General features: G+C 37.7%; 1 protein-coding gene across 2 annotated transcripts; it reads left to right on the top strand.

Annotated features, from left to right (window-relative positions):
- The first annotated feature begins 39790 nt into the window (after positions 1-39790).
- Positions 39791-66675, top strand: LOC149018376 (zinc finger CCCH domain-containing protein 8-like). 2 transcript variants are annotated; one of them, XM_089152660.1, is made up of 12 exons: positions 39791-40337; positions 51003-51250; positions 54175-54234; positions 54401-54478; positions 54586-54648; positions 54732-54932; positions 56055-56092; positions 56477-56523; positions 56826-56980; positions 58353-58406; positions 61506-61652; positions 66045-66675. In XM_089152660.1, the coding sequence occupies exons 1-12, from the start codon at positions 39926-39928 to the stop codon at positions 66225-66227; spliced, it is 1686 nt and encodes a 561-aa protein (XP_089008786.1). In that variant the 5' UTR covers positions 39791-39925; the 3' UTR covers positions 66228-66675. The 2 variants fall into 2 exon arrangements, with proteins under 2 accessions (XP_089008786.1, XP_089008788.1); XM_089152662.1 differs by lacking the exons at positions 54175-54234; positions 54401-54478 and having other exon boundaries at positions 39794-40337; positions 66045-66670.
- The last annotated feature ends 5414 nt before the right edge of the window (positions 66676-72089 follow it).

Here is a 72089-nt window from a genome sequence, read left to right as displayed (position 1 = left end):
TGTTTAGGTATTAAAAGCCTAATGGGGCTAAGTGAGAGCTATTGGGGTAGAAGCATTCTGTGTGTACCACCTCATAGCATGAGCATGACTTTGTCTTTTTACTTTTGTAAGTAGTAAAGCAATTTTAATTTGGGTTATCTAGTTATTGAATCATGCTTCTAGTGCAGAATAAAACCATTATATAAATTCTATGTAGATTTGCTTCTAGCGCAGAGTAAAACTATTATATAATTTCTATGTGGATTTGCATAAGGACTTGATTGGACTTTTGGTAGCATTTCTTTTGGTTCAAATGTTTATCTAGTAGGTTGACCATGATAGTGTGAATTTGTTGTTGCTTGTGTTTTCTGTTAGAAATTTTGAACCCATCCTTATATGTATTGTCTCTAGTTGATATGGTTGCAACTAAGAGCATTATTGTTGACCTCACCAAGGGAGATAAGCTGAATGAGAGGAATTATGACCTCTAGCACCAAAAGGTGCAATATCTCGTTGAAGAGCAAAGCATGCTAGAAACCATAAACTAGACCACGATCCCACCTGAAGAAGGTACCATTGCACAACATCGCAGGGACCTTGAGACCTACAATGCTTGGAAGAGGAAGGACATGGTAGCTAGGATTACCATCCTGAGCTCCATGAGGGATGATCTAATGCTTCGATTTGAGAAGCGCCAGACTGCAAAGTCTTTGTGGGAGGTAGTGAAGTTCTAGTAGGGAGGGACTTCCACCACCAAAGGATGCTAGCTGGGACTCACTTTCGATTGTTATAAGATCCACTAGGGTCATACCATAAGGCAGTACATAACCATAATGTCCAATATGATAAGTGAGTTGAGCACATGTGGACGCCAAAAGACTGATGAAGAGCTAGTCTCCGTAGTCACCAAGTCATTGCCCAAGTCTTGGGAGCACATGAAGATCTTCTTGACACATGTTGATGATGTCAGGACATTCAATCAAACTACCAAGCACCTTGAGTTGGAGGAGGACCGGATGATGGCTGATGCCTCTCCCATTGAGGTATTTTCTACTGAAACGAGAACCAATAAGGGTGCATGCTTTAAGCGCAAGAAGGATAAGAATCAGCCTCAAAATTCCAAGCAAGGCAATAAGGTGGAATGGAAACAAGAATGGCCCAAGCATTCCAAGGGGACCATAGATGGAAAAAAAGAAATCACTTGCGATTTGCTTCAATTGTCGGAAGATTGGTTAATTTACTTGTGATTGCATTGAGCAGGAGGTATGTACTTTGTGTTATATATCATCTTGTTATGTAACAAGCACTTCAATGCTTGCTGAATTAAATCCTCTGTGGATTGTTGATTCAGGTACGACAGAACACATAACAATGGAAATGTTCAAGCTTCATGGAATATTGCCGTATTCCAAGAGGAAGTAGGAAGAATAACAATGAGGAACAACTCGAGTGTGGAGGTCCATGGCATTGGCACGTGCAAATTAGGCTAACGACGTCAAATGTTGTTAGTGCACCTAGGATTTGGACATAATTTTTTGCATTAAAATGACTCGACGAGAGTTTATGGCCTTCAGCCTCACTAAAGAGACACACTTGAATTTTTTTTCTTTCTAATTTTATAATTTTTTAAGGGCCTGTTTGGTTACTTGAGTCTGGAGATTTCAAATCTATAGAGTCATGGTTTATAAAATAAACTGTTTGGTTAGCCTGAATCTTTGGAATGAAATTTGTAGATTCATCTTGAAAAAAACATCTGAGTCATGGTTCAAATGTTTTGTGCTTTTATAGTAGGGGTGAAATCTCTGGATTTTACCTCATACTCATAAATCTACAGATTTACATTTTTATGTAAAAATGTGAATCCCTAGATTTCATCAATCCAGGGATTCACACAACCAAACGGGTATAAATCTCCCATTTTTGAATCTAGATATTTCAAATCTATGGATTCGTGTAACCAAATAGGCCCTAAGACAATCTCATTGTTGTTTCATCCGTGTTTCCACATTCCATTTAGTCTTTGTTTGGTCACAAGGAGAATTTTAGGGAATGAATTCTTACTTCTAAATAGAAACTTTAAAAGTTACTGATTGGATGTAGAAGGTTCACTTCTGATGGAATTGTCTTTGGTATTCTATCAGGATTCTCATCCTGAGTTGATGGAGATCCTTCAAGTCAATTTGGTTGATTGTTTGGTGTAATTTTTTGTATGTTGCTTGGGTTGGGCTTTCAGCATTGTTCATGTACCCCCCACCACCCCAACCCCCCTCCCCCCCCCCCCCCAAAAAAAAAAAGAAAAGAAATTTTAATAATGAATTGAATTCAATACTCCATCTAATTACAAATTCAAATCCTCTACAAACACTACCCTCACACCTCTCTATCACACATGTAGGAGAGGGTCCTACCTTTGTCAGTGTTCAAAGGTAAGACCCTCTCCTAAATGTGTGGTAGAGGTGAGAGGATAGTGTTATCTTCTACCCTTGATGGTAAATTAAAAGACCCTAGCGATATGAATACATCATTTAATATAGTTATAATCATATGTCACATTACTTGGGGAAAAAAATATATATGTCACATTACTCTGCATCAGTTTCCCAATACTTTAACCCTTGACCAAACACATACCAAGCAACCTAATTTTTTTTTATGAAAGAAAAAGATCTGTTAGACTACTTAACATAGTGACATGAGTTTGTCTATGATACAAAGGGCATTGTGGGCTTAATAGATGCTTCTAGTGCTAGTGTAAAAAACCATTGCTGGAGCATGGGGGAAGGGAGCATACAATATCTATAAGTTTGCATTGCTGTTGCAACTTCCACCTAAATAGTTACTACATGAAGAGGCCAAGCCATAGTCGTAGGTTTTGGCAAGAGAATTGGTATATTAGGGTGATTACTCCAAATCTCTCGGCTTTTCAATCTTTCTTGCTCTACCTTTACAATGCATGTCTTTAATTCAAAAAGAGTTGTCTCCAGATCGTCTACTATATTTAATCTTTCATAGTTAAAAAACCTGATATGACCTTCTTTATATAATCCCATGCTCCATCCAGTGCTCCCTAGCTGTTCGTTATGTATTCAAGAAAATCTTTACTTACCCAAATGTTTATTGCTCCACTTTATGGTATTATGTACCAATAATACTTCTCTTTTCGGTTACCCAAAAAAAATAACACTTTTTTGTTTTTTTCGTATGCATTATATACCAATAATACATTTACTTATTGTAGGCAGTTTTTCCCCTTTTTGGTTGACAGTGGGAAAATTGAAAACATAATGGAAAAACGATACCTAGCCATTGTCCTTGTGAAAGGGATCCATGTTCTTCGACTAGCCTAAATCTGCTGATATCGAAATCGACCTAACGCAATTGGTGTTTTTCCTTTTGATTCTTTTAGGTTGATTGCAGTCATATTGTTTTGACCGATAACTAGCAAAGTAATTTCGATTTGGATGAGTTGAAATGATGTGATGAAGCATTCCTTTGGACCATCTTCCTTCTCCACTATGAGCGATCATGAAAAAATTGTTACTTATGATGAATCTTCTTTCATAGCAAGCAGAATCAGGGGAAGAATTGGCTCAGGTTAAAATGGTCATTAAGAATCCCTCAATACGCCCAATACCTCTTTTCCTAGCCATTGACTACCTTTGATGGGTTAGCAAAGGTGGGTCAACAAATTGACTGTGCGATTCACACAAACACTCTCCCTAAGACTGGAAGCAAAACCACTACAGGGACGAGTGGGACAAAGAGGCCCTACCAAGCCAAGAATACTGAAGTAAACACGGTTACTCACATGCCACCGGTAATGATAGACCAGAATACGGCCTTTGAAATGGAAGGTCTGTGTTCCAACATTGTTGCTAGTTCAGTTCTATACAAGGCTCTCATCCGCTCTAGCTCAAGCAGCTTCAAGAAGGTAGCCACAAGGAAGGCGCACTCAACTCTTCTTAAGCCCCACTTCTCTTGTGAACAAGTCATAAACAAGAAAAAAGTCTTTTACCTGAAAGGTCTATTGAGTAAGGCTAAGGGCTTCCCTCAATCTGATCTTCTAATAATTAAGACAAGCCAACCTGTACCAATCAACGTATGTAGTGCCAGGGGAATCCCAATACCAAACCCTTGGCACATCAGAGTTTCGAAAGCGATCCATTAACCAACAAGAAACAAAGATGGCAATTGTGGGACACTAGAAGTCTCTCTTGTACTTGAGCGCGAACATCCCCCAATGGTGGTAGGGAGGATTCTATCTTATATGTACATGCACTGTCAATCGGCTCAAACCAATAATACCAGTGGATAACCAACTCCAAGATGCCTCACAAGTTTAAAAATTACAAAAAAGGACGTTTTGTGACTGTTAAACACTAAAGGACACATCGGTTTAAGTGTCTTTCAAACTTGAACCTACACTAAGTATATTGAATCGGTAAGAGTATGGTAGAGTCAGACTCCTTGAACCTTTCCACATTAGGGTAGTTGTCCAATCCATCATCCATATCCAAAAAGTTGACTTTTGGAGCTACCCATTATATTAACACTTTGGACTTTTGAAACTAACCTTGTCCCTTATCTTGGATTGATGAGTGTTTAGACAACTCTACTATAGTTTCCTTTTAGTGGTGGCCACACCCCTTATTCACTTAGATTGGTCTCCGATGTATACCACAACTAATATACCCCCACATTGCTTGGTATGAGACTAATTAAGAGCTTCATTCGATATTACCCTTATGGTAGTGTTATTACCTTCATCCATACCTTGGAATGGAACTGTTACAAATGATGGTACTGAAGAAGTCATCCCATTACTTCATTTGTGTCACACCCTACCCGCCGGTCTCCGTTATCCACCCGACAACCCGTGGGAGTGAACCGTCACAGGATCCACGGTTTTAGTTTAGCAATAATAATAAATGCAAGTAAAGACAATCATGAGTAAGAATCGGTTCAATAATTAAATAAAGGATTACAGGAGTCCAAATACTCCAATAAATATCCAAGAAAGAATCCAAGGAAAGAATCAAGAATCAAATGTAATATCGAGTTTAGCGAAAGCAAGATAAATAAACTAAATAATCATCTTTCCGGTTTTCTTTTCTAAATCTAAAAATTGGTTTTCTACATTAGCAAGCAAAGGGGGTCCCCCAATCTTTTGCCATACGATCATCAAAATCCTGACAATCTGTCTCCTCCGCCCATCAATGGGTGCTAAAAGCGCACACCAAGGCTTCATGCTCTTCAAGTTCATGTACCACTGTCTGTGCCACATCAGCTTCATACGAGAAGGCTCTTTCATACGAATCATCTCCAACTTCTAATGTTGTTCCACCATTTGTACAACTCATATAATATCTACAATGAAAGGAATGAGTTCTGACTAACTCAGTAAGGAACAAACAATTCTCATATATATGTCAATACAATCCACGAATGCACATATGAAATGATATGGATGGTATGCATAAATATGAATGCTACTAAGATCCGCCCGCGGGGCCCCCGGCCCCCGGGGGGGGGGGGTCCGGGTTTCTCCAGGTCCCAATGATTAGAATAGGGTTCTATTCATGAGGTCCCAATAAGTAGGCTTAAAATAATAAAGAATTTTTGGATTTTTGGATTTATTAATCTGCTGGTCAACCAAGCAATCGACCAAGCCTAAACAGCAACCTCAGACAGGGAATTGGAAGGCCAGACTGATCCAAATTGAGTTGGGTTTTCTCCTACAAGTCAATCAACAAGTCTAGATTAGATAAATACCTTCAGAAAGAGATCGGAAGTGCATCACGTACTTCAACTACGCTTCCCCCCTTCTAGGTGCAGTTTCTCACTGAACACTGACAGTGTATCCCAGTAAGGGGCATCACTGTCAATATCTATAGGCTCTAAGTCATACACCGAATCTTCAACTAAGAGGGCCCACAAGTCTCTTCTTCCACTACTCCGAGTCTTCGGACCTACAAACACCTATGGATCCGGGTCAGGGTCAGGGTTAGGATAGGGCTGGATTTCACAAATACCAAGTGCACAACTACAAACCAATAGATACTCTAGTCTAGAAGGGTTTGCATTTGAGGCTTGACATGGGTCCTAAGCCACCATAGGAGAAAACCAAAATGGAAAGATTCCATATTCCAATGTCGTGGGTAGCCTTATGTATGCTATGATGTGTACTAGGCTGGATATTTGTTATGCAGTGGGTTTGGTTAGTCGGTACCAATCAAACCTAGGCATAGAGCACTGGAAAGCAGTCAAGAGATTATGGAGATATCTCAAAGAAACGAATAACTACATGTTGTGTTACCAAGGATAAGATGCCGACTGGGCTGTAGACATTGATGAGCTCAAATCAACCCCTGGATATGCTTTCTTGCTGAATGGCAATGCCATTTCGTGGTATAGCAAGAAGCAGACTTGCATAGCACTCTCGACCGTGGAAGCAGAGTATGTGGCATACCCAGCTGCGTTACAGGAGGTTGTTTGTTAAGGTGGTTCCTACGACATGTTGGATTTATGCTGCTGACATCCATGGAGCCTACCTACCCTTGTCTTCTGTGATAGTACAACAACTCTTAGTTATGTTATCATGGGAAGACCAAACATATACAAGTGAGATATCATTTTGTTAGTGACACTGTAGAAAGGAAGAAAGTTGTAGTTAAGCATTTATCTACTAGTCAAATGATACCTAACCCTCTTACCAAACCTACAGCCAAGGATGTTTTTATTTCTCATGTAAAGTCCTTGGGTTTGTGTAGATTGTGACTCATTTATGTATTGAAACTTTCTTATTATTGAGTAATATGAGTTCATTCTAGCCTTTGTTTTTCACTGTCTACGTGATTGTGTTCTTCTAACATAAAACATGATATGTCAATAGGCATTAGAATGGCTCACTCACACTAGCATTCGCCTAAGGCTCTTTGGTAGCGAGCATAGATGACATAGATTGTGAATGACCTTCTGTAGGTCGATTCATAATCATGTAGCCGCCTTGATTTTAAAAATCAAGATGAGATTCTATATGGTGAAAAGAATCGACATGAATGGTCCCACTATTCATGTTGCCTATAGAAGCCAAGTGAGTACTTTATGTGGCGTTGGGGTAGTGACAATAAAGAAACTCGGGTTAGGCGCAAATGGTGCGACTAGACTAAGACTTGTATGGTGTTGAGAATGACATACATTTTATTGTGTACAAAATGCTCCACCATAGCACGTATATCATACTACATGTGCTTATATAAACCAAATCTTCCAGCATATAAAAAAAAAGAGTCTATTTCTTTTTTCGGTCTTCAAAAGTACTGTAATTTCTCTCACATGATGAGTGACAAGGTTGACCCAAAATGTGAACAGCAATGTTTTGAAGTAAAGGAACAAGACTTCCATATATGGTCCACCAAAAACCAACGAGTTTAAATGAACAAACATAAACAATATAATGAAATGAGACTATATTTGAAATAATAAGAATTTAAAAAATAAAAAGAAGTTGAAATAATAATCAATTTAGATTAACCAAAATTCATCAAAAGTTTTTACGCATGTCGATGTCTCGATGATACTCATGCATCATTTACTATAAAAGGCCATTAAAGAGCTTTTCATCTTTTCATCTAACATACTATCATACTACTATTACAAAAGCATGAACTCAGGGAAGATGGTTATATTTTTTTAATTGAGGAATATCCTCAAACATGCATAAAAAGTAGAATTGGATAAGATTGGGCCACTTAACCAAAAAATTAGCCCAAACTCATTGTTTAAGATAGTGCGGGGGAGGGAAGGGGGGATAGGATGGTTTGAGCTGTCAAAGTTTTATCGTATTATCCTAAACAAGGCATCTAGAGAACTCTTCAAAAGGTAAAAACTACCTATCCGGCCAAGTCATTTTGCTTTTGTGGTTGAAAGTCATGGCTTTGGAAGGTGCTTCATCTGAAATTATTTTTTTACCTGAGAAAATAACAGAATCTAATTTTGGGTAGACATTGGTGTTTTAGTTTAGAAAATGAAAGATAGATCCCCACAATTTGCTATTTACCCAAAAGTATAAATAAAGATGACACAACACCCTAATATCACAAAGAGAAAGGGGGAAAGAAATAAGAAGCTCTTGTAAGAAGGTTGCAGAAAACAAGGATGGCAAAGTTAGCAACCTATCTTATGGTTTTTGCATTGTTGTCATTGTTGTTGATCAACGTTAACTCAACAGAATCTGAAGAGGCTGGCCCAGAGTCTAAATTTCTTAAGGGCGGTTGCCATGGTGCTTGCAGTCGCGCAATCATAGGAAAACCCCGAGTAAAGGACCCAGTACTAGATTGGAAGTAGGTTAAACATCTCTGATAGATTCATGATGTTGAATCTTCAGCCATCTGATACTATTTCATCAATCTCTTTGAAGTTATAACTCGCATTAATTAAGAATGAATCTGATATATTGATTTATGTGTTCATTAGGGGCTTTTCTGGTGGAGGCAAATTCCCGCCAAAGCATTGAAGGATATCATGCCTAGAAGTTCAATATGCGTCGCCACCTCAACAGTTTAATCTCAGCTTTCTTAACTTTGGTTGGTTATTGTTACCCATCCTAAAAGAAATTCTGAATCCGATTCTTGTAATTATAAGTTAATATAATATTAACTCTTTCTTTCTCTCAAGCATTCTGCAGTCGTAGATAAGTTTAATTTGTTCTTTGCTTTTTTAAAATACCAATCTCCTTCCTAATAATTTGACTTGATGTCAATGCCCAAATTATGATGATAAGATGCCATCAGGAGTATCTGAGCAATTTAAGACTTATGAATCATCATCAAGAGGTATACTTAGATCTTTGAATAACCACGAGAGCCTCTGGACCTAGAGGAGCACAATTAAATGCTTCTTCTGGAAAAAATAACATCATAAAGCAGATTCCAGCGCTTGTAGGCATTTTAATTTTCTAGAATATTATCAAATATCCTTCTCTTAGGTAGTAATTCATTCTCTACTTGTACCATTCGTAGCCAAAATTCAGGAGCTTTGTGTCTCTGAAAGAGACAACCAAAGCATATCTAGAACTACCTTTCCAAATGCTAACTTAGGGTTTTGGAACCACCCAATTAACTAGGGTTGCTCTTGTCCTCCATTAAGAAAATACTACTGAGGTGGAGGTTTCAGGAACTGAAAGGGTAAAGCGGCTACTTACCTACAAAGGAGAGACAGAGAGAGATCAAGTGAGAAAACCCCCCCTGAAGGTCTGAAATCAACAATCAGTTTCAAAAAAACCTGAATTGTAACATGAGAAAAATCTGTACCACATCGATTCTTTCTTTTTCTTTTTTTTTCGTGGGTGGTTTCTGATAATCGGGCAATGGTGCTGGTGCTGGGTGGTTTTTGACGGGCAATGGTGGGTGATTTCAGACAGGATGAAGGAAGAAGATTTTCCCCTTCACCTACTCATATGTATCAAAATACATCTATTTTTCTCTTCTTTTTTTTTTTTTTTTTTTTGGGGGGGGGGTTGTGGCTGGATTAGTAAAATTACTATATTAAATGTTTTCTCATGTTTTTTGGTCCTTAAACATTTGAAAGTTAAATTAGGCTAAGGGCCTCAAATGTTGTTAGTGCACCTGAGATCTGGACGTAATTTTTTGCATAAAAGAGACTCAACGTGTGTTTAGGGCCTTCAGCCTCACTAAAGAGACACACATGGATTTTTTTTCTTCTAAGTTTATAATTGTTTATGGGTCTATTTCGATACTTGAGTCTAGACATTTCAAATATATAGATTTCAAATCTATGGAGTCATGGTTTATAAAATAAATTGTTTGGTTAGCCTCAATCTTTGGAATGAAATTTGTAGATTCATCTTGATAAAAGATCTATGGAGCCATGGTTCAAATGTTTAACGCTTTTATAGTAGGGGTGAAAGCCCTAGATTTCACCTCATACCCATATATCTACAGATTTACATTTTTAGTGTAAAAATGTGAATCCCTTGATTTCATCAATCCAAGGATTCACACAACCAAACGGGTATAAGTCTCCCATTTGTGAATCAAGAAATTTCAAATCTATGGATTTGTACAACCAAACAGGCCCTAAGACAATCTCATTGTTGTTTCATCGGTGTTTCCACTTTCCATTTAGTCTTTGTTTGGTCGCAAAGAGAATTTTAGGGAATGAATCCTTACTTCTCAATAGAAACTTTTAAAGTTACTGATTGGATGTAGAAGGTTTTCTTCGGACCAGAGCTGTCTTTGGTACTCTATCAACATTCTCATCCTGTGTTGATGGAGATCCTTCAAGTCAATTTGGGTGATTGTTTAGCATATTTTTTTGTCTGTTGCTTGGGTTGGGCTTTTGGCCTTGTTCATTTACCCTCCCCCCCCCCCCCAAAAAAAAATTAGTAATGAATTGAATTCAACACTCCATCTAATTACAAATTCGAATCCTCTACAAACATTACCCTCACACCTCTCTATCACACATGCAGGAGAGGGGCCTACCTTTGTCAGTATTTAAAGGTAAGACCCTCTCCTAAATGTGTGGTAGAGGTGAGAGGATAGTGTTATCTTCAACCCTTGAAGGTAAATTAAAAGACCCTAGCTATATGAATACATCATTTAAAATAGTCATTAACATATGTCACATTACTTGGGGAAAAAAACAAAATATGTCACATTACTCTGCATCCATTTCCCAACACTTTAACCCTTGACCAAACAAATACCAGGAACCTATACGTTTTTTTTATGAAAGAAAAAGATTTGTTAGACTACTTAACATAGTGACATGAGTTTGTCTATGATACAAAGGGCATTGTGGGCTTAATAGATGCTTCTAGTGCTAGCTTAAAAAACCATTGCTAGAGCATAGGGGAAGGGAGCATACAGTATGTATAAGTTTGCATTGCTGTTGCAACTTCCACCTAAATAATTACTACATGAAAAGGCCAAGCCATAGTTGTAGGTTTTGGCAAGAGAATTGGTATATTAGGGTGATTACTCCAAATCTCTCGGCTTTTCAATCTTTCTTGCTTTGCCCTTACAATGCATGTCTTTAATTCAAAATGAGTTGTCTCCAGATCGTCTACTATATTTAATATTTCATAGTTAACAAACCAGATATGACCTTCTTTATATAGTCCCATGCTCCATCCAGTGCTCCCTAGCCGTTCCTTGTGTATTCAAGAAAATCTTTACTTACCCAAATGTTTATTGCTCCACTTTATGGTATTAAAAGTTTAAAGCGCACATCATTATGTACCAATAATACTTCTTTTTTTGGTTACCCCAAAAAAATAACACTTTTTGCTTTTTTCGTAAGCACTATATACCAATAATACATTTACTTATTATAGGCAGTTTTTTCCCTTTTTGGTCGATGGGGGCAAAATTTGAAAACATAACAGAAAAACAATACCTTGCAATTGTCCTTGCAAAAGGGATCCATGTTCTTCGACTAGCCTAAATCTACTGATATCGAAATGGACCTAACGAAATCGGTGTTTTTCCTTTCATTCTTTTAAGTTGATAGCAGTCATATTGTTTTGGCCAATAACTAGCAAATTATTTTCGAATTGGATGAGTTGAAATGACATGACAAACCATTCCTTTGGACCATCTTCCTTCTCCACAGTAAGCGATCACGAAAAAATTATTACTTACGATGAATCTTCTTTCATAGCTAGCAGAATCAGGGGAAGAATTGGCTCAGGTTAAAATGGTCATTAAGAATCCCTCAGTACGCCCAATACCTCTTTGCTCAGCCATTGACTACCTTTGATGCGTTAGCAGAGGCGGGTCAACAAATTGAGAACGCGATTCACACAAACACTTCCCCTAAGACTGGAAGCAAAACCACTGCAGGGACGAGTGGGACAGAGAAGCCCTACCAAGCCAAAGAATACTGAAGTAAACACGGCGACTCACACGCCACCGGTAATGATAGACAAGAATACGGCCTTTGAAATGCAAGGTCTGTGTTCCAACATTGTTGCTTGTTCAGTTCTATACAAGGCTTTCATCCGCTCTAGCTCAAGCAGCTTCAAGAATGTAGCCACAGGGAAGGCGAACTCAACTCTTCTTAAGCCCCACTTCTCCTGTGAACAAGTCATAAACAAGAAAAAAGTCTTTTTTAGCTGAAGATTAAGCAGTTCTTCTAGTCCCCCCCCCCCAAGAAGCCAAAAGTTGCAGAACAACATCATAATAAACCCAAAAGAGTAAAGAGAATTTGCAAGAAAGTAAGTAAATAAGAATGCAAGTGTGTATTGTGTCATATGAATCACATAGTAGGCAAGGATTAGATTGGGTTTATATAGGCCCAAGACCACACCTTACACCCCTTTAGTTCCTCATGGTAATCAATTGGGTGATTCAATTGTATTGACCCGCCGCCCCCCACAATATGGAGAATCAATTCGCTATTAATGAGAATCAATAACCTTGTCCCTAATCCGCTAATGGAGAATAAATCACCTTGACCCAGCCTTCCCAACTAAGCGGAGAATCAAATCCCATATTCACATTGTGGCTATGCATTGGAAATTAATACATTTAGTAGCCTTACCCCCGCTCATGGTAATGGTTGTGATGGTGCCCATAGGAATTTAGGGTCAATGGTAACCTATGCTTGAATGTAAGTAAATATCATCACCTATGACCAAGGTATCTATGGCTCTCATATCAATTCCAATGGATATTCCTAGCCACCTCACCCCCCCCTCCCCCCATGATCAAAGTCATAAAGGGCCTCATAGTCAAGGTCATGAAGGGCCTAGTTACCATCCTCAACTCGTGGGACCTATACACAAGAAAATCAATTAAAATAAAGGAAACGCAAAAGTTAATTTTGAAACTTAATATAAAATTAGATTTTAATAAAATATATCTAACAAGAGGTAGTAGGTTCAATTTCTCACATCTATTACATGCTTTTCTTTTTGCTTGATTATTAACGAGAACTGCAAAAATGGGCACCTCTTTTGATCTACAAATGATTTTAGACGTTATGTCATGAATTTTTTTTGTGGATTTCATGAGTTATATGATGGCTATTGTATAGGTATGTATCTCTTTGACAAAAAAAAAAAAGAAAGAAAGAAAGAAATGGCTAGAGGATGCTATTCTTTTGTTTATTAGGTTGTGAATATTTGTTATATAGGTCCGTATTATTGCTTACAAAGTAGCCATATTAAATTTGTATTGAACCCATACATATAGTTGTTGTATGCATTTTATTCTACTGAATTTTTGTAAAAGTTGTATTGTATTCTAGCTGTTTGTTTCCCATATGTATTAGTGCCTGAACTATTGATGTTTCTGAAATTGCTAACCTAGACTTCAACCATTGCTGAAGTTAAGAGGAAAATCTATTTCGCGTTCTTAAGTTTAGGGACCAAACCGAACATAGGGAACACCCATACTCGGGAGGGAGTTGGATGATGATTCCTAATCCCTCGACTCCCAACCATGTAGGAACACCATCAAAATCAGTCACTAGCTTCACATTTCATTCTTTTACATGTATGTTCTTATCAATTCCACTACGCATTCTGATTTCCTTTGAAAATTATTTGTACCATTGTGTTTTTTCATGCCTACCCTTACAAGTAACATGACATCATGTTATAGAATCACTCACAGTCTTATCAAGGTATAATTCCACAGTGTCACTGTAATATCCAGATATTGCAGTCTATGCAAGTATGTCTAGTTGTGGACGTTTCCATGGTTTTCACTTTCTTCTTCTTCTTTCTTTTTTTTTTTTTTTTTTTTTTTTTTTTTTTTTTTTTTTTTGATAGTGTGTTAATGATACCTAGTGGCTCTAATATATGCAATCGGTTGTTAGTGTAGTTCTACTATACCGGAATTATTTTTATATTACCCAACATTTTTATTTCTTTTTTCCCTTCCAGAAGTTGGTGGAGAATTTATCAAAAGGCGTCGAAAGTGGTACATGTGAACAACATGCGGATGGATTAACTTCTTCCAGCTCAACACTGTAAATTTGTCTTTAATTGTTCGTTATTGTGGTAAACATAGATTTCGAGGTTGTCTACTTATTTTTACTTCTTACTAGTAAAGATGCAAGTGCATATGCATGTGTGGTGTTTTCACGTGCAATTACCAACCTTTCGTAAACATAGTGCTATCCTTTGATCTGGCTTTGTGTCTTTGTGGTAGATCGGTACTCTTCTTTTCTTCGCTATCGAATTTCTATTTCAAGAGTAAGGTTCCTCTTTTTTGGAGTAATAAAAATTTGATTTTAATCTAAAGTAATACCATTCATGTGCTTTGTTTGTTTGAGCTTAAATTTGTCTTGAGAATAAATGATTTTGTAGTAAATGTGTTTAAATACGAAAAACTGTGTATTTGATGATACGTCGGAATTTAAGTTCAACTAATTGAAACACTCAATTTAAGATTATTTAAGCTATGTATGTATTAAAATGAAAATGAAATAAACATTTGAAATGATTGTCAAGAAAATTTAACTCCACGAATGCTCTTGACTCCCACAAAGTCGAAGAGTTTTTGCATAAGAGGTGATGTGTAATTCTTTCCGCTGATATATAGGTGAGCGGTTGACTGATCCTTTTTCCGGGAGGAGAATAAATGGATTTTGATGTAAAGTAATACCATCCGTAGTGTCTCTGTTTGAACTAATATTTCGCTTTAGAAGAAATGATATGCACTTAGTAGGTTTAAATAGTGAAAATCAATGTGGTTGATAATACCTTGTAATTTTAAGTTCATCTCATTAAGACATTCAATGAAAGATTTTTTTTGACTATGTATCTACTAAATAAAAATGAAATAAACACCTACAATTATTTTTAACAACATTTAACTCCATGAATGTTCCACACTCCCACAAGGTTGAAGAGTATTTGCATAAGATGTGATGTGTAATTCTTTCATGTGACGAAAGTCATGGAAACCAATTGGTTCCACTTCTTGAATATCTAATTTTCTCATAATTTATATTTCGCTTCTAGTGATAAATCCTTTTCTCTATCGCAAACAAAAGGTACTCTCCATTTATAAAGGTAAACGCACATATGTCTGATTTCACTTCTTGTCAAAAATAGGCAAAAGAGATTACTGGGTACATCTCATGAGACTTATATTTACAATGTCTTAAAGAAATACCAAATGCACAACTACAAACCAATAGATACTCTAGTCTAGAAGGGTTTGCATTTGAGCCTTGACATGGGTCCTAACACACCATAGGAGAAAACCAAAATGGAAACATTCCATATTCCAATTTCGTGGGTAGCCTTATGTATGCTATGATGTGTACTAGGCTGGATATTTGTTATGCAGTGGGTTTGGTTAGTCGGTACCAATCAAACCTAGGCATAGAGCACTGGAAAGCAGTCAAGAGATTATGGAGATATCTCAAAGAAACGAATAACTACATGTTTTGTTACCAAGGATAAGATGCCGACTGGGCTTGAGACATTGATGAGCTCAAATCAACCCCTGGATATGCTTTTTTGCTGAATTGCGAAGCCATTTCGTGGTATAGCAAGAAGCAGACTTGCATAGCACTCTCGACTGTGGAAGCAGAGTATGTGGCATACCCAGCTGCGGTACAAAAGATTGTTTGTTAAGGTGGTTCCTACGACATGCTGGATTTATGTTGCTGACATCCATGGAGCCTACCTACCCTTGTCTTCTGTGATAGTACGACAACTCTTAGTTATGTTATCATGGGAAGACCAAACATATACAAGTGAGATATCATTTTGTTAGTGACACTGTAGAAAGGAAGAAAGTTGTAGTTAAGCATTTATCTACTAGTCAAATGATACTTAACCCTCTTACCAAACCTAGAGCCAAGGATGTTTTTATTTCTCATGTAAAGTCCTTGGGTTTGCGTAGATTGTGACTCATTTATGTATTGAAACTTTCTTATTATTGAGTAATATGAGTTCATTCTAGCCTTTGTTTTTCACTGTCTACGTGATTGTGTTCTTCTAACATAAAACATGATATGTCAATAGGCATTAGAATGGCTCACTCACACGAGCATTCGCCTAAGGCTCTTTGGTAGCGAGCATAGATGACATAGATTGTGAATGACCTTCTGTAGGTCGATTTATAATCATGTAGCCGCCTTGATTTTAAAAATCAAGATGAGATTCTATATGGTGAAAAGAATCGACATGAATGGTCCCACTATTTATGTTGCCTACAGAAACCAAGTGAGTACTTTATGTGGCGTTGGGGTAGTGACAATAAAGAAACTCGGTGTTGGTGCAACCTAGAATGGGGGTTATTTATAGTGGTTCGACTTTACGAGTCTACATCCACTCCTCTCTTAACCTCAAGAGAGTATTCCACTAATGAATCTCTTTCAGTACAATGGGTAGAGAGTCAAACCCTTACAATCTTTGTTACAGGGCAAGAGTACCCTTTACAACCTTTGTTCACGGGCAAGAGTACCAAGTACAACAAATTCTAATCAACCTAGACTAGAATTAAATTTCCAATTCAAAATACAAGAAGTGTTAGATATTACCTAACAAGGAGAGTGACACTTTACCCCTTGTGTGCGAGTGATGCAATGAATGAATCAAGAATAACAAGCATCAATAGACTTCAATGGCTTTCAATAACTCCAAGCTTTGCTTCAGTAAACTTGCTTAATAACTTTGGAATATCCCTCAAAGTTAAATTGAGTTGGGAGGACAGTAATGATGCTAAAACACCAAGGATTTGCTTTTTCACTTGTGAGTGAATATGTGCATGATGGGGGAGAAGAATGATTCTCAAATGGGGGTGATTGGGCTTTTATAGACCTCAATTCAATGCCTTCCCCATTTACCCAAAGGATATAAAATCTCAGCGAGATTTTATTCCAGACTGTCGTCCGTTTGCCCAGACGGTCTGCCGTCTCAAAGGTATCCGCTGCAAACAGCTGTTGAGAATATCCATTTTAAAACTAGCCGTTTTACTCAAGTCAGGGCCAGACGGACAACCGTCTGCCCAACGGTCATCCGTCTAGCCTGGACTGGCCCAGTCGGAATTCTGTCTGCCAGACGGAAATTCCGTCTGGCCTTCTGTTCTTCTGAGAAACAAAATACCAAAACAGACGGTCGACCGTCTGAGCTCTGTTTTGCTGAACAATTTTGGGGCTGGGACATGGCTTGGGTGTTTTGACTTTTTTGTCAACCCTAAGCATTGTACACCTCACTAACATGTCCTAGGTCATTCTAGTAACATGAATTACATATAATGGATGCATTTACATGTATGTGTATGCAAGAGTGTCCTAAGCCCTAATTTAGCCTAAGTCTTGATCTTCGACTTGGTCTTTGACTTGATCTTGATCAACGGTCTTGATACTCATCTTGACTTTAGTTCTTTGTCTAAGATGATTTGAGTTGGTCTTGAGCTTGACTCTCCGGTAATTCTTTGATCCGGTTATTTTGCATCGAGATTCACTGTAGTGATGAGCTGGACAAAACTTATCTACATGGAATCATTAGTAGAGTGTTTGTCATCATCAAAACTGATTGGAGGCCGATGTGGCAAATGCTGACATGGCATTTCCCAACAATCTCCCCCTTTTTGATGATGACAAACGTTTAAGTGATAAAATGATAGAAATCATAAAGCATTACCATTTATGCACTTGGATGATCATATGGTCATGAAGTATGCTTATTACCCTTAGTAATAACCCATCATATATATTTCCAATCTTCATGTTATTAAGATGCTTTATTTTCTCCCCCTTTGTCAGAAACAAAAAGGTGGAAAAAGCATGGCATGCTCCCCCTACTTAAGAAGCTCCCCCTAAACATGAGCTTCCCGCGTGTATCACAAGCAAGAGAACAGGAGAGAATAAAAAACATACACTTTGCATTTCATCATAGATCGTTTACATCAATTAAAGCCAAAAAGCAGATGGAAATATAAGTGTTATCAAAGTGTAATAGCTATAACAGCAGCAAGAAGAAACAAATGTTCAACTGAAAATCAGAATGCAGAAACATAGAACAAAAACATAAAGAGAGCAACTAGTCGGCGTCTTCACTACCTTCCTCATCATCTTCACCCCATCATCATCCCCACTGCCACTGCCACTGGCTTCAATGTCTTCTGCCGCATCTCCTTCCTCATCATCATCGTCGCCTTCCGCTTCGGCGACCCCCGGTGCCGGTAGAGGAGGAATCTTAAGATGAGTCATCATATGCTGCATCATGATGGTTTGATGAGCGATCATGATGTCAACAGTATCCATGCGATGTCCTGTGGAGTCAAAGCGGGCATCGAAGTGTTGTTGCATGTTGGTGAGGCGTGAATCAAGAGCTTGAAATCGTGAAGCCGTTGAGGAGGAGTAGGAAGATGGCTATTGTGGCCCAGTGGATGTGCCCTCGACATCCATGGGTTGAGAGGCACTCTTTCGGCGTGCTTGGGCTGCGGTTTGCTTGCGGGAGGGAACAATGCTTTTGGCATCTATCCTGGGGGGAGGTGGGGTAGGGTCCTCATTTTTCAAGCTGACGTTGAAGTGCTTGAAGATTTTGGTGAGGAGACTGCCATAAGGTAGACATTTGTTCCCGTCCACAGCAGACTGAATCATGTAGGAGAGAATGGCATATGGGAGGCAGAGAGGTACTTGATGAATAATGCAGTAGGTGACATATGTTTGAAAAGAGGTAAGAACAGACCTATGTCCCTTTTTAGGAATCAAGTTCCTTTGAGTGATCTTGCTGACTACTTTGGCTTGTTCAGTGAACATTGGTTCTTGAATGTCCACGTGGTAGCGAGGAGGGGTTTCAGGTGGAAGAAGACTTTGGTAGGCTGTATCTATCTGAACATCCTCAGGAGGGGTATCCTTGTAGGTCCAAAAGCGAAGATCGCCCTCCGTGGAGAGCTGGCATATGGGATAAAAAGAGGGGATGGTGAGAGTAATGTCCACCCCTTTCACATATGAGGTGACTGTCAGATTTTCTTTGGTTCCCTCATGCCGAAGATTTGCATAGAAATCATTTACGAGGCGGCCATAGGTGATTTCTTCCGCATGAAGCATGGATTCCCAACCCATGGCTTCAAACATGTCCTTGATGGGAAATTTGGAGAAGGCATCAAGGTCAACAGTTGAGCCTTGTTCGATGCCGGGCAGCAACTTTAGGGTATATCCGTTGAGCCTTGGCATCCCTAAACCATTTGTCTAGTCTAGGGGGGTTCTCAGGGGGTTGGTTTGAAGAACGAGGAGTGGGGGCTCGAGATGAGGTAGCACCACCTCGGACTGACGGATTCTTGCGGCGAGCCATGAGTTAGCCGTGAAACAAGAGGCCAACAGATATAATCAAACACACTTCACAGAAATTTTGTGAATTTCTATAAGAGATGCAGGAGGGACTCATGTGCATAGGACAAAGAGCCAAAGTCAACAGCGAATAACCGGATGGAAAAGAAAAAAAAAGAATATATAAAAAAGGAGAGACCCAGAAAACAAATTGAGGCAAAAAAAAATTTTGTGCCCTAAGGGCATGTAATCTTCATAGGGTTGAAGATTATGAGTTGATTTTACTCATCTAGAGGCTTGTTTCAACCAATAAGTATTCAACGGAATATGGTTTCAACAAGTAACTCAGAGCATAGGAAAAAATTTGAAGAGATTTGGGAGACACAAAAAAACAGGAAAATTTTAAGTCTTCATGATACCAAATCAGAGATTTGAAGGAAGCTTTAAAAAAATTTCTGATGGAAATGAATTCATAAGAAGAGGGTCAATAAGAGGTTGCTATCAAACTATGGAGATCCAGTATGACAACACGTTAATGACCTAAGGAATTGCATAGTGAACATGAACCAAACAACAACTCATATGACTAAATCCAGATTTTTATTGTAGGCTATAAAAAAATTGATTTGAGAGTAAAGAAAGAACACAAGGACTCTGGGTTTGAGGACTTACCAAGAGAAACGCACGCAAGAGGAAGAGAGAAACGAAGCTGCTGCAGGTGAGGCGTCAGACGCGCAAGGTAGAGAGGCTTGAGTTGCTGTAAGTTGTGTCGTGGGCAATATGTGGGAGGATTTAAGAAGAGGAAGAAATGGAGAGAGATATCGGGAGAGTGGAGGAGGAAAATTAGGGATTTTGAAACGATTTGGAATCGTGGGGAGTGAGAGAGAGAGGAGAGGATATGAATGAATTGAAAACACAATCGTGTGTTTTTGAAGAGAGTCAGACGGACGACCGTCTGAACCAGACGGACGTCCGTCTATTTACATTTGTCTGTGTTTTTGAACATAGTGAGCTAGACGGAATTTCCGTCTGGACTCTGTAGTGAGACGGACGACCGTCTAGGCAAACGGTCGACCGTCTGAGTTGCTGAACAACCTAGTACTTTGGGGAGTGGGATTTGGAGAGCTGTTGGAATGAATTTTTCAATTCTAAAAGATCAATCAACCCCAATTCTCGTCGTAGTTCAACAAAACGGTCTTCCTTAGGGGTTTTGTAAAAATATCCGCTAATTGATGGTTTGTATCAATGAATTCAAGGACAACTTCATTCTTTTGGATACAATCCCTAAGGAAATGATGTCTAATGTCAATGTGCTTGGCTCGGGAGTGAAGCACAGGATTCTTGCTAAGATTGATGGCACTAGTGCTATCACACTTGATAGGACATTTTTCTAGTTGAATCTTGTAGTCTAGCAAGGTTTATTTCATCCAAATTACTTGTGCACAGCATTTGCCGGCGGCAATGTACTCTACCTCGGTTGTCGAGAGAGCAACACGGTTTTGTTTCTTGCTGAACCATGACACTAGGCAGGGTCCAAGCAAGTGACATGTGCCACTTGTGCTCTTCCGATCAACATGACAACCGGCAAAGTCAGCATCCGAAAAACTTAACAAGTCAAATCCTTGATTTCTGGGATACCAGAGTCCTAAGTTTGATGTGCCTTTCAAATATTTGAATATTCTCTTAACGACACAGGCATGAGACTGTTTAGGATTAGTTTGATATCTTGCACAAGCACAAACACTAAACATGATATCCGTCTATTAGCTGTTAAGTATAGAAGGCTTCCAATCATACCTCTATATTTGGTGGCATCAAAAAGTTTCCCATCCTCATCTTTTGATAATTTCAAAGATGTGCTCATGGGTGTTCCATTTTCCTTTTGAGATGTAACATCAAATTTTTTTAAGGAGTTCTTTTATGTACTTGGTTTGACTAATAAAGATACCGTTTTCATTTTATTTAATTTGTAGACCAAGAAAGAAGGATAATTCACCCATCATACTCATTTCTCATGCAAGTACTAAACTCATGACACAAGGATTCATTTGTAGCACCAAATATGATATCATCCACATATATTTGAACGATTGTAATTTCATTTTTCTTATATGTTACAAATAGTGTGGTGTCGACTTTACCCATTGAGAATTCCTTTTGGACTAGAAATTTACTTAGTCGTTCATACCAAGCACGTGGGGCTTGTTTAAGTCCATAGAGAGCTCTTTTTTGTTTGAAGACATGATTGGGGAAAGTGGAGTCTTCAAAACCTGGAGGTTGTGCAACATAAACTTCTTCCATAATGAATCCATTTAAGAATGCACTTTTCACATTCATTTAGTACAACTTGAAGTTCTTATGGCATGCAAATGCCAATAACATCCTTATGGATTATAATCGGGCGACGGGTGCATATGTCTCATCAAAATCAATGCCTTCTTGTTGATTATATCCTTGAGCAACCAATCGTGCCTTGTTTCTAACAACTTGACCATTTTCATCAAGCTTATTTCTAAATACCCATTTGGTACCTATGATGGTATGGTCTCGAGGTCTTTGGATGAGTTCCCAAACATCATTTCTTTCGAATTGATTTAACTCTTCTTGCATGGCCATGATCCAATAATTGTCAGTTAGGGCCTCTTTGGCATTCTTGGGTTCTATAGTTGACAGGAATGCACCATAGTTACAAAAATTTTGGGCCCTGGATCTAGTTTGAATTCCTTAACCTAAGTTGCCTATGACTTGGTCAAGAGGATGGTCTTTCCAAGGAACTACCTCCTTAGGTAATTCTTGAGAGGGGGTCCTACTATCTTCGGGAACAGTTCGAGGTTCTTCTAGAGATTAATTATCCACTTTTTCCCTAATGACTTGTTCAGTCCTTCCATCATCTTCCTCATCAATTAGAGGTTTATATTTATCCTTAGGTGGAGAGACATCACATGTCACGTTCATTGATTCTTCCACAACAAAGGTTCTTCTATTTAGTACTCTATATGCTCTACTGTTTTGAGAATATCCTAAGAAAATTCCCTCATCAACTTTTTCTTCAAAATTTCCTTTAGGGTCTCTAGTGTTCAATATAGTGCACTCACATCCAAATATTTGGAAGTGATCAACCCTAGGAACTTTGTTATGATAGAGTTCATATGGTGTCTTGTTTAGGAATTTTCTAATTAGCACATGGTTTAAAACATAACAAGCGGTGCTTGTGGCTTCTGCCCAAAGATATTTAGGCATTAAGAATTCACTAAGCATGGTTCTAGACATTTCTTGAAGTGATCTATTCTTTCTCTCTACTACTCCATTTGATTGGGGAGTTCTAGGAGCAGAGAAGTTATGAGTTATGCCTTCTTTATCACAAAAGTTCCCAAAGTAGTTGTTGTTGTCAAATTCCCTTCCATGGTCACTTTGGATAATGGTTATAAGATATCCTTTATGATTTTGAATTTTTCTGACAAGAATACTAAATTCTTCAAAAGCATCATCTTTATGCTTTAGAAATAAAGTCCACGTATACCTTCAGTAATCATCAACAATGACAAAAGTATAGTATTTGCTACCAAGACTAGCTATGGAAATAGGTCCAAATAAGTCCATATGCAACAGTTCTAGTGGTCTACTAGTAGAAACTATGTTCTTGGACTTATGGGATACTCTAGTTTGTTTTCCCTTTTGGCATGCATCACAAAAATAGTTTTTATCAAACTTCATTTTTGGAAGATTTCTAACTAGATTCTTTGATGCAATGATTTCAATTTGCTTCTTATTATGTGACCTAGTTTTCTATGCCAAATTATAGTTTCTTCAAGAAACATGAGACAAGTCATATTAAGAGATGATTCATTGAACACACAAGTGTAAATGTTGTATCTCCTAATACCTTTAATGATTAATTTTTCATTCACATCTTTCACATAGCATGAAGAAACATCAAAGGTGACTTTATAACCTATGCTACATAATTGACTTACACTAAGCAGATTATATGATAGTTTATCAACTAAATATACATTTGAGATAGATGTACCTCCAATATTAACTTGACCAATGCCAACTATCTTTCCTTTGCTATTATCTCCATAGGTGACGCATCCTCCATCATATGATCTAAGCTTTGTGAAGAGCTTTGGATTTGACGTCATATGCTTGGAACAACCACTATCAATGTACCATTCACTTCTTTGAGTGTTCATCAAGCAAACCTACAGAAGAAAGGATAGATGTGCATTGGTCCCCACGTCTACATGGGTCCAAATTGGTTAGTTCTTATTGGTTCCATGTTGAACCAACTAAGTTGATATCCTTTTGGTCTTTGAAATCTTGGATCACAAATGTCAAATGGTTCTTGGACTTGAGGTTTTTGTCTCCTTGGTCCATTGAAGTTTTGACTTCTTTGTGCATTTGTCTTGTTTGTATTTTTAAAGAGATTTTCGTTTCTTCTAGGTTTTTGATGACGTGGCATAAATGGAGGTTGGGGGATATGCTCATAGGGTGTAAAATAGGAATATGGCCAACTATAACCAAACATCATTTGGTTTTGGTTTGGCCAAAATTGATGATGTTGGCTTTGGACATTTTGGTAATTTTGGAATTTTTGCTGCCTATGGTCATAGTTGTTTTGATTTCTACCATTTCTTCTTGAATAATCTTGATTATGATGATTTTGTCCTTGATTATTCTTTGGTCCATTCTTTTGATTTCCATTTTCCATTTTTCTTTGAGAGTAGTAATTTTTCTTTTCAATCTTTCCTTTGATTGTTTGAGGTTGAGTCTTGTTTCCACCTTGAATGTTTCCTTGAACATTTTTGGGTGTTGGTAAGGAGTTCTTACTGGATGTTCCTTTTTCAAATCGAACTTCTTTCCCTTTTCTAGGAGTTACAGTTTCACTATTGAATCCTATTCCTTCTTTGTCTTGGGGATTCTTTTTGGGGTTTCCTAGAAGACTATCTAAGTTCGTTTGACCATCTGTGAATTTCACAAGAGAGTTGTTTAAGTCTATATTTTCTCGTTCTATTTTCTCAATATGTTCCCGTAATTCAATTACGATACTATTGAGATAATGTACTTCTCCTAGAAGACCATCTAGATCTTCTTGCTCACTTGTGGATTTCACTCTGTCATTATTTTCTTTTTCTATTCTCTTAATGTTCTCTCGTAAGTTACTTACTGTGTCATTTAGAGATAGTACTTCTTCTTCTAAGATTTTGTTTTTCTTTTCAATTTTCTTGCTGAAATTGTATAGAGTTTCAAAACCACTAGCTAAGTCTTCTTCATCAATGTTATCTATATCATTTTCATCATGCATAGAATCAAGACTATCATATATTGAATTTACCTCATGATCTTGTTCTTCATGTGAACTAACCATCAAAGCTAAATTGATCTTTTCTTCATCGGACTCTTCACTTTCTTCTTCATCATCACTTGTAGTGTAGATTACTTCGGCTTTGTACGCCTTCTTTTTCCCTTTGGTAGGGCATTCGTTCTTGAAATGTCCTGGTTTTCTACACTCAAAGCAAATGACGTCTTGACTGTTAGTAGATGAAGTTTTACCTTTTGATGAGCCTTTACCTTTGAATTCTTTTGAACCCTGTCCTTTGGATGGAAACTTTTCTTTCCTTCCTTTTAGAAATTTTCTGAACTTTCTTGTGATAAAGAGAAATATCACTGTCGGAGTCACTATTCTCTTCATCGCTTTCATCATCTTTGATTGTGCTTTTAAGAGCGATGGACTTCTTCTTTTGTTCTTTTGAATGGCTTTCTTCATACTTCTTGTCTTCTTCAAGTTCTGCCTCATGTGCAAGTAGAGATCCCATGAGCTCATCAAGTGTGATATGTTCTAGATTTCCTACTTCTTGAATTGTTGTTTTCTTGGGTCTCCAAGATGGTGGAAGAGCTCGTAGGATTCTTCTTGTCACATCTTCATTTGCAAATTCCTTGCCAAGGCTATGCAACTTATTTATAATGTTAGAAAATCTAGTAAACAAAGAAGTTATATCCTCATTATCTAACATTTGAAGTTTTCATATTGAAGCATATAAACATCCAAATTTATCTTTTTTATTTGGTTTGTTCCTTCATATGTAACTATTAATTTATCATAAACTTCTTTTGCATTCTTGCAAGTACCACACCTATTGTATACATTCTCACTCAAGGCACATTGTAGGAACATTTTAGCCTTGTGGTTTGCTTGGGATTTCATTTTGTCAATTCCATCCCATTCAGTCCTTGGTTTTGGAATTGTGTTACCATCTTTATCAAGTTTGGTAATCTCATTGAGTCCATATATAATTATGTCCCAAACATCTATATCAATAGCACATACAAAGTCTTCAAATCTATTCTTCCAATAAGCAAACCCTTCTCCATCAAAATATGGAGGCCTAGAGGTATTTAAACCTTCGGGTCTTGAGGAGAATTGGTTGGGTAATGATGCCATGATCTTTTACTCTTTTTGAGATTGATTTTAATCTCAATTTGAGCTCCCGCTCTGATACCAATTGTTGGTGCAACCTAGAGGAGGGTGATTAGGTTGTACCCCGTGGTTTATACCAAATTCTTGGTTTGGTTGTAATTTCAAATGAATTAACGATTTAGAATAAAATCTAATGGAAACAGCAATCACAATCCAGAATTTATAGTGGTTCGACTCTACGAGTCTACGTCCACTCCTCTCTTATCATCAAGAGAGTATTCCACTAATGAATCTCTTTCAATACAATGGGTAGAGAGTCAAACCCTTACAATCTTTGTTACAGGGCAAGAGTACCCTTTACAATCTTTGTTCACGGGCAAGAGTACCCAGTACAACAAATTCTAATCAACCTAGACTAGAATTAAATATCCAATTCAAAATACAAGAAGTGTTAGATATTACCTAACAAGGAGAGTGACACTTTACCCCTTGTGTGCGAGTGATGCAATGAATGAATCAAGAATAACAAGCATCAATAGACTTCAATGGCTTTCAATAACTCCAAGCTTTGCTTCAGTAAACTTGCTTAATAACTTTGGAATATCCCTCAAAGTTAAATGGAGATGGGAGGACAGTAATGATGCTAAAACACCAAGGATTTGCTTTTTCACTTGTGAGTGAATATGTGCATGATGGGGGAGAAGAATGATTCTCAAATGGGGGTGATTTGCTTTTATAGACCTCAATTTAATGCCTTCCCCATTTACCCAAAGGATATAAAATCTCAGCGAGATTTTATTACAGACGGTAGTCCGTCTGCCCACACGGTAGTCCGTTTGCCCAGACGGTCGGCCGTCTCAAAAGTATCCGTTGCAAACAGCTGTTGAGAATATCCGTTTTAAAACTAGCCATTATACTCAAGTCAGGGCCAGACGGACGACCGTCTGCCCAGGGTCATCCGTCTGGCCTGGACTGGCCCAGATGGAATTCCGTATGCCAGACGGAAATTCCGACTGGCCTTCTGTTCTTTTGAGAAACAGAAATACCAAAACAGACGGTCGACCGTCTGAGCTCTGTTTTGCTGAACAATTTTGGGGCTGGGACATAGCTTGGGTCTTTTGACTTTTTGGTCAACCCTAGGCATTGTACACCTCACTAACATGTCCTAGGTCATTCTAGTAACATGAATTACATATAATGGATGCATTTACATGTATGTGTATGCGAGAGTATCCTAAGCCCTAATTTAGCCTAAGTCTTGATCTTCGACTTGGTCTTTGACTTGATCTTGATCAACGGTCTTGATACTCATCTTGACTTTAGTTCTTTGTCTAAGATGATTTGAGTTGGTCTTGAGCTTGACTCTCCGGTAATTCTTTGATCCGGTTATTTTGCATCGAGATTCACTGTAGTGATGAGCTGGACAAAGCATATCTACATGGAATCATTAGTAGAGTTTTTGTCATCATCAAAACTGATTGGAGGCCGATGTGGCAAATGCTGACATGGCATTTCCCAACACTCGGGTTAGGCGCAAGTGGTGCGACTAGACTAAGACTTGTATGGTGTTTAAAATGACATACATTTTATTGTGTACAAAATGCTCCACCGTACCACGTATATCATACTACATGTGCTTATATAAACCAAATCTTCCAGCATATACAAAAAAGAGTCTATTTCCTTTTTTGGTCTTCAAAAGTACTTGTAATTTCTCTCACATGATGAGTGACAAGGTTGACCCAAAATGTGAACAGCAATGTTTTGAAGTAAAGGAACAAGACTTCCATATATGGTCCACCAAAAACCAACGAGTTTAAAGGAACAAACATAAACAATATAATGAAATGAGACCATATTTGAAATAAAAGGAATTTAAAAAGTAAAAAGAAGTTGAAATAATAATCAATTTAGATTAACCAAAATTCATCAAAAGTTTTTACGCATGTCGATGTCTCGATGATACTCATGTATCATTTACTATAAAAGGCCATTAAAGAGCTTTTCATCTTTCATCTAACATACTATCATACTACTATTACAAAAGCATGAACTCAGGGAAGATGGTTATATTTTTTTAATTGAGGAATATCCTCAAACATGCATAAAAAGTAGAATTGGATAAGATTGGGCCACTTAACCAAAAAATTAGCCCAAACTCATTGTTTAAGATAGTGCGGGGGAGGGAAGGGGGGATAGGATGGTTTGAGCTGTCAAAGTTTTATCGTATTATCCTAAACAAGGCATCTAGAGAACTCTTCAAAAGGTAAAAACCACCTATCCGGCCAAGTCATTTTGCTTTTGTGGTTGAAAGTCATGGCTTTGGAAGGTGCTTCATCTAAAAAAATTTTTTTACCTGAGAAAATAACAGAATCTAATTTTGGGTAGACATTGGTGTTTTAGTTTAGAAAATGAAAGATAGATCCCCACAATTTGCTATTTACCCAAAAGTATAAATAAAGATGACACAACACCCTAATATCACAAAGAGAAAGGGGGAAAGAAATAAGAAGCTCTTGTAAGAAGGTTGCAGAAAACAAGGATGGCAAAGTTAGCAACCTATCTTATGGTTTTTGCATTGTTGTCATTGTTGTTGATCAACGTTAACTCAACAGAATCTGAAGAGGCTGGCCCAGAGTCTAAATTTCTTAAGGGCGGTTGCCATGGTGCTTGCAGTCGCGCAATCATAGGAAAACCCCGAGTAAAGGACCCAGTACTAGATTGGAAGTAGGTTAAACATCTCTGATAGATTCATGATGTTGAATCTTCAGCCATCTGATACTATTTCATCAATCTCTTTGAAGTTATAACTCGCATTAATTAAGAATGAATCTGATATATTGATTTATGTGTTCATTAGGGGCTTTTCTGGTGGAGGCAAATTCCCGCCAAAGCATTGAAGGATATCATGCCTAGAAGTTCAATATGCGTCGCCACCTCAACAGTTTAATCTCAGCTTTCTTAACTTTGGTTGGTTATTGTTACCCATCCTAAAAGAAATTCTGAATCCGATTCTTGTAATTATAAGTTAATATAATATTAACTCTTTCTTTCTCTCAAGCATTCTGCAGTCGTAGATAAGTTTAATTTGTTCTTTGCTTTTTTAAAATACCAATCTCCTTCCTAATAATTTGACTTGATGTCAATGCCCAAATTATGATGATAAGATGCCATCAAGAGTATCTGAGCAATTTAAGACTTATGAATCATCATCAAGAGGTATATATACTTAGATCTTTGAGTAACCACGAGAGCCTCTGGATCTAGAGGAGCACAATTAAATTGCTTCTTCTGGAAAAAATAACATCATAAAGCAGATTCCAGCGCTTTTAGGTATTTTAATTTTCTAGAATATTATCAAATATCCTTCTCTTAGGTAGTAACTCACTCTCTACTTGTACCATTCGTAGCCAAAATTCAGGAGCTTTGTGTCTCTGAAAGAGACAACCAAAGCATATCTAGAACTACCTTTCCAAATGCTAACTTAGGGTTTTGGAACCACCCAATTAACTAGGGTTGCTCTTGTCCTCCATTAAGAAAATACTACTGAGGTGGAGGTTTCAGGAACTGAAAGGGTAAAGCGGCTACTTACCTACGAAGGAGAGACAGAGAGAGATCAAGTGAGAAAACCCCCCCTGAAGGTCTGAAATCAACAATCAGTTTCAAAAAAACCTGAATTGTAACATGAGAAAAATCTGTACCACATCGATTCTTTCTTTTTCTTTTTTTTTCGTGGGTGGTTTCTAATAATCGGGCAATGGTGCTGGTGCTGGGTAGTTTTTGACGGGCAATGGTGGGTGATTTCAGACAGGATGAAGGAAGAAGATTTTCCCCTTCACCTACTCATATGTATCAAAATACGTCTATTTTTCTCTTCTTTTTTTTTTTTTTTTTTTTTTGGGGGGGTGTGGCTGGATTAGTAAAATTACTATATTAAATGTTTTCTCATGTTTTTTGGTCCTTAAACATTTGAAAGTTAAATTAGGCTAAGGGCCTCAAATGTTGTTAGTGCACCTGAGATCTGGACGTAATTTTTTGCATAAAAGAGACTCAACGTGTGTTTAGGGCCTTCAGCCTCACTAAAGAGACACACATGGATTTTTTTTTCTCCTAAGTTTATAATTGTTTATGGGTCTATTTCGATACTTGAGTCTAGACATTTCAAATATATAGATTTCAAATCTATGGAGTCATGGTTTATAAAATAAATTGTTTGGTTAGCCTGAATCTTTGGAATGAAATTTGTAGATTCATCTTGATAAAAGATCTATGGAGCCATGGTTCAAATGTTTAACGCTTTAATAGTAGGGGTGCAAGCCCTAGATTTCACCTCATACCCATATATCTACAGATTTACATTTTTAGTGTAAAAATGTGAATCCCTTGATTTCATCAATCCAAGTATTCACACAACCAAACGGGTATAAGTCTCCCATTTGTGAATCAAGAAATTTCAAATCTATGGATTTGTACAACCAAACAGGCCCTAAGACAATCTCATTGTTGTTTCATCGGTGTTTCCACTGTCCATTTAGTCTTTGTTTGGTCGCAAAGAGAATTTTAGGGAATGAATCCTTACTTCTCAATAGAAACTTTTAAAGTTACTGATTGGATGTATAAGGTTTTCTTCAGACCAGAGCTGTCTTTGGTACTCTATCAACATTCTCATCCTGTGTTGATGGAGATCCTTCAAGTCAATTTGGGTGATTGTTTAGCATAGTTTTTTGTCTGTTGCTTGGGTTGGGCTTTTGGCCTTGTTCATTTACCCTCCCACCCCCCCCCCCCCCCAAAAAAAAAAATAGTAATGAATTGAATTCAACACTCCATCTAATTACAAATTCGAATCCTCTACAAACATTGCCCTCACACCTCTCTATCACACATGCAGGAGAGGGGCCTACCTTTGTCAGTATTTAAAGGTAAGACCCTCTCATAAATGTGTGGTAGAGGTGAGAGGATAGTGTTATCTTCAACCCTTGAAGGTAAATTAAAAGACCCTAGCTATATGAATACATCATTTAATATAGTCAATAACATATGTCACATTACTTGGGGAAAAAAACAAAATATGTCACATTACTCTGCATCCATTTCCCAATACTTTAACCCCTGACGAAACACATACCAAGCAACTCTACATTTATTTGATGAAAGAAAAAGATCTGTTAGACTACTTAACATAGTGACATGAGTTTGTCTATGATACAAAGGGCATTGTGGGCTTAATAGATGCTTCCAGTGCTAGCTTAAAAAACCATTGCTGGAGCATGGGGGAAGCAAGCATACAGTATCTATAAGTTTGCATTGCTGTTGCAACTTCCACCTAAATAGTTATTACATGAAAACCCCAAGCCATAGATGTAGGTTTAGGCAAGAGAATTGGTATATTAGGTGATTACTCATAATCTATCGGCTTTCCAATCTTTCTTGCTTTTCCTTTACAATGCCTGTCTTTAATTCAAAAAGAGTTGTCTCCAGATCGTCTACTATATTTAATCTTTCATAGTTAACAAACTAGATATGACCTTCTTTATATAGTCCCATGCTCCATCCAATGCTCCCTAGCTGTTCGTTATGTATTCAAGAAAATCTTTACTTACCCAAATGTTTATTGCTCCACTTTATGGTATTAAAAGTTTAAAGCGAAAATCATTATGTACCAATAATACCTCTTTTGGTTACCCCAAAAAAAAAAGAACACTTTTTTGTTTTTTTCGGAAGCATTATATACCAATAATACATTTACTTATTATAGGAAGTTTTTTCCCTTTTTCGTCGATGGGGGGAAAATTGAAAACATTACGGAAAAAAAGATATCTAGCCATTGTCCTTGCGAAAGGGATCCATGTTCTTCGACTAGCCTATATCTGCTGATATCAAAATCGGCCAAACGAAATCGGTGTTTTTCCGTTTGATAATTTTAGGTTGATAGCAGTCATACTGTTTTCACCGACAACTAGCAAAGTAATTTCGAATTGGACGAGTTGAAATGACATGATGAAGCATTCCCTTTGGACCATCTTCCTTCTCCACTGTGAGCAATCACGAAAAAACTGTTACTTACGATGAATCTCCTTTCATAGCTAGCAAGAATCGAGAAAGAATTGGCTCGGGTTAAAATGGTCATTAAGAATCCCTCAGTACGCCCATTACCTCTTTGCTCAGCCATTGACTACCTTTGATGGGTTAGCAGAGGTGGGTCGACAAATTGAGAACGCGATTCACACAAACACCCTCCCTAGGATCGAAAGCAAAACCACTGCAGGGACGAGTGGGACAATGAAGCCCTACCAAGCCAAGAATACTGAAGTAAACACGGTGACTCACATGCCACCGGTAATGATAGACTAGAATACGGCCTTTGAAATGCAAGGTCTGTGTTCCAACATTGTTGCTTGTTCAGTTCTATACAAGGCTTTCATCCGCTCTAGCTCAAGCAGCTTCAAGAATGTAGCCACAGGGAAGGCGAACTCAACTCTTCTTAAGCCCCACTTCTCCTGTGAACAAGTCATAAACAAGAAAAAAGTCTTTTTTAGCTGAAGATTAAGCAGTTCTTCTAGTCCCCCCAAGAAGCCAAAAGTTGCAGAACAACACCAAAATAAACCCAAAAGAGTAAAGAGAATTTGCAAGAAAGTAAGTAAAAGAATGCAAGTGTATATTGTGTCATATGAATTACATAGTAGGCAAGGATTAGATTGGGTTTATATAGGCCCAAGACCACAACTTACACCCCTTTAGTTCCTCATGGTAATCAATTGGGTGATTCAATTGTATTGACCCGCTGCCCCCCACAATATGGAGAATCAATTCGCTATTAATGAAAATCAATTCGTTATATGATGGCTATTGTATAGGTATGTATCTCTTTGACAAAAAAAAAAAAAAAAAAGAAGAAAGAAATGGCTAGAGGATGCTATTCTTTTGTTTATTAGGTTGTGAATATCTGTTATATAGGTCCGTATTATTGCTTACAAATTAGCCATATTAAATTTGTATTGAACCCATACATATAGTTGTTGTATGCATTTTATTCTACTGGATTTTTGTAAAAGTAGGATTGTATTCTAGCTGTTTGTTTCCCATATGTATTAGTGCTTGTACTATTGATGTTCCCGAAATTGCTAACCTAGACTTCAACTATTGCTGAAGTTAAGAGGAAAATCTATTTCGCGTTCTTAAGTTTAGGGACCAAACCGAACTTAGGGAACACCCATACTCGGGAGGGAGTTGGATGATGATTCCTAATCCCTCGACTCCCAACCATGTAGGAACACCATCAAAATCAGTCACTAGCTTCACATTTCATTCTTTTACATGTATGTTCTTATCAATTCCACTACGCATTTTGATTTCCTTTGAAAATTATTTGTACCATTGTGTTTTTTCATGCCTACCCTTACAAGTAACATGACATCATGTTATAGAATCACTCACAGTCTTATAAAGGTATAATTCCACAGTGTCACTTTAATATCCAGATATTGCAGTCTATGCAAGTATGTCCAGTTGTGGACGTTTCCATGGTTTTCACTTTCTTCTTCTTCTTCTTCTTCTTTTTTTTTTTTTTTTTTTTTTTTTTGTTTGATAGTGTGTTAATGATACCTAGTGGCTCTAATATATGCAAATCGGTTGTTAGTGTAGTTCTACTATACCGGAATTATTTTTATATTACCCAACTTTTTGATTTCTTTCTTCCCTTCAACAAGTTGGTGGAGAATTTATCAAAAGGCATCGAAAGTGTTACATGTGAACAACATGCGGATGGATTAATTTCTTCCTGCTCAACACCGTAAATTTGTCTTTTATTGTTCGTTATTGTAGTAAACATAGATTCCGAGGTTGTCTACTTATTTTTACTTCTTACTAGTAAAGATGCAAGTGCATATGCATGTGTGGTGTTTTCACGTGCAATTACCATCCATTCGTAAACATAGTGCTATCCTTTATTCTGGCTTTGTGTCTTTGTGGTAGCTCGGTACTCTTCTTTTCTCCGCTATCGAATTTCTAATTCAGGAGTAAGGTTCCTCTTTTTTGGAGTAATAAAAAATTGATTTTAATCTAAAGTAATACCATTCATGTGCTTTGTTTGTTTGAGCTTAAATTTGTCTTGAGAATAAATGATTTTGTAGTAAATGTGTTTAAATAGGAAAAACAGTGTATTTGATGATACGTCGGAATTTAAGTTCATCTAATTCAAAGACTCAATTTAAGATTATTTAAGCTATGTATGTATTAAATGAAAATGAAATAAACATTTGAAATGATTGTCAAGAAAATTTAACTCCACGAATGCTCTTGACTCCCACAAAGTCGAAGAGTTTTTGCATAAGAGGTGATGGGTAATTCTTTCCGCTGATATATAGGTGAGCAGTTGACTGATCCTTTTTCCGGGAGGAGAATAAATGGATTTTGATGTAAAGTAATACCATCCGTAGTGTCTCTGTTTGAGCTAATATTTAGCTTTAGAATAAATGATATGCACTTAGTAGGTTTAAATAGAGAAAATCAATGTGGTTGATAATACCTTGTAATTTTAAGTTCATTTCATTTAGACATTCAATGAAAGATTATTTCGACTATGTATGTACTAAATAAAAATGAAATAAACATCTACAATTATTTTTAACATTTAACTCCATGAATGTTCCACACTCCCACAAGGTCGAAGAGTATTTGCATAAGATGTGATGTGTAATTCTTTCATGTGACGAAAGTCATGGAAACCAATTGGTTCAACTGCCTGAATATCTTATTTTCTCATAATTTATATTTAGCTTCTAGTGATAAATCATTTTCTCTATCGCAAACAAAAGGTACTCTCCATTTATAACGGTAAATGCACATATGTCTGATTTCACTTCTTGTCAAAAATAGGCAAAAGAGATTACTGGGTACATCTCAAGAGACTTATATTTACAATGTCTTAAAGAAATACCAAATGCACAACTACAAACCAATAGATACTCTAGTCTAGAAGGGTATGCATTTGAGCCTTGACATGGGTCCTAAGACACCATAGGAGAAAACCAAAATGGAAAGATTCCATATTCCAATGTCGTGGGTAGCCTTATGTATGCTATGATGTATACTAGGCTGGATATTTGTTATGCAGTGGGTTTGGTTAGTCGGTACCAATCAAACCTAGGCATAGAGCACTGGAAAGCAGTCAAGAGATTATGGAGATATCTCAAAGAAACGAATAACTACATGTTGTGTTACCAAGGATAAGATGCCGATTGGGCTGGAGACATTGATGAGTTCAAATCAACCCCTGGATATGTTTTATTGCTGAATGGCGAGGCCATTTCGTGGTATAGCAAGAAGCAGACTTATATAGCACTCTCGACCGTGGAAGCAGAGTATGTGGCATGCCTAGCAACGATACAGGAGGTTGTTTGTTAAGCTGGTTCCTACAACATGCTGGATTTACGCTGACATCCATGGAGCCTATCCTTGTCTTCTATGATAGTACGACTACTCTTAGTTATGTTATCATGGTAAGACCAAACATATACAAGTGAGATATCATTTTGTTAGTAACACTGTAGAAAGGAAGAAAGTTGTAGAAGGGACCATTGAGTTGACAATAACGCTGGGAATACATCCACAGACCATAACCACAGTGACTAAATTCTTGCTAGTAAAGAATTTGTCAGTGTACAATGTAATTCTAGGAAGGCCAACTCTGAATTCTATTGGTGTTGTAGTCTCAACAAGACACTTGAAGATGAAATTTCCAACAGAAACAAGCATTGGAGAATGCGGTCCGATCCAGAAGACTTCAAGGCAAAGCTTCACAACATTTTTGAAGGATTCAAAATCACAAGGTAAAGCTCTAGCCCTAACTGTTGAAATTATGGATAACAAAGATGAAGAAAAAATTCAAAGAGGAGAATCAATAGAAAAGTTGGAGAAATTTTCCTTTAATCTTGAAAATCCAGAAAAAGGGACCATGATAGGAGCTGCTCAAACCAAAGAGGATAAGATGTTGCTGAAAGAGTTTCTTCGAAAGAATACAGACGTATTTGCTTGGTCAGCCCAAGATATGCCAGGATTGAGCAGAGAAGTTGCGGAACACTGCCTCTAGATAGACAGTATTGTTAAGCCCATAAAACAAAGAAGACGGAATTTCTTGTCAGAGAAACATGAAGCAATCAAGGTCAAAGTTGAAAAACTCAAAAAATCAAAGTTCATAAAGCAAATTGAATGTCCTAAGTGGCTGGCGGATGTCATAATGGTAAAAAAGCATAATGGCAAATGGAGAATGTATGTAGATTATACTGACCTGAACAAGGCTTGTCCCTAAGATTGTTATCCATTGCCATGAATCGATCAGTTGATTGGCACTACTTCAGGTCAACAAATGTTAAGTTTCATGGATGCGTACTCAAGTTATAATCAAATTCTTATGAAAAAAGAAGACCAACCTCATACAACATTCATGATCAATCGAGAGAGCTACTGTTACAAGGTCATGCCCTTCGGACTGAAAAATGCTGGAGCAACGTATCAGAGGGCGATGAATAAATTTTTTGTTAATCAAATTGGATGAAACATGGAGGTTTATATGGATGATCTCTTGGTCAAAAGTCAAATCAAGGTTGATCATCTTTTAGATCTGGAAGAGTGTTTCGGTGTTTTGAGGAAGAATGGGATAAGGCTCAATCCTGAGAAGTGTGCGTTTGTAATAAACCTAAATAGAGGATCTTAAATAGATTCTGTTGCTGTGGGTCGATTGGGCCAATCGACCCAGGCTGACAGCAAGCCTAAATTAGGGAAATGAAGGTCTGACTCTTATCAAAATCAAATGGGCTTCTCACAACTCAACCCACAACTCACCTAGCATGGAGGAATGCCTTCAAATCATGTCCAAACAAGCTCTAAGATCATCAACCATGCTTCTCTTCATCAAGGTGTAGTCTCTTTTCCAATTCCATCAAAGTCTCCAAGTATGGGGCATTATCATCAATCTCCATGGGTTCGGAGTCGAACACCATGTCTTCCACTGATATGGCTCATAGTTGACTTCCACTTCTACTTTGGGTCTTCAAACCTACAAACAATAGAGTTTTCGAGTTAAGGTTAGGGTCAGGTTTCACAATTTGCCTATGGAAGCTATCTGCAATAACCTTGCAAAGAAAAACTGAAGTATTAGAGATCGGGTTTCTAAATTTTAGAATACTTGTTGGAATTATAGTAAAAAGACTCAGATACAAACTTGAATGAGGAGTTCACGAACTCCTCATCAGTTTCAAGGGTCTTGCATTCAGCAGGCATCTGAGTGAATGTAGCCCACTCCAAAGCCTTGCTATATTCCTTGATGACATGATTGGTCACCTTCAACTTCCACTGGGGAATGTAGATCTCCCCTCCATCAGTTCCCGATTGCCTTTTCTTTGATGCGGCGTCATCCTCCAAATCATGTCTCCTCTTAGTGAGGATGACATCATCGTGGGTTGATTCCTCCACCTTAATGGGCTTCTTACCCTTTCTCGAAGCCTCTATAAGAATTATCCCCTTAGGGGCTTGTGCGGTGGGCTTCGGAGAGGGGGCGACGGCACCCTTGGGCTCTTTCCTCTTCGCTTGAGGAGTTATGTCCTTTGTTGCTTCCATTCCTTTGGCAGCCATTGCCTTCACTACCTTCGGGTTATATGTAGGAAGCACTATGAGATGAAGAGTAAGGAGTTAATACAACATATAGCTTGAAGTAAAATGGGATCATGCAAAACTACAAGTGGGTTCGGGAACTCACCGGGGGCTAGACCCCACATTTGAAGGACGACATCATACTCCATTGCTAAGCCATGAATCTCCTGACACGCCTTGATAGATTTTATCTTCTTGATGGCACTTTCGTCATCGAGAGACAATGACAGAGCACGATTCGCCTAAGTATAGGAATCGAGCCAATTCTAGGCGATCGGGAAATTGAGTTCGGATGGTGGCGCTCAGCAAAAGAAGTACCGATGACACCACCCCTTATGGTTAGAAGGGCAAGTACCCTCAACTAGGATACCGCCCAACCACTGCAATTTAGTCTTGTGCGTTTGGAAAGAAAAACCAAACCCGAAGGGTTGGATTTGCTGATGGAGTAGAAGTGAGAAAACAGAGGAAGAGAAGGCTAAACTTGAAGTTTGAAACAGAGCCCGAGGAAGTTGACGATATGATGCTAGCTATTCGGAAGAAGCATCCCTTGGCAAATCTCCTAGTGATACAGAATTTCAAAAAATAAGGGAGAGAAAAAGGGGAACCTAATTACACCACTTTTCAAGGTGTCCAAATAAACAAAGAAATCTTCGGGAGTGTTAGAATTAACCCTCTCATTCGGGTTAGGCACCTGAAGGAGATATGACGGAGGCATAGAATAATAGTTAGAGGTAGAATCTAACTCATCATTATTAAGATGAGAGACAAAGAAACTGGGACCTTGGGCTAGTCTCCTAGATGGTCGGGAGGTCTTGGCAACAATTTTGGGAGTTTTTTGCTTTTGTGAAGTCAAAGAAGAGCATTTCCAGTTTGTTCCTTAGGGTAGAGGCTAACCAACGGTCAGTTATCTTTTCACCTTTATCACCTGACAACTCTAATGATGCAGAAAGGGTAGGTTGATCACCAAAATCTTCTCTCTCGGCGGCATGGTCAGCAGACTCATCATTAGATGTTCTTCCGCTACCCATTGAGAAGAAAAAAGGGGTTTCTATGCATTTCTACTAGAAGAAGAATTTAAAAATGGAGACCTCGAACCCATAAAAGGAAAAGAAAGAAGAAGATTGTGAAGAGCAATGTAGAAAGATTAAGGGAACTTACTTGTTCATGCATTGATGATGAAGTAAACTTGAAGTTGAATAAATTGGGAATCGCAGGGAAAACACGAAGAGCTTGGCCACAAATTCACAAAATGAACAAGTAAAGTTCATAATAGTGAACAAGATGGCTTAAATAGGCCAAAGGCTAGATCGTGTGAGGACGAGATGCATCTAGATCAACGGTTGAGTTCGAGCAATGTTTCATAATTTGATCCAACAAATGATATTAATTCTAACCAACGGCTGGGAATTACTAACGGTTCGAGCGTGGGAACATTGATGAATACGGATACTAAGAGCCATGTGGCGCGTACGACACAAATTATGAGAGGAATATGCGGCTCGAGGAAGGTTTATGTTTACAAAAGCAATAAATGCAAAGTTTGGAGGTCGAGAAGATGTTTTTATTTTCCATCTACCACATTCAATGATCGAGATCGATTATAATCAAACCAAGCCATCGGTCTCTTAATACCAATCGCTAGGCCTGGGGGGCTCATGATAAGGAAAAAACAATGTCAAACCGAGTTCGGTCTCGGTTGGGGTCAGAATGCCGGTCGGAACCGGTTCAACAACCGAACCAGTAAATGATGTAAAGATCAAAGAAAACTGATGGTTATAAAAAGATACGTGTTCCCATCAAATTCAGGATACACGATCGTGCCATGAAAAGTAACTACCATTAACTCTGAAAAAGAGGTAAAAACCCTAGGATCGAGCGACCACGAAAGAAGTGCATGGGTTGATCCAACGGTCAGTAGTAGGAGGTAAATCCTATATAAACTAAAGGATTGCATTGAACAAAGGAAATTGAATCGTTTCCCTCCATTAATTCGTTCAAATTTAAGCTCGCATGAAACCAAAGTTATGTGGTGTTCCAATTGCTGATTTAGCCTTCGGAAGTGGCTACCCTACCACACGGTCGCCCATGTCTGACGTCTATTTTGCAGGGATTTGAAGGCTGAACAATTTTTGGACGCATCACCATCAAATTATGCATTCCTACTTTGCATTGGCCTTATGATCTTGTATCTCAATAAGGGGCATATCTGTAACTATAGAGGTAGATGATCCTTCCACCCAATGTGGACGGATCCGTTGTTGGAACTTCGGACAAACTAGTAAGCTGGGTCACCGGCTGGTTCACCGCTGGTTCACCGGCACTCATGCGTCCAGTTACCAATGTCGCATTTTGTTGGCTCAAAAAAAATAAAAATAAATAAATAAATAAATAGATAAAGAGATTATTCCGTGACATGATTCAATTCACCCGCCTCGGTGACGTGAATCAAGAAGCTATTGAGTGTGAAACGAGCCTCAGTCCCTTTCCCTTGTCATAGGTATTTACTCTCACGAACTCACCGTCAAATTCCAACCTACATTGCTCATTCCCACCCACTAAAGCTCCCGCCGTTGTCAGGTGATAGCCTGTTGCATTCCTTGGATTTCTCTTTCGATGGCGAACCACTTATACGGCTACAGCTCTGGCTACGGAGGAACCGGTTTATACTCTTCCAGGCTTACTTCGAGTTCCGCTGCAGATCCATATCTCTCAGAGTTGTCTTTGATCGGTTCTTCAAGATATCTCACTTCTGAAGCTCTCGCTGCAACTGATTCTTCAAAGTATTCTGTTCTTAATCGGGAGTCGTCAATGTACTTGAACCCGAGCGATGGTTTAAGATTCGCAGGTAGCGATGTTGGTGGAGTTGGGCTAACAGGGAATTTCTCGTCCAGTAGGCTTTCTGGTGGAATCGGCGCAACAACGGCAGTGTCGGAGCAAGCTCTGTTATCGCGGCCATCGTGGTCTGGTTTTGATTACGGTGCTTCTGTTAACCCGGTTGTTGCAGGAATAAAGCGGCCAAGCGAAGGTTAGGGTTTCTGCATTGTCCTAAATTTTCGCTCAGTTGATAATTCAGACTATTGAATTTAATGATTTTGTATAATTTTCTGCCACTGTATCCCTTTTCACTCTTGGTGCTTCAACTTATGTTTTAGTTGTGACAATTATTATCTTGCTTAATTTTTGTTTAAAAATTTATTCTATTTATCTTGTGTAATGCGGGGCTTAAATTTAAGCACTCGATATGCTAGATATTTTATTCTAGAGAGTCATTCATAATCTGTACAGGACAAAAGTGGAGGGAACTTAGCCTTTGTGACACGCTTGGGAGTTACGAGTTATTAGGAGGAAATATGAATGGTGTTATTTCGATGTATACACGAATACTTGCAATTGTTGTTGATCTTTCTCTCACTAGGAGTTGAGAATGCTTTGGTGCTTGCATCCCCCGCCCCCCTTCTTGTAGCAATCCTTTGTGTCCAGTGGACTTAAATTTTCGGCTGTCATTTTGAGTATGTTTCAAATGTCATAGTCAATATTAAGAGCAGATATCGAGGATGGTGGTTTCAGATTAAGGTGCCTTATTGCAGTTTAACTTAGTTTCCTATGGCTTGGTTCATGCTATTCATTCTATCACCATTATCCATGATAAAAAAGAAAATGTCATCAAGAACATGCAGCTCCATTAAATGGTGGCTGAAATGGTGTGTGTATGGTCTTTTTTTGGGATGCTCAAACGGTAAACATGTAAGTTACATTCATTTAGATGTGGGAAATGTTCTGTGCCACTCCTCTTTCTCCATCTCTCTCCTCTCCACATGAAATGACATCTCTACCTCCTGTTGGGGGAAGAGAGAGACCCAGAGAGTGCAGGTATTTGCCATGGTCACGGCCAGAGAATTTCTTCCCTTCAGTTATTTACATAATGACTAATGTGATGCATGGTTGTCAAGGCGACAAGGCGATCCTAGCGATAGAGGGCAACGAAAAAGGCGACATCAAGCAAGGTGACAAGGCAACACCAGGTCGTCTTGGTTGAGAAATGGGCCTAGGCATGCTTAGGTGGACGCTTTGACAACCATGATGTGATGGCCTTTGTTTAAGTAAATCAGGAGTCTGATGCTCATATAAGAATTTGTATTGCTATATTGTTGAGGAATAGCCAGTATTTCGGTTCAAATCAGTAAGTATTTTGGGAACTTAAATTTTGGGTGAGTAGTTTTCATGGAGGGTCAACTAAGAGAAGAGCGGAAATTTGAGAAGAATTGGTGTTGCGGGGAAGATAGAAGAAATTACATAAAGGAAAAAGAGGGTGAGTGGGTGGGAAGAGTGGACAAACACAAAGCCCAATGGCTGCTCAGATCACACACTGGGTTCATTTTTAAAATCTGTCTTCAATGGTAGGGAATCACACCATATATAAAAAGAGACAAAAAGCTCCTAAAAACAAAGGCTTTGCTCAGACCACAAACAGAATTCATTTTTAGAATCTGTCTCTAATGGCAGGCAATCAAGTCATATCATACTATCATATAAAAGTAAAACTTCAAATCAGTTATGACAAATCTTTTGTTGGATTACAATACCCTTTCTCTGAAACAGCATACCTTTTGCTCATCAAACAAATTCTTTCGAGCCACCCCTGTGTAATATTAGTTGAAATCATGTCATCAATGAAACATTCCACCTGGCACCTATCCTTAACAGATTCTCTCAAGAGGTACACCTCTTCAACTAACACCTCCTTACCTCAAACCTTATGTCTCTTCGCCCACATCCCTTGTTTCTCTACCATGCATATCATTCATAACCAAAAAAATTCTCATTGTATTTTATCCAACCCAAAAATCCGCCCAATATTTTATTTTCAAAAATCACCTTTAAAAAGGGGGGGGGGAAGAAGGTAATTCCTAAACAATTTCCACATCAATAACATTAATAACTTATAAACATTTAAAAATTTAAAACCATAAAAGAGAAAGGGATAATTTAACCTTGCCGTACTGTTCTCATTTTAAAATAAAGCACATGTATATTTAAATTATTTCAAGAAATGACAAAAACCATGTGTGTAAGAACATGGAATTTTACAAGTATAAAGAGAAACAAAAACTCCTAAAAATAAAGACTATTTCTCTAATGACGAGACCTTTTCAAATAAGAAAACTAAAAGCAGTTAGGAAACCAAACTTCCTATGTAGCTAACTTATTAAGTAAGCAAAATAGAATAAAATGCAATAAGAAAGATTATTTGCCCAAGTAACTAAATTCCTATCATCTTAGTTTACCAAAAGCTCAAACTAGATCTAGTTAATCTTTGCCTGCATACTAAATAATCCCAGCAGGGTTTGGATTAGTCCTTGGTAGTGTGTTTGCATTAATTCCCCCCAGTGGTGAGAAAAACTTACGAGTTATGTAAAATGATAGAAATGGTGCCAGGGCATTGACAAATATTGAGTTTGACAAGGCAATGATTGAGCAGAGTTCATGACCAAACATCTCAATCTTTTGATAGACGTTAGCAAAGAGTGTTTCTTCGATGGGGATTTGATCATGGAGTTTCACGGCTGAAATCAGTCTGTCAATCAATTCTTGAATTGTGACCTTGATTGTCACTTTTGGTGTCCACAATTTCTTTCTCTGATTCACCTTCTAAAGATTGCGTCATTCTTGACATTGTCGTGTAGAAGTGGTTAATTTTATTGGGAGGTTCCTCAATCCTGTCTTCAAATCAGAAGGTTGTGTCTACAAGTTTATGGAACCCATTGCCAATTGAAAGGAGTAGTGTGTATCAATCAAACTCCATGATGTAGTCGGTTTACAACGGCAGAATTGTAATTTATTGGTCTGCAAAGTAAAGAGAAGAACAGATGGCTAGTACAACATATTACTGGAAAAGAAAAAAGACAAAGTGAGTGAAATAGAAGTAAGGAAGGGGGCAAGGAGCAAATGTTGAATGAAAAGAAGAAAAAAAACTAACAAACAAGCGAGGGGCCATATGGTCAAAAAGCACAAAGGCTAAACATATGTGGGGAAAGTGGGACGATGTGGAACTTAATTAAAAGGACTAATCAAGATAAAGAGGATAGGGAGGGTTGACTTGTTAAGATAAAGGATAAGTGTCATGAGAGGAGGAATCTGGTTTTGAAAGCACTGAGTGGGAACAAATAATATGGGTACTCTACTTGACCTCTCCAAGAAGAAAGCCTACTGGAGCTTGCTGTTGCAGTTTTGGAATCATTCAAAGCAGGAGATTTTTAGCACATGGTGGAGAAGATGGAGGTATGGTAGGATTTCTGAAATAGTATGCAACTTTTTCCCTTTTGGTTCTTGGCCTCTTACTCTATCTTGTTCTTTACTCTTTCCCCCTCCCTCCTACTCAATGAAACCCTTAAAGGGAAAGAGAAGATGCTGAGGTGGATTTAGAAATTGTGGGGATGGTGTTTCACAACCCCCTCCTGGCATGAAAAGGAAAGGGGTTTAGCGTGGTGGTTTAAGGCCAAGTCATGGGGTGGGTGGATTTGGGAATTGAAAGGACATTTTCTTTTAAACAGGGTCAGCAGGCCAAAGGAGTCCTGAAAATTGGACCCAAAAAAGCCCCCTAGCCATGCGGCAGGCAGGGCTGTTCGAATGCCCTAAGGGGTAATTTGGTCAGTCATTTGTCTCTTGTTTCTAGTTAGATTCTATGTCCTGTCAGGAGTCGAGTTTACTGTTACTTTTTTAGTTGATTGTGTCATGGTCAAGATATTGAAGAGTCTTAGTCCATGTGGGACTCAAAATCTATTTTCCTTCTAGATAATTGTTATTTTATTTGGTAACTTTTGTGGTCCTTAAGAGACCACATTTTAAGTTGGTTATTGAGTTAATTAGTTGTGAGTTGTTAAGGGACTTCCAATCCAAATTGGGTTCCCAATTAAGTCCAAGTTTGTTAGTTAGTCAATTAGTTTCAGTCCAAGTGTCTTTCCTCCTTTGTACTTAGCTTTTATAGGCGCCATACCCGGCATTACATTGGAGACTGGATTAATAAAATTGAGCATTGAAGGAGTTGGAGTAATGGGATCCAAGTAGGAAACCCATGGCTGAGTTTGAATTTTCTACAACTTGTTTTCAATCTTCTCAATTGCAAGAGCCTGCAACAGTCTAGCAACCTTCTCCACAGCAGTCTGAGAGTGGGCTCCCATCAAGTAAGTGCAACCCCAACCCCCTTCCCTACTCCATTCCCTCCCCCAAACCCTGCACAACCTACCCCCAACCCGGGATTTTTTTATAACTTCAAATTTTGTTCCACAAAACCATATACAAATATAATGGTAATTCATTTCGGATTTGGGAATCATTAGATGGAGAATTAATCAAAATAATGTGATCTATTATTTTATCAGTCCTGTCAAAAGCGGTAAAAAAGCGGATGAATAAAATTCTGATTTGGGTTTGAGAATTACTCGTTTAGTTTAAAAAAGTTGGGTAAAACAAAATGGATGTTTAACTTGAGTGACAAGCTAACAATTGCATATATTGTAGACCATATCACGCATTTATTTCCCCATATAACAAAAGACATTTTCCCCACACTTTCGTTTTCATATTTATGATTTTATATTTAGCTCATAATCATATATTATTATGTTACTACATTAGTATTACCAAAAAAAAAATGTTATTACATTATGTGGATAACTGCTATTGTATATCTGTATTATGATGAGATGAACTTATGTTTATTTTTTATTTTTTTGATAATCTTTTATAATTATGATTTTTTTAATATTTGTTTAGCTTATAGTAAAACTATATCAGTTTTTGGTATACTATTTGTGCCACATAAAGTAATTGTATTAAAAAAAATGTGCCTCAACTGCTTTTGTCGCTGTATCGGCGCTGCTTTATCGCCTAAGTGCTTCAGCGGTGCCCCAACCGCTTTGGTTGCCTTGACAACCTTGCATGTACATAGAGAAATGAAAGACTAAAGGCTAATGATCCAAGTAGGAAACTTTGAGTAAGTAACCTAAGAATTATTTGGAAACCATATATCCTACGTTACTAACTGCTAAAAAATGAATATAATAAAATAAACCTAAAAGATATTATTTCCTCAAATAACATAAATTCCTTAGATTCCAGGAGAACTAAAAACTCAAGCTAGACTGCTTTCATCTCTTTTTGGATACCCAACTGGGTTTGGTTATCCAAAGTAGTATATCTGCATCAAGCTTGACCTGAAGTTGCAAACTTCTTCATCCAGAGTTTGTATATATGTAAGATGGGAGTGGGAGATAATAATCTCTTAGGAATTAAAATGGGAGCTTTAAGTTGGTAGAAATGGTCAAGTGCCTTACCATGAAGTCTATCAAAGTAATGCTCTTGTCCACTGATTGAACAAATGACTGTCAGAAATGGACTTGTTCTGGGATTCATGGACAACATTTGCTGGTATATTAGATTGTGATATAGAAAAATTTCCACATTAGTCTTCATGTACGGGAACCAGAAATCCGACCCAACGAGGAACAAGGATCAAGACTTGCATGGAAAGATGTGTGGGATGTCTCTGTTTGATGTTGCTTTTATTTGTTTATATTTTCTGGGCTATGACATGAAAAAAAAATGTTGAACTTCAAAAATCAGTAGAACCATTATGGAAACGGGTGGTATCTCAGCAGAGTGGTTTTGTATAACAATGAAGATAACTGTTGAAAAAGAGAGAGACAACCCTTTGGTCACATATGTGGAGTGGGTAGTAGGGCTGGCCTGCAGAGTCAGGAATTAATCTATATTCTACAGAGTATAGAGTGCTAGAATGGATGTGTAAGGGATGATCTGAATAATGATATATAATATTGAAAGAATCAACTGGGTGCTTGATAGAATATGAATGGAGAATGGAGTGCTGGGTAGAATATGAATTAAGAACAGAATATGCTCCTTAAGAAACCAGTTGGAAGGTGTACCAATATCAGAGGGCAGAAGTTATTGATAACTGAAAATATTGGCCAATCTGACTCTGCATTACTGTAATCTTAAGCAAGACGATGGAGCAAGAAGAGACCTAACAAAAGATTTCAGTGTTGTGAGAAAATTTATGATAGAAATCGGAACAAATTTATGCAACTGAGAGTAATTGTTCCCACAGTTTGTTGAACAGGTTAACTCAGATTCACTGCTTAATTGTCTGGATTCCCTTCTGTTGTAGATACTTGGAAACCTCAAAATTTTTATTTCTTTGCATGGGAGATTCTAATCTCTTTAGGACTGTCAATTTATGACTAGGATGTGAAAAGCTAAACTAGAAATTAAGAAGTAAAGTGCTTTAAATTCAGGACTGATAAAGCTGAAGGAAATAAATAAAAACGCCTACTTCCCGAGGGGGCTGCACCACTCAGCTAGACACCACATGTTTTAGATGTAGATGCAGTAGTAGGGTGGCTGAAGTGCTAACCCCATTAGGTTTGGATAAGACATGTTTGTTGTAGTGGGGTGCCTGAAGGTAAAAGAAGGTTTTAAGAAAGATGGAAGTATGTAACATACCAAGCCTTGATGGAGTCTCATTGGAAGTGTGGAAAACCTTGGGATGAGCTGCTTAACAAGATAATGAGCACAAAGAAAATAACAACTGAATGGGAAGTAGTGTGGGCCCACGCCCATCAATGATGTAAGTGGCATCCAGGCTGCAATAACTATTAGAGGCTTAAAGCTGTTGATTCATTTGATGAAGTTTTAGGAGAAGGTTAGTGGTACCCATGTGAATGAGGAAATTAGCATTTCGGAGAACCAATGTGACTGTGATAGAAAGATCCATGTTGAAGCTATATACTTGGAACACTCATGCATAGGTGTAGAGGGGGCAGGAAAGATCATCAAATGGCCTATATTAACCTAGAAAAAGCTTATGACAACGTCCCTGGATAGTTTATTTGGCATCTAGTAGAGGAATGAATGGTGCCATCTAAATGGTTGGAGTTGTGGACATAATTAAAGATATATATATAATGCTGTGGTGGCCGGTGTAATAACTTTTGGTGGTTATTATGGCAGTGGGTTCCCAATAGCTATTGGGTTACATCAAGGTTCAGCCTTGAGCCTTTATTTGTTTGGGCTTATCTTGTGGATGTTTAACCAACGACATACAAGATAAGGTTCCTTGGTGTGTGCTTTTGCTGATGATTTTTTGTTGCCTGATGAAGCAAAAGTAAGGATTAACTCTATGATGGAGTTACGAGATTGACTTTTGAATCAAAAGGGTCTCAAGATGAATAATAATAAAAATTGATGTACGGTGTGGTTATTACTTTTAAAGCATAAAGGCTTGGGCCAAGGGGACACCACTGGCTGATCGAACATGGGGGCTCCTTGAATTTGTAAATGGGTTGGCAGAAATGGGTAATCAATAGGCTTATCATGATTGAGTGGGAAGTAAAATCCCTTGGTGGGGATGGAGAAGACCATTGACCTTGGTGAGGATACGGGCATGGTACAGGCCACCCTAAGATTGCTCATGGTTGTGATTTTTTCTTCCAGACAAAACACTCTACATCTTGACGTGGTAGGCCCCAATAACTAAGGACGTCAAATGATATTGTAATGCTACTCGGTACATCCAACACCGTACTGTACCGAGCATGGTAACATTTTCCTGTATACCATTCCATCAGTTATCAGTAAAATATTTGGTTTATACTGTATATGATTTGCTAGTGTACAATATGTGTTATATAGATACTTATATTAAAAATGCAAATTAATTATACAATGTTAAATATATTACGAACCATCATTGTACGATACTGAGTACAATAGCATTTCCTCATACCTTTACCATACCAAATACAATTCGATATGGGATGATACCTGTTCGTTGAACAGTTTTGGTATAGAATTCACACCTGTACTAGTAACTGATGCATGTCCAAGACCAAATTGGCCTATTCCCCTTTGTAATCAACTTAGGGTTGATAGATACGGGTGTTGGGCCTTTGTTCAGCAGCTTTATGTAGTCATGGGCCTCTTGTATGGCCCATAAGTTCAGTGTTTAGGCTACGTACGAAAATAGGTTACTTATTTTGTTTAAATTAAGTCAGGTCTATTAAGAATAATGTACCTTCATAAATAGACCTTATCAGGCTCTGATACACCTTAATTAAATGATCCTTATCAGGGATCTGATACACATGAGTAACACTGTAACAGTCCTTATTAGGTTCGTATTTAGTATTAAGAGTCCGATTTCAAATTTAGTTTCTATGTTGAGTACAACTAGCAATGTAGGTGAAGGCTATGAATGCAAGGCCTGTGGATGTAATATAATTCAGATTTCAAATTTAAGATTAGTAAAGAGCTGTCTTCTGCTGTCTTAGTGTGATTCTGAGTTTTAAGCTGCTCCATCAGTGGCAAGGTACTTCCAGGTGATCGAGTGAGCAAATCCTAGGGTTTCTAATTGAAGGGTTTCCTCCGGGTGTGCTTGCCGCCTGCATTCACCTCTGTCCACCTCTAAATCAGTTAATTACAAGGCTTATACTCCAGGTAAGTGATAAGCCAACAGCTTCTCCATTCCTCCTTCCGCTCTCTTAATAAACCTTAACTCCATATCTTCCGATCCCTCCATCAGAATCTTACCTGATTACAGATCCATTATCACTCTTCCTCCATTAATGCTCTATCCAAATTGCAGCAACTTTCATCTATCTGAAACCCTGATTCCTTGCCGCCCTAGATTCTTAAGCCCTAATGGTAAATTTATAAAACCCTAATCATAGTCCCCCTTACAGCCTTAACCTGTGACCTTTATGACCCTAACCCGAGACCTCTTCATGCCCTAACCTGAGGCCCTTGAAACCCTAACCCTAGTTCTAGCACACAAGGGGATTATTCTAGCATTCAATTATCCAGAACTTTTCAGAAACAGAGGTCTTAATCTAGGAGAACAGACCTCAATTATGTCACTGCTTTGACCCTAAACAGAAGCCAGAATCAGTTGTGGCCGAAACCTCTTGAAACCCTAATTGTTCTTACTAATATTCATCTAAAGATCTTGGATTTCTGGCCCTCAGTCACTTGATACATCAGTAACCCATAGAAATAGCAGAATATATACAAATTTAAGATTGAAAGGATACAGGATTGACAGTCCCTCTCCCACTCTCCATGGAAGTTTCTTTATAGAGGTGCTTGCACACATGTGATCTGGACTTGTTAACAAATGCTGATGGGATCCTCTCCCATTACAGATCGTTCCTCTGATTATTTTTCCAACTCTACCTGCTAGTTCCATACCAATTTGCACTTGGTGGTGAGCTGGAGGTACGCTGATCCAGGTAGAGTTAGCAGGGCATTTGATCTCCAACCTCCAACAGTGAGGAACAACCGAACATCCCATTACTGGCTAAGGATTTCCACTCAGTTCTTGGCGTAGGGCAACCATGTTGCATAATCGGAGAATTATAACTCCACCAGCCTTTTATCTGGTGCCATGTCCAAGATCCTTGGATTCCAAGTTGCTTCCAAAGATAATGGTTTCAAGATGATGGCATTTCTGAGCTACTACTGTACCGAGCAATACCATATTCCATTCTGCAGCGATGGTCTCTTCACATTCTTCAATGACATCAAGGATCTTTGGGAGTCTGGAAAGCACATTCTGCCATTTCTTCATCTTTGGGTCGTTCATCAGATTTTGGCTTGTTCTCTGTCTATGGTATTCCACTAAACAAATGACGAGTATGATGCTTGATGTTAGAGATTAATATGGTCACTAGAATGATGCAAAAACTGGTAGTTCTGCAGAATGCAGATGCCCTTAGGGTTGTCAAACCCAGATTGCATCAGGATTTTCACCCATGCTTATACTGCTATTTCCCTCCCAACTTGTTATCAGCTTGTACACTGTCAGTTGCCTCTTAGCAAGCATCAGGGTATATATGCACAGTATTACTAAGTGGTTATCGAGTTATTCAAGTTTGTGTTAATGGTTAATTAACTTAATTATTTATTTCAAGACACAGTCAAAGTTATAGATAGGGAATATATTGACAATAACTCAGAAAATTCAGTTTTTATGTGGATACCCTACAGGCACATCTTGATGGATATTTGATTTGACTAATTAAGCACGAAATTTTAGGATACTTGTTGTCATCTATATTTAAGTTGGCTTGTCTTACTACCTATTTTGAATCTGCTTGAGGTGGCACGACCATGTTCAACGGAGACCTATAAATGCTCGTATATGGAGAAGTGATATATTCCAGATTGAAGGAACTAGAAGAGCTAGGGGTAGACCTAAGATAACCTTAAGAGAAGTTGTGAGAAAGGGTATGCATAGCTTAGGCCTTGTATCTAGCATGGCCTCAAACATAACTGATTGGAAGGCAAAAATCCATGTAGCGGACCCCATTTTAGTTGGGACAAGGCTTCTTGTTGTTGTTGTCTAACTACTTATTAACTGATTATTTGTTAATTATTATGTATCCATATATGATATAAATTTCAGTCTTATTCTTGTCAAATGGTTAACATGGATATAATTATTTATATTAACTTAAAGGATGCTATATAGTCGTCTATTATAAATCTTTAATATGTCGTCTAGTTAGTGCTCAATATTTAGGCTCATTGACTGGTATTTTGAAGACAGATTGTGTAGATATCATGTCTTTGCCGCTGCTATCTTATTTTATTGTTCTCTATTATCTACATATAGCTCTCTACCATCAGACTGTTCTGGGAAACCATAACACTATTGGGCAAAGTGAAGCTTTATTTTCTACGGACTCTTTTCTCAAGCGTCCTAGATATGAAAGTGCAAGCAATATTCCCAATTATCCACAGAGACCAGGAGAGAAGGATTGTGCCCACTATATGCTCACAGGAACCTGTAAGTTTGGAGATAGCTGCAAGTTTGACCATCCTCCATGGGTCCCTGAGGGTGGGATTCCAGATTGGAAAGAGGTGATCACTTACTGTTTGTAGCTGTCTTATCTTGTTTCTAAGAACATAATTTTCTTTAGTTTTATGTATTTATATAACTAATGGTATCTCCTTAGCTCTTTGAATCTAAGAGTACTCGTATATGGACTTTGTAAGTTTTATTTAGTGTCACTTTACCTTTCATCTCTCCCCCTCTCTCCCCCGAAAAAAAAAATAATAAAAATTAGTGTCCAATCTTGTTTTCTTGTTGAATTAGTTGTTAGAGAACTATTAATGTCTTATATGGTTTACCTACATTAATGCTATGTTTTTTGGTTCTACATTTCTATAAGACTTGTTGTCAATATTAATGGTACTATTCGTAGTTTTCTGTTATTTGATAAGCCTATGCTATTTATCAAGGTCACTTTGTCCTCTGTATATTCTCTTCTACCTAAAGCTGCTACCTAAAGCTTTTTAATTGCCAGAGTACAGAGTACTTACTGTTGACTTCACTCAATATGGGATTGTGACTGAGTACTTGTCAGAGTCTGAAAGGTTCTCCACCAGTTGATATTTTCGACATGGCTGTGATCAACAAGAAGATTAGCTTTGACTTTATTCTTATGTATTGATGCATAAAGCCCATATTTAGTCTTTTGATACATTCCATATCATTTTAGAAGTGAGTTGGGGTCCAACTTTATAACACATTGCCCATAGCTTATCTATTAAACATATTGTGTATTCCCCATGTACTTTTTCTAATACTGTTACTATCATTATTAATTTCAGTGGGAGTGCGTATCAAATTCTTGTGAATTATGAATTAATAAAAGAATTCTATAGAGGAGCAGGACTTAGAATAAAAGGATGAAAAACAAAGGGGTCCGGGGTCTTGGGTCCTGAGTCCTGACTCACATCCCATCAATAACTCAATACTTAATGGAACACATTCAAAGTTCAAATGCATCCAGCTTGCCTTATTCCCGTTGCTTTATATCCATCATACTATTGTCTTTCCCATGTTACAATCCAACTAAACTGAATGGTCCTGTTCCAGCCCTGCCTCTCAGGGCTGGGTGTCTTATTCCTGTTGTCACATGCTGGTATGCTGTAGTTCCCCAAACCCTCCTCCTTCTGAAGAGTGAGCAGCTGTTGAAAACTAATGCACAGCTCTTTTGGCTTAGTCTGGTGAGTTTCTCGCTTTGAGATACTCTTGATATTTTGTTGATTTGGATGAACATGACTAGAGAAAATTAAGTAAGATCCCTTCGCAATAGCCAAAAGCATATTGAAGTTACTGAGATTGGTGTCACCAGATGTGGCTTTTAAATATTATGATGAAATTGTCGGCATTATGAAGTCCCTACCGAAACAAGGGATGTTGAAACATGAAAGTGATGACTAGCATATGACATGTTCCCTGCGTTTCAATGGGTGGCGAGCTATGGAGTGAACGTGCCATTCTGTTTTTATATTCTGGTTTGTTTTGATATAATCAAATAACAGCCTAGTTCTTATCATCGAATAGAATTTTATGTATGACTAGAAAGTAATTTCTGAAGCATTGAGTTATCCGTTATCGGCTCATCCGCATAAGCCTTGAAATATACCTGCTGATTTGCCTCATTGGACTGAGGCCAATTTACCACTAGATCTGTCTTGTTCATATTGTAGTTAGAAGATTACAGCAACTTAGGGAGATGCCATTTAGTGAAATTAGAGCCCTTTGTTACTGTATTATCATGAGAGCATATGCGCCTTTTGTTGGTTTCATGGTCGGTGATGAGTGCCAGTGGTGTTTCATACTTTACCACTTCTTTTGTATGATTGTATTATGCATGATGGTATTACTTACCTAAACGGGATCAAAGAAGAGTTTTTGGACCATCATCATCATGATCGTATGTGTCTGTAAGTCCTGCTGTGGGAGCCACACATTAGTTCAAATCAAGGTCTACTAGTGAATGTAAATTGCAATTTATTTTCATTATTGGGAAAAGGCATCCGTTTACAGGGAGGGAGGAGGCTCAAGATTTGTTAAGATTTAAAACTAAACATGAAGGTAGAACATGATTGGTGCACTGCAGGTCTGCAAGTACCTAACTTAAATGGGGATTCCAGATAGGAAATTTCAAATATTTGATCCATATCAGTAGCTGTATAGTTGCCTGAAAGCTTGTGAATGTGCCAAATCAGTGTAGTTTCCATCAGGTTGGAAACAAAATTAATTGTTGAAATTTGGGTATTTTCGACTGAACTATCAAACTGTGCTTAGCTTGTTAAACGATATGGTAGTCTCTACTGAAATTTCTCATGAGGACACTATTCATCTTTACAGGTGCACGCTGTTGTAATATATAAGAATTACTCCCTCGCAAGTAATAGCTATTGATAATTTTTTATGCAGTAACCATGCTGCCCCCATCAATGATGTATTGTTCTGTCCTGAGTTCTCTGTGGTGTTCTAATTCTCTGTCCTATCTGTCTGGAGTTCTCAGTGATGCAGTCCTTGCAGCGTAGAGATATCATCACCTATTGGCTAGTGGCTATTGTACATCTGAAACTGCTTAGTATTTGACAGTGAATTCAGTCTGCTCAGAGCCATTAATCAGTTTTTTTTCGTGTCATTTTTCTTCATAGAATACATATCATGTCTACTCCTTGGCACATTCATTGGGTGCTGTGGGGCTCTCTTCCTTTTTGTTCCTTCTCCCTTCAATAGTTTATTTATTTTTTCCAGCTAGCAAATTTTTGCTTCTCACTTATGCTTTCATTTTATTGCGGAAGTTCCTGGACCTTTTTGCATCTACTTAATTTTTTCCTTCCCATTGCTCCTTTCCTCCCCACTTCAACCCCCCCCTTTTTTCAGTGAGAGGTCTGACTAGTGTCATCAATACTCATTGATCTATGTGTCATGTCTTCTAGCATTTGTTTCACTCCATTGCTTTCTTTGTCTTTAGGTGCCGCCTGCTGCTATCAGCGAATCTCTTCCTGAGAGACCAGGGGAGCCTGATTGTCCTGTAAGCATTGGGTTACTATGATTTATCTGTTATCTTGCTGTTATCAGTTTACGCTCTCTCTCTCTCTCTCTCTCTCTCTCTCTCTCTCTCGTGTGTGTGTGTGTGTGTGTGTGTGTGTGTGTGTGTGGGGATGGATTTGTTGATCTGTATTGCTAATGTGTTGCAGTACTTTTTGAAGACTCAGAAATGCAAGTTTGGTTTTAAGTGCAAATTTAATCATCCAAAAGATAAACTAACTGCTTCGGTAGGTGTTGTGGTGTTGCACATGAATTTGCATGCTAGGTCTATGCTGTCGGGAAAACTGTTTTATGGAGCTCATTCTCCTCTTGATTATTTGTTCTGCCGGTGCAGGTTTCTTCTGAAAATGTTGACGCATCAGTATTACCTGAGAGGCCATCTGAACCACTATGTGCAGTAAGATATTCTCCTTATGCATGATAGTGAACATCTTTTCATTCTTTTATCACGTTAACGTGATTACATATGTACTGAAACAGTTCTACGCAAAGACTGGAAAATGTAAGTTTGGTGCAAACTGCAAGTTTCATCATCCAAAGGATATTAAAATAGCATCAGCTGGACAAGAATTAGTGGTCAAGGATGGTGGAACAACACCTGCAGATGCGGCCAGTGTGAAGCCTTTTGTTCCAGTCACACCAGCTTTGCTTCATAATTCCAAAGGACTCCCTATTAGACCGGTAAATATTTTTTTTTTTTGAAGGGGGAGGAGGGGCAGGGGCTGGTTGCAATTCTCATAGGATTGTTGAAGTCAATGAATTCTTGACGATTTTGGCATATCGTTCCACTTTCATGCCTTTGTGGTTATCTTAGCTATCAAGAACTAATTAACTAGTCTGGATTTTAGTTATTGGGTATCTTCCTGACCTGCTGTCTTCCATGTGTGGGCTCCTTTGTCAAATACATAATTGGAAATAGTGAAGGTGATACAATTGATGAGTTATTATGGTTATGTCCCAAGTTGGTGATTGATGCCTATCTCTCTTTGGGAAATATGCTGTACTGGTTGGAGCTGAAAAAGAGTAGCAAACATGGGGTCAAAGAAAAAAAAGAGATGTGGTGGGGGGAAGAGAATTTATGTTTTGTGTATCTTTTTTTATTTTTTGTTTGCAATTTCTTTCATATGATTAAGTGCAGATAACGTGTTACTTTGGTACTGGAACCATATACCAAAACCGAAACCACCTGTGTAAAACCATACTGTGCCAAACTGTTTCAATAATGGTATGGTATGGGTTTTTAAAGGTGGTTGCTTTTGCAGTACAGTAAGATCATGTATTTGGGTGCAGGACCAACGGTATATACCGTTTTCATACTGTTTATACTGTTTCTGTACTGTTTTATACCGTGTATATAATGAAACAGCACACCACTGTTTAATATCATATACATATCGCTTTCATACCAATACCATACCCTGCTGTCATGGTATGTAACAGTTTTGTAAATGTAGGTACAAAATAGTACGGTACAGTTTTGGTTTCAGGTATTGATTTGCTGTACCATATACTGCATTACTGAAACTGTACCATTTGACATCCTCAAGCACAGATGGGTCTGGTTATTTTCTCTTGATGTATAAAAATTGTGCTTCACTCATCCTTATGTTGGTTAATATACAATTCTAAATTTATTTATTTATTTTGTTTCTTTGAGTATTGTTTACATGCCCGAGGGATGTCAAAGTATGCTTTTCAATAATGTTTCTTCTTTGTTTTAATTTCTATTATTTCCTATACTTGCTAGTGATCATAAAGGTTTCTAATGTCTAGCTTTCTTATTAAATGGGGTTTCTATGACAGGGAGAAGTGGATTGCCCATTTTACCTCAAGACTGGCAGGTGTATCTCAAAGCTTTCTTAGTTGAAGTCAGTTTTAATTGTTCTTTATTCAGTTACCCTTTAGAACCCTACTGGCATTTTTTGCTGCCAGTCCTGAGTCTTCATAAGGGAAGAGGGTTAGTTTGCCAGGTTGTTGCTCAGCAGCTTGCAATGCTAGAGTTTTGCATTTTTGACACTATGGTTGGGGTTTCCCTGGAAGTTAACCTGCCTGCATGCTGACCCAGGTGTAGGCAAAAGACAAACCACTTTTACCCTACCTTATTTAGTTAGGAGTGGGGTATGGACCATATGGCAGAGATGAGTTTAGTTAGCCTTATAGATTTATTTTATTGGATTCTAGAAAAGTTTAACTAACCTTATTTTCTTTTTATTTTAATTTTTCAGTTGCAAGTATGGTGGAAATTGCCGCTTTAATCATCCAGACAGAAATGGTATTCTCCTCTTCCTATCTAATAATTGACTGCATCATTAGAGAAGGGATATTCATCAAGGTTATATATATTGGTATTCTTCAGTTCCTATCTAATTAATTGACTGCATCATTCAAGAAGGATATTCATCAAGGTTCTTTCTATATGTGTGTCGCCCTAAACACCTGCTATGCAGTGCAGGAATGTTGTTTGGTGATACATGTTTAGAACAAGAGAAGGGAGGATCTACTCAATAGGCATAGTACAAGATTAAGATTTAATGGTTGTCTTCTGACTTTTCCTTGCTGAGATTTTTTTTGCAGTTATTCATCCACCAGTTGCTGCTGCACTTGGCCATGCAAGTATAAACTCCCCAGCAGCTAACTTGAACATGGGAGTCATTAGTCCTGCTGCGTCCATCATTAGTCCTGCTGCCTCCATTTTTCCAAATATCGACCCCAGGCTCACCCAGACAGCGGTATTAAAATCTACGTTATAGATTTTACTAGACATGTTTGTATTCAGTCTAATATTTTGAATTATTTTATGATGTGAAGAGTCACTATTGATAAACTATTTAGCGTGTTTCTGAAAATTAATCGTTAGACTATTCTTGTTAGTTACTGAATTTTCCACTATATCCTGTCTCTTTTGATATGCCAGTTGCTGGTTACAAGACTCACAACTCACAAGGAAAATGAAATCCTACCTGATTAATATATCTAAAATTTTGTGGATTCTGTGGAACTAAACATACTGTAGGATGCATATGCCAATATCTTAAGAAACTACGAACACAGTATGAGTAATGTAGAGTTTGCATGTGCTGAGCAGCTGCTGTAACTTTAATTATTGGCATTTATCGTCTCGGATTGGAGTTATATCATATTATGGTGTTACTTTTCTCAATACAAAGCAACCTTCAGAACATTAACTCACCATTGACTGACATCATTAGGGTATTAGTTGGTGCTTAGGTCAGTCATTCCAGTGTGCATATTTGGATTTCTTTTTGGTTTCCTATTACATGAACTCAACTTCTTGATAGATTGAAGTATTTTGTTTTGCATGTCTATTAGTGCAACTTGAAGCTAGTCATATGAACTAGTGTTCCTTGCTGTTGTTACAGCTCAATAGAAACTTTTTTCTTGATTACTGCCTATTTGCAATCCCTTTGATAAAAGTTTTTTGGTGTGACATTGTCATATTGGAATTATGTCTGAAGAACTGGCAAGTCTTCTATATTTAAGGGAATTTCTCAGCGCCGCCCCCTGACTTACCCAGTTTATCAGTTGGACCCCATATATCGGAAAATATATCAGTGACAGCCCTTGCTGTTATGAAATAAAAGTTAAATGCTGATGTAAGCAAGTAAAACCTTTCAAAAACATAAGAATACCCTTGGACAAAAAACCCTATGCTCCATTCATCTTCATCTACCTCTACTGTCTGCAACCACTCTTCTTTTCCTCTCCTTTGCCATCTTCTTCCCTTAGAATGGTGGGGGTTAATATTCTAAATGGATAAACAAAAACTAACTGAGACTAACGACATTAGTAATAGGGATCTGATTGATAAATTGGATAACTCAAGGGGTGCTGCTGAAAATTTCCCAAAATTTAAAGCAGATAATTGTGCTTACTATCAGTTATTGTCTGGTCATTCTTCGCAGATAGGGTTGAAATATCTGCATGTTATTGCTTAGAAAATAAAGGATAGGTTAATGATGAAATTCTTGGTTTTTTTTTCTCAACTTTTTGTTTGATGACATAGGATTATAAGGTGAAATGTAATTTTATTGGATTGAGATTTTACCCTTTAATTTGTTTGATGTGTTTTTCTTTTTCCAGCTTGGAATGGGCTCAACTATCTACCCTCAACGGCCTGGGCAGATTGAATGTGATGTTCGTATTTACATCTCCCTTTTTCCTTCTTTAAAATATTTGATGCATGCAATGTTATGGATGATTGGTCTCTCAAACTTTTCTTGGTTCAGGATTAGTATGACTACTGTATTTGACAAGAAAAATCCATCACAACTTGGCCCATGTCTTACAAAACTCCATGCTGATAATCTGGTCAATTTGTCAGCCTGAATCAAACAGTACTAGTGCCTTAAAACACATCTAATTTGGTAGAAAATGACAGAAGTACCAGTAAAAAGAAACACCATTCTAGTAATATTTAAAACTGTAAATTCATTTTTATCACTTTATATGCTGGAAGTGGTAGAGAATGATAGAAGTATGGAAGTACCATTATAAGGTAACACCATTGTACTTTAGAATTGTAAAATCATTTTTATCACTTCATATGCTAGTTCTGGGCTAAAATTTAAGCAGTGAAAGAGGTGGGTCCTCTTGTGTGCATCCTAGTCTATCACATACTCACATGTTAAGAAACACGGCTTTGTGAAAAAAAGAAAAGAAAACGGAAACATCATTAAGTTTTGACAATTATCTTTACCCATCATCCAAGGTGACCTGATGTCTTACATAGCATCAATCCTGAGTAAGATGGAAGTATAAATTCTTTGCACACGGACTAGGAGAAATAGTACAATAGCTAAATATCATTCAATAACTTTTTTATGGGTTTTTTTTTTCTAATGATATTGTTTTGGTAGATGAATGCCAAAAGAGTTATGAAGATCACCCTGGATCAAAAGGTCTAAACTAAGTAGAACGAAGAGTGTGTGTAATTTCAGTTACTTCAGTACAGATACTAAGGTGGTGCAACTTGATGAGGGAGTGATTCTGCCAAGTAATTATGTTATGAATCTATCGAAGTCATGAGTAAAAAAGGTGATATAGTGAACTATTTTTTCATGAAGAATTAGAATAGGCTAGATGAAGTAGAGAGCTAGGTCTGGAGTTTTGCACATGGAAACTTGGTTAAAACCACTAAGATAGACAAATAAATGGATGGAGTAGAAAAAGTCATTTGTTTAAACTTGACTCAACTAGTTTTCATAAGGTTTGTTCATATTTTGCAACCTACTGTCTAAAAACATATATATAGGGGCAAGCTTATATATATTCATAACATGCCTATATCCATATTTTTTATGAAGGGTACTGATTAATATGGATATGCATCAGCCAACTCAAGTAGGCCTGAAGGGTTAGATTTGGCTGGGCAGAATTCTTGTGAAAAATGCCTTTCTTATGGTCTTCAGAAGGTAGTTGCCGGTTTTCAAAGGGGCAAGCTAATATATATTTTGGATTTGTGGATGTCTTATTTAGATCTGTGGATAATAAGTTTTTGACAGAATTCTTGGGCAGGGAAGGGGATCAAGTGTGTATGACTTATGGAGGCTATGGGTTGAATTTGAAAGGATTCTGATGGTGACCTCTAGGTTTCCATAAAGGAAACTATGAAGAGGGAAAGCTAGGTTTGGGAATTGAAAGGTTTAAACTCTCTAGAAGAAGAAATTTTGGATGGGGACGGTTAATTATGGATTGAAAGTTTAGCGCTGCACAGCAAGGATTCTTAGACTATAGTGCTTGCAGACAAATCTGAGTATAAGCAGCGTGTGTTTGTTCTTCAACTTAATGAAGAGGAAGCTTTAAGCACCATCCAGGCTTCTCTTTACTAGGATCAACTGACCCACAGTCCCAACAGTGGCTTGGATTTTATATACCAAGGACCTAATCAGGCTAGACTTGAAGCAGTAGACAAAGAGATCTTACACTGGAGAAGAAGGCAGTAGCAGCTTGCAGTAACAATTTCATTAACCAAATTTGTGTTTAATGGTAGACTGTAATGTGGGACGGCTATACTAGAAGAGATCCCAACAGCAGCTTAGACTATAAACGCCAAGGAGATAATCAGCTCAGACTTGAAACACTAGACAAAAAGATCTTACACTGGAGCAGATGGCAGTAGCAGCTTGCAATAGCAATTTCATTGATTAAATTCGCAATAAGAAACAATGTTAGTTAGGGCCTTAGACAAAATGCTAATCAATTAACTCAATGTGGTAAAAAAGAAAGGCCTAACGTAATTATCAACGTATTATGTAACTTAAATTGATTAGGAACCTAAAAGACTCAAAATAATGTCCTAGTTACTTTCTAAGAATAAGTTATGTGCTTGTCACACTAAATTAAATTGAACCATTGATTGTTGACAGTTCAATCTTAAAGCATAAAAACTAAACTAAGCCATAAAGCTACTTTTGTACTTATCTAAATGCCTATATTTTAAGTCACAAAAGTGGCTGGTTACATAGAGAACCAATGGGATCTAGGACCCATAACTATTTGAACAAACCCAAGGCTTATTCCTAGGAAGATAAGGCCTATTTTGTGATCATCAGCCTGCATTAGATAATCTGTCAATTCTTTGGTTCTTGCTCTCTTTCTAAATTCTAATACTGTAGTTAGTTTATAGTAGTGACCAGTTATAATTGGGTTGGGTTTGAAGCTTTCTGTGGATTCTATGCAGATTATAAAATCTCTCATGAGAGTATCTTAGTAGCTGTGTCTGGTTGCAATAGAAATGATAGTTGCAGAAATTAAAAGGAAACTTTTAACCTCTACCAGTAGGTTACACAAACAGTATACAGAGGTTCCATCTTAGAATTTCTTGAACCAATGTCATTTCCTTTCCCTTCCCTTCCCTTCCTTATACTTGCAGCCAGACAGCCACCAGATTCAGTCACTGAGGTTTTGTTTGCCTGTCCTTTGTGCCTGTTTGCCTGTATTGCGACTCCACAGGCAAGAACTCAAAAGTTCAGGTATTGATTCAAGGAGTGGGGTTCTTGGTTTTGAAAAAGGGTACACAACTATTAGTCCTTTGATTATTTTTTGTAGGGTAACTTGTCTTGTTTTTGTAAGATGTATCTCAAATGAAAGCTAATATTAGAATTTTCATCCTCTTATTTAGTTTAATGAATTAACGACATCAAACGGTGGTGTTGGCCATATGCAAGAATGAAGCTCTTTCATTTTACAGTAGATTGTTTAAATTTTTAAATTCATATGCATATTCTTATACAGTTCTATATGAAAACTGGAGATTGCAAGTTTGGAGAGAGATGCAAGTTCCATCACCCCATTGATCGATCAGCACCCACACCATCAATGGCTAAGCAGGTCCTTCAACAAAATGTAAAGCTCACTCTAGCTGGCCTACCAAGGAGAGAGGTATGCATGTTTAGTTTCTTACTTCTGTTTAAGTTCTTCAGCAATTGAATAGTCTTTAATGGGGGTTGGACTATTTGTTTTTTTGGTCTTTGCCATCTTGCTTAATCTTGTGGCTTTTCTGTTGGGTATAGTGGTTGCTTGCTTGTGAAAGCTGCTTTATTATGCCTTGATATCTGCATTGCTGTATGTTATTTGTTAGTTTTATTGTTATTAGATGTTCAGATATATTTCCCTTAAAAATGTGCTAAAATGAATTCACAAAGTTTCATGTTTTAGCTATTATATTGCCCCAATGGCAGCAGTAGCCTTAGCTTGGATGGTCCTACATGGTCCACTTTGGCGATCAAGATGAGGGGCTGGTCCTAAGCTGGGTTCTGGTCTGGCAAGGGCTGGTGGTTTGGTAACTCAGGGTGCAATATTTCATTTTTCTTCTTTTGGGTAGGTTAAGTAGAAAAAACTTTCTTTCTCTTTTTAGCATCACCTTAGTACGGTAGATTCCTACTTCTGTGTATTCCTATTTTTAGAGAGGTTTGTATTTTATGCTTTATTACCCATTTATTCATTGTACATGGAGAACTTTTTTTTTGTAAGTTTCTGATGCATTTTGGCTGCCTAAAAACAACCTTGAGTGTAGGGATTCCTCCCTACACTAGCACCGTTAGATGTAGGTTAGGTTTAGGTTTAGGTTTAGGATATTTTGATTTTTAATTGGCCCTATTAATTTTTTGTTAAGTTTTATTTGAAGTTGCAATTCCAATAAGAAAGCTAAGGTGACTATTAATCTGAACAGTAACTCTAGTCCTAGTTTTAGCCTAAAGTCTTATATCAGCCAATGTTGCTCTATATATTGATGTAATTGCTCAGATGAGGCCCCTATTGGATTAATGAGAGTTGTATGTCAAGCATTGTTGCTTTCTGGGCTGGTGTTACTAATTCTCCATCTCTCCCCTATGACTTCCCCAAGTTGCCTCATTTGATCTCCATTAAACAACCTTCAAGTTTGTCGGAAATTCTGCATGTTCAGGATTGATTCAAGCATTCCTAGTGGCTTTTCCTCAATAACAGTGAGTTCTTCTTCTAATCCTCTAAATCTCAATCCCTGATTACTGTTCTTTTAACTTTTTTATTTTCGTTTTCCCTTAACCCTAGTCATTGATACCTATCTACAGTCCAATTCAACCATTAGAATCCATTGCAAATCCAACCCACAGATTATATGTATCAATGAAGAGTGCACATTAAATTAGCATCTCAGCTCCAAGGATTTGACCCCCTTTCTTGAATTTCTTACTTCCCAAAAAGCCCAAAATTCAAACTTAGATCTACACCAATTTGACTGTTGGGGCCATCCCAAACTCTCACACTTTTACATATATATCATTACCTAATTTCTCCAGTTTATCACTATGCAACCATAGGAACCTATTTTCTTGTGTACTTTAATAAACTACCCCAAAATTCTAAAATCTTCAAACCCTGACCTTTTGAAATGAGATCCTAGATTGGCTTCTTGTTGATGCTATTCAATTTAGGGCTACATTAGTTTTGATAGAGAAACTATGTGCAATTGTGATCCCTCCCCAGTTCTCCTTCTCATCCTAATATCATTCCCTTTGAAGCCCAATAGCAGATCAGTCCTTAGGTGTGCACCACCTATTGCAGGAAGTTATCATTAGGCTAATTCTACTGGTAAAAGGCCTGTTCCCATGATGTAGTTTCAAATGAATGAGGGTCAGTTTTCCAAGATCTTTTAAGAGAATCGACTCAAATGGGATCCAGAACTTGAAATTTCGGTAATTGGGCTATTTCTTCTTCTCGTTGTGATGAAATGAAAGGCAAAGGATAGTTGGCCTGTGTGAATGCTCCCATTAATCTTGTATGGGGTGGTTAGGTTTGGTTTTGGGGGGAAAGGGTTAGGTTTCAAATGTATCGAGGATATGTTGCTGATGGGAGATATGAAATAAATTATTTGGGGTTAGCAGCTGTGTTCTACAGGTGTCAGGATGTGAAGAAACTTGGAGGGAATGTTGGCAATTACATGATGATATGATCCTCTTTAAGTTTTTGGTTCTACAGATGGAGTTTTTGGTTTATAATGTGGAATTGGATGGTCATTTGGGGTCAAACTGAGATCTAAGGTCATTGTGGGGTTGATGTGCCTATCGTATGAGACAGATTTGACGGTTAAATAATATTCTTGGAAGTCCAAAAGTTCAAGAAAATAATCGAAAGAAAAGCTATAGGAAATGGAGATGGAGTTTAGGCTTTAAGGCTACTTTGTTGGGGGAGCCTTGTAGGAGCTTGGAGTGAATGGAATGGCTTGACTTCACCGAGAACCTTAATGGAATACTCAACCCTTGGAGGGCTTTTTACCAAAGTTGTCATAAACCAAGAGTTGCATCAGATCAATTGATGTGAACTATAGTCTATTCTAATTGATGGGAGGCTAATTATAGCCTAATCCATTCTTGTGCTATGCAGCCAAATTGTGGGCTGCACTACATGAATGAAAAGCTGGTTAAATAAAATTGACTTTAAATTAAGGGCTGATAACCTAGATGACCTTGCTGTCCCTGACTTCAAGAAAAATTACTTAACTGCCACAGAAATTAGTAAGACTTAAAAAATACTAAATATGGAACTGCAATAATGACTTGGAAGTGCTGCCAGTCAGCAAGCCTAGGGGCTTAAGCTGGTGTCCGAGGGTAGGGCGGTTCAAGAACTCTAATTTAGGTTTGGATCTGCATCATCTCACAGCTTAAAAAATGTGTATGTGAATGGATGAATGCCTGAACTAAAGAGGATATGGACATGGCATTGACATCCTTTGAAAACGTGTTTTGATATGGAAGAGAGCTGGGAAGAAGTGTCTAAATAATCTCTTGCTTTTTTTGAGATGTTTCTCACTTAATCTTATGCATCAAGGTTCATTCTCTTGAAGTTTGGACATCAATGGAGTTCTTTTTAAGTTGCTACTAGAGAACTATCAGTACTTAGTTTTTGTGTCTTTCTTATTACAACTGATGATATTTCTGGATGTCTCCATTTCTTGACTCTGTTTTGCTTGACTGTTATAACCATGGTTGAAAGGTACTGGCCTGTTCATGTGGAACTGACAGCGTACCTTTTAGCAAGTTTCCTATGCTGAGGAAGCTAGGGTTAAGCTCCTAGTGCCCTTGGTAGCTTATGTTTAGCTTTAGTGCCGCTAATGTTTAAAGAATGAGGGATGAAATCATCTGATACAATACATATCTGTAGGGAAACTATATTTATGTGAGTGGATGGCTAGTATGCTTCTCCATGTGCTTGCCAAGTGAGCAGATTTGATTTGGAGTAGATCGACTCCAATTTCAATTATGCTCATTTTTCAAAATCTTTCTGAATTAGATCTTCCTATTGGGTCCTTTTGATCTTCTTTTGGTTGTTCAGATGCCAAAAATACATTGCAAGTTTGATCTCTTTTGGCTAAAAGATCTACGAGGATTTTTAACAACAAACTCCAAAAATCAAATATGTTGAAATTTACGCTTCAGAATTCCATTCTTGGGTTTAGCTGATTTCAGTTGATCTCATTGGATGGAACTGAAATTTATGAGTCTGATACCACGTTGTTCCTGATTCTTAAATCTTAGTGTACTCCTTTCGACTTGAACTCGGAAAGTATAATTATCTAATCAACTCAACAGGAGGTTTTTCTTTCCATAGGGGGAGAAAGAGAGAGGTAGGGGAGGTAAAAGTTTTATTGTAGTCAACTCTTAATTCAAGTGAAGTATTTATGGCTGTGAACCACAAATGTAAAATATTATGGTTCTATCAGAAGGCTTGGATAGTGAATTCCTGTTTGTGTTCCAGGCAAGCATGGGTACTGATGCCTTTGAAAGAGAGGCTTGTATTAGATTTGAGGATTACAGATCCTGCACTATAGTTCATACTTTTGACATGAAACATCCAGCTTGCGCATCCAGTGTGTCATTGCCTATTAACTGGATGGTTCTTGATTGGAAATTCCATTCCAACCCTACATTATCATGGTCTTTGTAGACTTGCATCAGAGATGATGTACAATAGTTAGAACCTATTATTTGGGTTCCTCAGTGAACTTTTGTGACTCCTAAGCATAAAACTTCTGTAAAAAGAGCGTATGATATTTGTGTTTGGTTTCTGGAATAAGAATTATTATGGAAATAAACTAATCTCTAGGTGGATATGTCAGCCTCTGAGGGCCGATACGTTATCTGGCTTTATGAAATTTTTATTTTGCTCGTTCAGCTGCAAAGTTTTTGGTATGGCTATGTTTTCCTTTAACGAGATATCTGCTGCTTTCTGGAATGGCTGCTTTTATGTTCCATTTTAGGTTTAATCTGAATAGCATATTTTGTCTGTTACGTGCAGGGTACAGTCGCATGCCCATTTTACATGAAGACTGGAACATGCAAGTACGGTGCCCAGTGTAGGTATGATCATCCACCACCAGGGGAGGCCATTGCTATGGCGACAGAGCGAGGAACCTCTGCGAGTGCTGGAGGTGAAGGGCAAGAAAAGGAGGGTGAAACTGTTCTGGAGCAACAGGACTAGTGCATCTTCATTTTGCCTGGTAGTGAGTAACATTTTCTGTCCTTAAGTTTTTTTAGAAATGGAGTTGGATCTGGATCCACAACCTTCTCTGCAACAAAATTTACTGTTTCTGGTTCCTTTCCTTTCCGCTTGTGGTGCGGTGGTGGTGACCTAGTGTTTCAGTAGTTGTAAAATGAGAGTTATGTTTGTATCTGTTACTGCATGGGAGCTATATTCTTATGGGTTAATCAATATTTTATAAGACAAATTACTTGCTCCTCCGGATAAATCGCATGATTTTTTTTTCTTCCGGATATAAGGTTTTCGGGTTATATAAAAAATCTAGTCCCTATATGCCTTCTATCTTGTTCTACAGAATAAATTCAGAACATGGTGATATCTAATTTTTTTCACTGTATTCTTTTCAAAATTTTATTTGTCTAGTTTTCCTTTTTCTTTTTTTTTTAAATAGACATGTAATCATAATGTAGGTATAAGTATAACACCTATATAGATTTTTTTCTTATTCTCGAGTTTGTATCAGCCACCTTACATGTTGAGTGTCATTTTGGTGGGGTCTATTAAATTTGTACAACCTTCTCAAGACTTTATGTTGATGGTTAACCGTTAGCTCTGCGTTTTAGTTCCTACTTTTAATGCCTGTATATTATTAAATGGAGTTTGGATGTGGAACCAAGTAAGATCCAAATGCATTTATTGAAATTTGCATTTTTAGGGTACAACCAAGTATTGTAACTTCTTGTATTGTCAGGAGGGTCCGTTGATCTGAGTGACAAACTGAGGGTAATTATAAAAAGACATTTGAAGTCCTGATAAAGGGTTGTGCCCAAAACGTCTAGTTGTCGGAGATCTGATCTACCCATCCTCTTTTTGGTGAAAGGATCTACCCATCCTCAAGTGCAGCATCTACCTCTACAGCTCTACTTATTAAAGTCTTACCCCAAAAAAAAAAATCTAACATTGCCAGCATGGCAGCATGCAAAAAGATAAGGTGACCTCTAAGCTTGGCTACTGGAAAGCTGTCTCTATTTGCAAAGAGAAGATTATTGGTTAAAAAACAAAGTTTAAAGTATCAGTATCAAGTATCGTATCGGTCAGGTGATTTTAAGAGACGTATCGTGCTATATCGAGTATTATATCGATCTACCTAATGTATTTTAGTGTAATTCAATGGAGAGACATCGAGATGTATTGTATTGATTGGGTCAAATATGGATACGTATCGGCTAGTATCGTATGGTATCGTAGGATACTTTAAACCTTGTTAAAAAATACTTTCTTCAAAGGTGGTATCGTAGGATACTTTAAACCTTGTTAAAAAATACTTTCTTCAAAAGGTGTCAATGACTGGTAAAAACAATTTACTTCTACGATTTTTGCATTTTGACCCAAAACAAGAAAAAAGAGAAAGAAAGAAAGAAGAAAACCCATACAAAAAGAGCCTTATCCATTTCAAAACTATTTGATACTTTTTTTATTTTTTAAGGATAAGTTTCATTTGAAACCCTTAGGCATGAGTCTTTTGACCCATGCCATTTTTTATTAAAAATATGATATATTTACGTTTGTCTTTTTTATGGTATTCAACAAAAATCAAAGATATCACTATTTCAAAACTATTTGATACTTTTTTTATTTTTTAAGGATAAGTTTCATTTGAAACCCTTAGGCAGGGGCTTTGACCCACGCCATTTTTTAAAAAAATGTATATTTCGTTTGTTTTTTCGGTTCAACAAATCAAAGATGCATCATTATTTTTATCATTAAAATGTCTTTATATTTTTTCAAAATTTTGCATCATTATTTTTATGATTAAAATGTCCTTATATTTTTTCAAAAAAAATTATAGTTTATTCGAGTACCTACAATTTGATATTAAAGAAATCTTCTAACATAAATGAAATCGAAAAGTTATTTTGTTTATAAGAATGAAAATATGTCGTTAACTGATTTTACTGGATGCCACAAGAGAGTTCAAAATATCGTTTCTTTTAGATTCTGAGTCAAAACTTAAGGGTTTAAATGAAAATTATCCATATTTTATTTTGCAAGAGATCCTTTTGATTATTTGTCCTCTTTCCTCCCTGGCAGCCACCTTCAATTAGGAAAGGCATGGACCTGTTTGTATGTTTATAGAAACAGAGACACTTGTTTAGGAATTTAATAAAACATGCACAAGAAAATTTGAAAATTATAATAAAATTTAGGGTTTTTTTTTTAATTTGGCCCACTTAAATTGGGTTCAAAATCTTGTTTGCCTACTTAAGTGGATTTTATTACGGTTGGCCTAGAGTTACAAACTTCATATATTATAAAAACTCCAATGTTAACTTTCTAACCTCTATTGTTAAACTTAAATATGATCTGACCTATATGCCCTTACCCCACTCAAATTACTATATTGCCCCTAGTTTCAAGTTCACTTCCAACATCGCTTTTTAACCTCTCTCGCGATTCACTATTCACACCAAGAGCTTCTCTGTCGCAATCCAGTTTCTTCCTCCTCCGCCTTCGGTTACCGGACTCCGTCGCCACTAACCTCTGCTAGTGGTCAACACTAGCGACTAGTATAACCCACGAACACACTACCTCTCAACATATCTAACCTCTACAACGCACTAGGCAACCTCTGCCAGCAAGTGGATGAAGCACAGCCATCGATCAACAACACCACCGACTCTCTCGTGGGCTATAGGGTCTTCGATCGTCTATATCGAGTATGGTCATGGGTGTTTGGTATGCCAAAACACCAATGCACACAAACACAAGCAACCCAAGTGCTCGGTGTACCGTGTGCACACCTGGTGCTCTTGATCAACTATTCAGTGTATATTTCTATAGCATGCAGTTGGATGTATAATTGCTTAGATCTTGATCAACTAGAGGTGTTGCTTTTGGTGATAGAGTCATAGGATCATTCTAACTCATAAATAAGCTTTTTCCATTCCTTTACCAGCCATAGGAATGCTCTATCTATCCCTTTATATGATACAATTGCTTTGTACAAAATTTACCATTTATGGTGAGGAACATCATGAATAGAAATCCTATCCGCCCAAGGATGTTGTCCGCCCATCAGCCCAAGCCACTAGATGGACGACATGTGGTTGCTTAGTATCTGCACAAAAACATGTGTCGTCCATCCAACGGCTTGGGTGGATGAAAGGATGACATCTTTCAACGGAAAGGATAATTATTGGGAACAGACACTGGTTTCAAGTAGATTTAAAATTCAGCATTTAGGAAGTATCTGATTAATCATGAAAATGAGGAAGTATGACAGTATTAAAATTTTCTTCATGTTTTAGAGGAACACACTAATCACCGCACTTTGAATGCACTTCTTCACTTTATCCACTCTATTTTAATCCTTTGAGCTCCTCCATACCATGTCGAAGAGATGAAATATAATCTATAGGCTGAATAAACTTCCTTATAAAATGTTCAAAAGTAGCTTAAGTCCAAGATAATACATACTTGAAGGATTGCATTCTTAATACACTACAAACCATAGAAACGTGACTTGTTTTTCATTAAATCTGGTGCTAAATTAGAATCAGATCGAATTGAAATCAATCTAAAGTTCTGGTCCATACACAGTATTAGTCCACAATAAACAACAAGAAGACCCACACTAAAGAGCAAAACTCTCATCTTCTTTATCTACTAAGGAAAATGCACAATCGATTACATTTACAAATCTCCACTCTTTTATTTTAGTGACATATTCTATTTCATTGTTGAAAGTTGTTTTGTGGTTTTAGAGTATTGATCCTCCTGTTAAGGAGTTTATTAGTTGAACTGATTTTACATTACATAGGTTTTGAGAGATGAAACCATTTATAATCTGTTGTAATGTGAGGAATTGCTCCTCTAAAAGTATTTTATTCACAAGACCTCAATAGGGTATTTATAGTTACAACCTAGTTAAGTCCTATACTAAGTAGGAAAAGGAAATATAGAAATAAAACTTTAGACTTGTGAGGAAACATAATCCTATTCTAATTAGAAAACTTCAATCCATGTTTTCAACACTCCCCCTCAAGTTTGAGCATAGATATTTATCATGCCTAACTTGCTCATAATGTAATTGAATATCTTCGTGCTCAAGCTCTTTGTGAGCACATCAGCCCGTTGCTCGTTTGAAGTAACAAAGGTGATATGGATCAGCCCAGCCTCAAGCTTTTCTTTGATGAAATGTCTGTCAAATTCCACATGCTTAGTCCTATCATGTTCTACTAGGTTATGAGCTATGCTGATTGTTGACTTACTATTTGAGCATACCTGTATAGGAACCTCCAAATCTGTCCCAACCTCTTGAAGCAGCCTTTTAAGCCATAGTACCTCACAAATGCCTTGAGCAATCGCCCTAAACTTGGCCTCGACACTGGACCACACAACTACAACCTGTTTCTTGTTTCTCCAAGTCACAAGGTTACCTCCCACGTATACACAATACCCAGAGGTAGATCTCCTATCATCTGGACATCCTGCCCAATCTGCATCTGTATATGCCTCAATCTTCAAATGTCCATCAGCTGAAATTAAAATTCCTTTTCCTGGAGTAGTCTTCAATTATCTCAAGATCCGATATACTGCATCCAAATGTGAGGAATATGGATCATGTATATACTGAGGCTAACAAAACTAACTGCAAATGTGATGTCAGGTCTAGTGTGAGATAGATAGATCAACTTTCCCACTAATTTTTGATAACTTATCTTGTCAACTGGTTCTCCTTCCTTTGCCTTCAAGTGTAGGTTATGCTCAATAGGAGTCTTAGCAGGTTTACATCCTAGCATTCCAGTTTCCTCAAGAAGATCCAATGTATACTTCCTCTGGGATAGAGATACACTGCTAGTAGAATATGCCAACTCTAAACCTAGGAAATATCTTAGTTTTCCCATATCTTTGATCTCAAATTCAGTTCCCAAAAAAGTCTTTAATGCTGAAATCTTATCTTCACTACTGCCTGTGATAACAATATCATCCACATATACTAAAAGTATAGTAGTGTGGCAACCATCCCTTTTAATAAACAAAGTGTGGTCTGCATTGCTCTACTTATAGCCATTAGATATCATTGTCTTATGGAACTTTCCAAACCATGGTCTTGAAGATTGCTTTAGCCCATATAAAGCCCTCTTTAACTTGCACACTTTCGTATAAATCCCATACTTTTAAGGCTTGAAGATATTATTAATTTATCTACAAAGAGCTTCTTCATTGGTAGCTGCAGAAGCCAAATTTTCTTATGAGAAAAGGGGTTTACTAAGAGAATCTCCTCTCTACCAAACCCATCAATTGTCAACCAACCATCGGCGGTTAAGCACCTCCTCCCACGGACCTCCCGCAACTTTAAGCGGCATACCTTTTGAGTTAAGGGACCATAGAAGCTATAATAGTCGTGTCCCTCCTCTGAAAGCATCAGTCTAGGAGAGAATTGTTGCTTCTTTATTTGAACTGATCGCCATGGCTGGCAAACTGTTCTAAAACGAACAACATCTTCAATTGCCGATAGCTGATTTATGATCAGTTCTAGCAATTCAACACAAAGTTTAGATCAGCTGCTCATACCTTTCCTTACCTTCTGCGAATAGGATGGAGAAAACATAGACCCTTGAATTAATGGATACAACTACAAGAACAATGACAGATCGGGAACTTAAATTTCATAACAAATCTCAGTCTTTACTTGCAAATAAGAAAATCAATTGTCTTCCTATTCCATTGATCACTCAAAGAATCCCACAGTTTCAGAAAACGAAAGGAACCATCTTTGGTTCTGAAAAAGGAAAAACTCACCCGTAGGTATGAACTTGAATCAAATGCTCTACAATTCGATGCCGGTCGTTCTAGCCA

Source organism: Hakea prostrata, chromosome 4, assembly GCF_041222555.1.
Source record: "Hakea prostrata isolate BN-2017 chromosome 4, UWA_Hpros_2, whole genome shotgun sequence".
NCBI classification, from domain to species: Eukaryota; Viridiplantae; Streptophyta; class Magnoliopsida; order Proteales; family Proteaceae; genus Hakea; species Hakea prostrata.
This window is presented reverse-complemented; position numbering and strand designations above follow the sequence as displayed.

Excerpts from the sequence above, each read along its gene's own strand:
- LOC149018376 (XM_089152660.1), top strand. The coding sequence starts at position 39,926 with ATGGCGAACCACTTATACGGCTACAGCTCTGGCTACGGAGGAACCGGT. Across the intron at positions 54,235-54,400 it reads CAGGGGAGCCTGATTGTCCT|TACTTTTTGAAGACTCAGAA; the intron begins GTAAGCATTGGG and ends AATGTGTTGCAG. Across the intron at positions 56,524-56,825 it reads TAATCATCCAGACAGAAATG|TTATTCATCCACCAGTTGCT; the intron begins GTATTCTCCTCT and ends TTTTTTTTGCAG.